The sequence below is a fragment of the Protopterus annectens genome, chromosome 5.part1, assembly GCF_019279795.1.
Source record: "Protopterus annectens isolate FY-2018-M chromosome 5.part1, PAN1.0, whole genome shotgun sequence".
In the NCBI taxonomy this organism is placed as follows: Eukaryota; Metazoa; Chordata; order Ceratodontiformes; family Protopteridae; genus Protopterus; species Protopterus annectens.
This window is the reverse complement of record NC_056736.1, coordinates 177,885,084-177,957,172: the sequence shown is the minus strand read 5'-3', so window position 1 is coordinate 177,957,172 and position 72,089 is coordinate 177,885,084.

The following is a 72,089-nucleotide window of genomic DNA, read 5'->3' as shown; positions in this document are numbered from 1 at the left end:
TGAAACAATTTCATACTCATCACTGTTGTTAAGTATGTCCAAAATACCTTTCACATAAAGTTCCTTTTCCATAATGACAATGTTATTGCCCTTATCACTTTTCATAAACCTAAATTGGTTCGTCATAGCCTGTAAATTCTTAAGAGCCCTTCTTTTAACACTAGATAAATTATTTAAAAAATTAGGTTCATTATTTAACATGTAATCAACATCTTGGATGCAAGTCTCTTCAAAAACCTTGATGGTGTGTAAAAAGAGCTCCTTAAGAAGGAAATTATTGACATTGAACTATACTTTAAACAAAGTCTTGGTGAGCAGAAGTTTTTTGAATTTTTTGAAACCATTTCTAATGAAATGGAGCAATTTTCTATTGATAACATTAATAGGAAACACTCAAAATTGTTACGAGATGTTGCTTCCTATAAAAGCAACTCTGCTTTTGCAAATTTTGGTATTCCTAATAAATCCAACAAGTTTTCCAACGTTAATGGACAGGGTTTTAGGAAACCAATTGCCGGTTTTCATTCTAAGACTGTTTCGTCTGGTGTTTCCAGTAATCATGTCAGTTCTTTGCTTCCAGCATCTGTTTCTTCAGTCCCCAGTGTACCTATTATCAACGAAACACTGGGGTCTAAACATTTATCCAACAGGTCTTCCACCTGTGGGTTTGTGGGGTCAGATGAAAATCCACTTGTGGCAGCAGAAAGTCTTTCTACACCTGCCATTGACGACAATTTAGTTAACAATACCAGAACTAACACTGGTTCAGGTATAGGGCCTGGAAATTCTGCTCCTTTACCCTCCTCAACTTCTTTTTCCAACAGGAGAAATCAAGTCACAATGAAAACAGTGCTCACCAGGAGCCGAACATTTCTAGGTTCTCAATCGTCAGGGGAAGAGACTTAGGACTTTTGAGTGACAATTTCAGTATTATCAACCTGACTGAACATGTTTTCACTAATGATGAGATGGATGTCCTCAAATTAGGCCTTAATTTTGTTCTGCATTCTAGAGCTAACTATGTTAGGATGGTTATTGATATAAAACAGTATACCAGGAAGTTGAATTTACACTATTTACTGCATGATGTATCTGTTTCTAATCGTGTTTTTATTAAACCTTCGGTTTACTGTACTAGGTTACAACACACCATCAAGGTTTTTGAAGAGACTTGCATCCAAGATGTTGATTACATGTTAAATGATGAACCTAATTTTTTAAATAATTTATCTAGTGTTGAAAGAAGGGCTCTTAAGAATTTACAGGCTATGACGAACCAATTTAGGTTTATGAAAAGTGATAAGGGCAATAACATTGTCATTATGGAAAAGGAACTTTATGTGAAAGGTATTTTGGACATACTTAACAACAGTGATGAGTATGAAATTGTTTCATTATTTGATATTAAACGTTGTTAATGTCTAATTCATTCATATTTGTATGAAGCCCTTATGAATGGGGAGATTAGTCATGATTTATACGATTTTTGTATTATTGACCAGCCCAGAATTGGGGTTATTTTTGGGATACCCAAAACTCATAAGTCGATCAATAATCCACCATTCAGACCTATTGTGTCTTCCCCTCATTCAGTCACGGAGGGATTGGCTTTGTTTCTTGATGCTGTATTGGGACCCATTGTTTCTAATGAACATTCATTTATTCGTGATTCATGGCATTTTCTTAGTAAGATTAATATCTTTGCCACTACTCTTGGTTTTGACCCACACAAACAGGTTATGTTTACCATTGATGTGGTATCACTATTTACCTGTATACCCCATCAGGTAGGGGTTGAAGCTATTCGAAGTTTTTTATCTACCTATCATTCTGGCTTTACCAACAACGTGATTTCTCTTATTTGTAGGTTGTTAGAGATTATTTTGGAGAATATTTTTTTTCTTTTTGAAAAGGTTTATTATAGGCAAAAAAGAGGGGTTGCTATGGGGTCTTCAGCAGCCCCCGCCTATGCTAATCTAGTTATGTCATGGTGGGAGCGTCAATTTCTTCCCACTTTGACTAGTAAATACAGTATTTCTTTTTACTTTCATTTCATGGACGACTTGTTTTTTATTATTGAAGGTGACACATCAACTGTTGTTGATTTTATTTCTGATTTTCTGCAGTGGTGTCGTTTTGCCTCTACCATGGATTTTGGATTCACATAGAAGGATTTCCTGACTGTCTTGGCAATGTGGTTATCGAAGGTGAGACCACTGTCCACCTGTGTCCCTAAGTCTCTCATCACACTTTCGGTGTTTAGTGTACTTTCACCTATGTGGTAATTCATAGGTACATGGTTTTTCCCAAAGGGGATAACTATACATTTCTTGACATTAAGCTTGAGCTCATGGCTCTGGCACCAAACATCTGTTTCTGTAAGGCCCATTTTGTAGAATATCCACATTATTTGGGGATTCAATAATGGCTCCCAGTTTGCAGTCATCTGCGAACTTTGTTAGCCAGGGTCCCTTAGTGTTGGCCTGTACTTCAGAGAAGTAGATGCCAAACAAGAGCGGTCCCAGGACTGAACCCTGAGGTACTCCACTTGTCACTTGTCTGGAGCTGGATTTGGAGTCAACTACTTTTACAGTGTGGGTTCTGTCAGTAAGCCAGTTGGCAACCCATCGAGTGACATAGGGATAGGGATTTATGCCCAGCTTAGTAAGTTTAACTATGATTCCAGAGTGGGGGATGGTGTCAAAGGCCTTGGCGAGGTCCAGATAGGCTGTGTGGACCACATTACTCTTGTCCACAGCTCTGGAGACTGATTCAAAGAAGTCAATCAGGTTCAGGAGACAAGATCGGCCCTTCACGAACCCAAACTGGGTGGGGTCCAGTGTTTGAAAGTTGCCAATGTCTTTCTTTATAAGTTCCATGATAATGCGTTCCATGCCCTTGCAGATCAGGCTCGTCAGATTGATGGAACAGTAGTTCCTGGGATCCAAGGTGGATCTCCCCTTGTGGAGTGGGATAACTGTAGCTGTGTGCCACTAAGTGGGCATGAAGCCTGAGGCGAGGCTATGATTAAACATGACACTTAGGTGAGGTGCCAGTTCATTTTGTAGTTCATGTAGTACACAGCCTGGGATGTCATCGGATCCCATGGATGCTGTATCCTTAGCTTTGGAGAATGCGGTTTCTACCTGTGTGACCATGATTATTAGAATCTGGCAATCTTTTGGTATTGAGATGGGCCCTTTAGGGGGTGGGGGGGTGAAGCTGGCACTAAATCGATCTGCCAGGATATTGGTAATATACTTGGAATCAGTATATTTAATGATATTCTGTTGTAGCTCAGAGCATATCTAAGCATTGCCATTTAGATTCTTGACATAACTATAGAATGCCTTGTGGTTGTCTTTGGAATCTTTGGCAATTTTATTTTGGTAGCTAGATTTGGAGGATTTTATGAGGAATCTCAGCTTCTTACTGAGGCTAGTAAGGGAGTTTTTTGCATCCTGGGATTTTTCTCTTTTCTGCAACAGTTTCTTTCTTCTGTTGTATAGTTTGTTTATGGCAGGGGACCACTAGATTGGCTTCCTTTTTTGGAGGAGAGCATCTTGGTTCTATTTGGGATGGCACAATTCATGTACGAGTGGATCTGCTCGTACAGTGCCTTAGTGTAGGATTCACCAGTCGAAGTGTCAGCTCCCGTCTGCATGGGTGTCATGAAGTTTGTCACTTTTGACTTGAGTAGCATGAGGTTGGCTTTGGAAAAGATTTTTACAGAGGTTTCCTTACTGGGGGGGGGGGGTGGGGTGGGATGTGGATGTCAAGGGTGATTTGCTTATGGTTAGACCTGACCAATGAGGGGGTGACCACTGGTGTGGAGCATCTATCTTCCATGTTGGTAATGACCAGGTCTAGGATATTGGAGCCCCTGGTGGGACAATGGATTAGTTGATCCAGGGCATTGGAATTTATGAATTCCAAGAGCTGTTGGGAAAAGGTGTTGGTACCCAAGTAGTTTTCCCAGTTTTATGGCAGGGTAGTTGAAATCACCCAGTATTAGGGTGTTTGGTTATATCTTAATATTTTCCAGTATGTTTAGAAAGGTGTAGTGAGAATCTTGGAGCATGGTGGGGTATCTGTAGCAAGCTACAATTTGGATTGCAGTCTTACTTAGTTGCACCTGGAGAATTTCAGATGCATTGTGTTAGGCAACTAGCCTGGAGGTGTGAATATCCTTGGTGAATATGGACACTCCTCCACCTTTAGTGTTTTGGTCTTGGTTTGGTGGCCAAAAAGTGTGGTAAGAGTTGTAGCCTGGTATTGCAGGGGTGCTCTCTGGAGCCTTGAACCAGGTCTCAGTTACTGCACAGATGTCGATGCTCTCCATTTTTAGTAGTGCCTCAAGAGAGTACATTTTGAGGTTTAGACTTCTAGCATTGAGTAGCATTACCTTCAGATTTTGCATGCTTGTATCTGTTACTGTGGTGGTTTTGTCTTTTGAACCTTGCCTAAAAAAGGCACTATAGGGGTGGCAAGAGCTTTAGCCGGTAACCTGAATCTCAGGGATGACTGGTGCAGACCATCTCTGGCAATGCATCGTGGTTTGTCGATCATGTCTTCCCAGGCAGACAGATACTGGTTCCCCTCTGAATAACACCAGAAGCTTAGCCAACATTTAAATAGGGAGCCAGTTTCTAATGTCCATATTAATCAAGTCTGTTATAATGTGTTCCATGACCTTAGAAATGAGATTTTTAAGGGCTGATGTGCCTTACTTTTACAGGATCGGTAGTAAGACCTTTATGTAATGGCTTCATCAGTGTTATACGTCATACTTTGTGACTGAGAATTGCTTATAGAGATGTTCTGTCAGGGAATGTTTTCTGTTATTTAGCAAACAGCTTGATATGTTATCTGTTCCATTGGAGGAGGTATTCTTAGTCTCAGCATTTTCAAGTACATTTTCCTTAATGATGATGAGGGGGTTTAGAGATATGGGTATCGCAAGGCTTTGGGTAGTTATCCCAGGAGTGAAATATGCACTAAATGTATTTGCTAGTATATTGACAATATTGACATATTCTCATATCCGAGTAGGTTTTACTATTTAGTATGAGTTCTATACATTGTTGACTGTTGTTTCTTAGTTTTTCTAGCATAACTAACAAAGGATTTGTGATTGTCCTTGCCATCAGATTCTAACCTGAGTTCATGGGCTGCCTTAATAGATTAATAGTTTTTTTTCAGTTCTTTGTTAAATTCCTAGTATTATATTTGGCTTGTAGATCCTTAGATGTGTTGTAAACTCTGATGAGTTTTTCCCCCTTTTATTGTACATTTTATTTATGTTGGTGGACTACAATGATGTTTTGCTCTTCAATTTCCAACTAATTTAGATTTGGATGGGACTGCCAAATTATTTAGACAATTGTTGAAGCCAGTCATCTTTACTTTTTACCCAGACATCTTTAATGGGAAATAAAGAATACTACTCAGCATCAGAGGCCTGTCTGCATTTGTGACATGCATATAAAGTTCAGATATGTCTCTTTGCATTGTCCCCATGTTATTTCACCTTATGTCATTTCCCCCAACATGAACAACTACCGCATCATACTTATATTTTTCTGGTACAAGGGTCCTAAGGGCCCCTGAGACATCTTGGATCCTGGCACCTGAAGGACAACTCACTGTCACCCTGTCTTTTTCCAACTTAGTGAGCAGAAAATCTATGTGCCTCACTATGGAGTCACTAATCACTAAAACATGTTTGTTTGTGGTGTGATCTAGTACCTGGAATAGAGACTTGTTTCCTCAAAGGGATATTTGTTAGAGGTGAAATATATGATGTGATATTTGATTTTGATTTTTTTTTCTGAGACTTAATTCTTATGGGTCTAGGATGCATAGATAAGTATGCAGGGCCAAAATATGACATTAAATCATGTGCCAGGGATGGGTGCACAGAGTGTGGTGTATTAGCCGAATCACAGTCTTTGTATTTTATGGACAGTGAGATCTACATTTGCAACTCCCACAAACAGAGTTATTTGTCTTTTGAGAGTTCAGTATCTGAGATCATAAGGCAGTTGCTACACTGCTTTAGGATGCCTAATGTTATGAGACTGGCAACAGACATTGGAGACAAGTGGACTGAACTTCCTTTTCTGCCAAGTGTGAAGTAAAACTTGATTTACAGAGAGTTGCAGAGCTTAATAACGAGAGTTATATTCCATTGAGATATTTATCAGTCAAGAATGTCTAGTGAAGTTATGTATGAATGTCTGTTTAGGTAAATACATGACTCAAGTTTGTATCTGACTATGATAAGCACAGCTCTGGAACCTTGCATAACACTAGTGTTGAGCTGATTTGTGCAAGCTGTGGACTAAGTTATGCAGTTTAGAATGCTAGAAGTTTCTAAGAGCTGCTGCAAGCTATTATTTAGGTGCTAGGTTCAAGGTGCTAGGTGCTTGTTATGTGCATTGTCCAGCAATTAGTCATTTGGTCATGACTGTGATTTGCTATACAAAGCACATTTATGATTGCTACAGACAGACTTTTTTAAGTTTCATGTCTTTTCTGATAAAGTTTCTCTCTACTTGCCTATTTATAATGACAATGACATTACTGTCTATGTATTTGTAGAAAGTTATTTAATATAACTTTGGGGTAATATATTTGCCAGGTTCCGATATACTATGCAAAACCAGCAGTGGCTTGTACTTCCATTCAAATATCACAATTATCATTTAGAAAATAAGGCATTAGCAAAGCATGAAATATTCTATCATGTTGTACCTTACTGGATGAGAGGAGATCTCAGTGATACTGGAATGAAATAACTTCTATAAATTAATAAAATGTATGTGTTTATATAAAAATGGGAGGAGAGTAAGTAGAAGAACACTGCAAACATTGTGTATGGTTCGCTCTAAAAATAAATTGAATCTCTAACCAGAGATAATGGGATACACCTAGAAATTAGTATTTTAATAACCTACAAAAAATTACCATCATATTACATAAAACAAATCAGCAGCTGTTCAGCAGTGCTTTTATTCATTTTCAAAGGACATGAATGTACAAAATTATATTGTTCACCTCAATTCCATTAGAGTGACTCTTTTGAAATATATTTTTTATACCTTAGGCACTTACTAGGACACAAAAGATGTATATGTAGAGTGCATTAGTTTTTGATGGGAGATATGTTTTTTTTTCTTTGTGATGATTCTATCATTAAAGACATGTTGTTTTTGCATTGTAATAAAGGTTGCAAGTAAGCCCATAGGGCCTAGAATGAATGTAATAGCCTCTTATGTAAAAAGGAAATTGCATACCTTCAAGATACAATAGGCAGTACTCAGCAACAGGCCCTGAATAATGACATTCACGTCTATTTTCACGTATACTCTTATGAAGGCATCATTATGAACTGACTGGATCAGGAAAGAGTTCAGAAATATTGGTGATACATGTAGACTGTACCCAAATGACACTGGTCTGATTCTTTCAGCAATTCTCAAGAGGTGTTCTTTAGATTCAAAATATATTGTTTGATGCTGTAGGTTTATTGATGAAAACAAAACAAAACAAAAAACTTAATGGTGTAAGAAACTTAAACTGATTCTAAAGGAATAAAACTATGGTCATTGTAATCAGTATATTTGTCTTACTGTTTGTTTACAATGCAAAGATCTAGAAAATAATACAAAACTAAGTAAGCTGATGTCCTCGTGTGATATGTATCAAAAACTCTTGTGGCTGGTTTGATGAAATTGTGACTGAAAAAGTAAAAGTAAAAGCTGTGAAAAATAACGTGTTATATTGTTACATCTACTCATCAAATCACAAACAAAACAACAATTCACTGCCTCTGACACCTGCTATAGTGCTGTGTATTTAAAATAAATGAAAAAAATAAGAAATAGTGTGCTATATGAGAAAGTCTAAACAACCAGCTACTCTACTCTCCACATTTATTTACTTAGATGGGCTAATCCTATAATCTCATGACCATGGGGAAGTCCCTAAAGGCACAGATTAAGTCACTGCAAGAGAAATGTCCACACATTTTTGTACAGAAGCACTTTGTTAATAATGATATTTGACTGCTTTATACTCAGTTTAAAGCAATTGCAGACGCTGCTTTGGATTTAGAACAAACTCCCTTTCTATCTTCTTTCTGTTTATGTGTCTAACTAGTATCTGTCTAGCTCTCTATTTAGCTATCTATATCTCCATCTGCCTATGTCTGCATATATCCATCTCCCAATGTAGATACACAGGCACACAGAACAGAGGCATAGATGCCTCATGTACTGCCCAGTGCCTGTCTCCAGTATGGCACCCCTATCCCCTCTGTTTTTCAGCTAAAGAGCAGGAAAAAATAAAGCTCTTTTTTACTTTTTTGGAGTAAGCAGTTGCTACAGGTTATACCACACAAGGAGTGCTTCTATTTAAAAGGAAAAAAAAAGTATTTTAACTTTTAAAATGTACCACATGCAGGGTTGTTACAGTACTCCATTTTGCATTTGTAAGCTGACATGCATAAACAATTGATCATGATTGCCCAATTGTACTCTCTAGCACTTTGTGCCCAGTGTAGCTGCCACCTTCACCCCACATATGTACATGCAGAACTGCATGTAGCAAGGACAGTTATTCTCAGAATTTGCAACATGAAGATATTTTTGCACACAGTTCTTCTAAACTGTTGTATCACTTTGTTTTACTTTTCTTTTCATTAAAACCAGGGTTTTTCCTTATCCATCTGTTGTATTGTTTTAGTAAGTTGTATATGCTGAAATATGTTGTTTAGATCAACACATCCCAGTTTCCAGGAAAGTGTATTTTAGTGAAAAGAGGCACAGTAGGCTAAATGAAAAAATATATGGAGCTGGGCAAATTTTGTTAAGGAAAATATGAGTTAACTGTGTTAACGTATGGAAGAAAATTCATTACAGTGTTTACTTGCCGCAATACTCAAGTTGAAATACTTGCATTTTGTACATTTATGCAAACTGATGATATTAGATATGACATGATACAGTTTATCTTGGCTTATTAAGTATACTAGAGAGAAGTTACACAGCAATACGTGGTAAACAGCTGCTTGCCTAGAGCAGACAGGCAGCAAAAATGTGAGATAAATTAGCACTTGTATTTTTCCTTTGTTAAATGTGATGGAAAAACAGTTAGGATAATGTAATCCAATTTCTGCACCTGCGTTCACTGTATTAAAGGTACTTAGACTCTGTTACATATTGCATTGGCAGAAAGGCGGATAAGACAGCAAATCAAGAGTAGTCCAGTATATTTATTTGATACTACAGCTACCCATAGCCACTTATATTAACATTAACAGATTCCATTACAGCACTATGGTGCAATAAAACTGTATTGAGTTTATCTTGCTTCATGTAGATAAAAATAAATCAAGTCAGCACCATTGTAGCCTTTGTAAATAGTCCGTGATGTATACAATATTTGTTTATATGTTTGTTTAACAGATTTAACACATTTTTAATGGGTTCCTGTTGCCATTCCCCTGGGTTCTCGAAAGGCTGCATGGCGTGCAAGATTGGTGCATGAGCTCAAGCAGGCAATATGTCTGCTGTGCGATCCAGGAACAGCCTGCAGGGGCGTGCACGAGCGGTCCTGCACTAATCCTGCACGGATGAAGCCCTTGTATGCAAATCACCCCATTTGCAGGAGAAATCTATGCAAATGAGGTGATTTTGCAATCCAGGAAGCTTGCAACCGTCCATGCAGGACTAGTGCTATCTGCAGACATGTACTCGGTTAGGAACCGAGTACATTTCTGCAAAATCCAAAGGGGAGCTGTGACAGCTCCAAATAAAGGCTGCATATCATGTAGTAGGCATTCCAATGGCCACGTATAAGGCCACTGGCATTGCAAACGTAAAAAAAAATACAAAAATCAACTTTATTTTTTTTAATCGATCTTGGCTGTTTAAGCGTAGGGCAGCGCCATGCAAACGGGATCGGGGAAAAATATCAAACTGAACCTAAATTAAGCATTCTAACTAAACTCAGTATTCTGCCATGCAAGTCAATGGCAGGCAGGAGACAACATGGCCAGTGAGTAGTGGTTGCTAAGGGGGGAGGCTCAGTGTGAGACATGTAACTATGCATTAGCAGACAATACTATGCAAATGAGGGGAAGGATAGTGAATCCCAGTTTTCCCCAGCATGTGAGTCAGGTCTCAACAGTGTAAGAGTAGGAATAGCTTGGTAAAAGCCTAGGAGTTAGGTGACATCATGGGGGGGGGGGGTGTCAGGCATACAGTAAGTGGATCGGAGCCATGTGGCTCGGGTTTGCTCCTAGCTTAGCACAGCTAAGCTAGGGGGTGTGATTAAACCTGCCTAGCACTCTTTACAAAGCCTAAGCGGGTGCACGCATCACGCATCAGGTTTTCCAGGAAGAAAAAAGAAGTTAAACCAGGAAATAGCAGCACTGTGCACATTTGAGCACTCTGTTTGCACGGCGTGCAAATGGGCTTAAACAGGAAGGCAATGGGAAGGGAAAACAGCAGTAGGAATGTAATCAAGGAGAACTAGCTCAGCTGGCAGATGAAATGTACCAGAATCAGCCAATTACACAGGCAGCAGACCAGACCAGCCCAGCCCAGAACACTACTATAAACTATGCAAACACCTTTCCCTCTGGTTTTTCCCACACTCTAACCACTGATGTAAACAAGTGGGGAACGTTTAACACTCACAACAGCAAAATGATTGGGGCTGCAATAGCTATCATACAACAACTTGTGGAAGAGGCTGAGGGTGGTGAGGATGTGAATGCTGTCGGCAAACCTACAGTGAGGAGATGGAGAAGAGTGTACAGACCCAAGATAACCTAGCAGGGGCTACATGGGCTGGAGATAGTGGAGTGCTATAGGGTGGAAAGGGACCTCCTACAGCAAATTGCTGAGCTCTGCCGGCCATGCCTCACACACAGAACTAACAGAGGGAACCCATCCCAGTAGATACCAAGGTATGTGTAGGCCTATGAATACTAGCTACAGGTACTTTTCAAAGGCCAACTGGCGATATGATGGGGATTTCACAGGCATCAGCATGCAGGGTACTCCACCAGTTCCTGGATGCCATGTCAGCACATGTCGGTGAGCACATATATTTCCACAACACCCGTGAGGCATTGGCCAGCATTATGCAACTGTTCCACCAAATAGCAGAATACCCTGAGGTAGTGGGTGCTATAGACTGCACGCACATATGCATCAAAGCACCACCCGGTGAGCGGGGTAGGATCTACATCAACCGCAGGGACTTCCCCTCCATCAACTGCCAGGTCATGTGCGATGCCCAGGGCATAATAATGAATGTGTATGCTGGCTGCCCTGGAAGCTATCACAATTCCCATATCTGGCATCTGATGCAGCTGTACCAGAGATTTGCCAATGGGGACATCCCTGATGGCCACCTACTGGGGGATGCTGGGTATGCACTGGAGCTATGGCTGATGACACCCATCAGAAATGCACACACACCCAAACAAGAACTCCATAATGAGGCACACGCACTGACAAGAATTATAGTAGAGCATGTGTTTGGGATGCTCAAGTCCCGGTTCCGGTGCCTGGGCAGATCCACTGGAGACTTGCAGTACTCACCCACTACACGTACCCAAATTGTCCTTGTATGTGCCATGCTACACAATATGATCCTGCGGAAACAGCTGCAGCAGAACGGGGCAGAGCCACACAGCCCCCCACCATTACCAAGGCATGCACAGGCACAGAGTGACTCAGAGGAGGAACAACCTGAGCTTGCCCCAGTAGGCAGAAGGAGGCATGCTCAGTATGCCCTGGCCTTGGCAAATAGGTGATGCATAGCACATAAACTGGCACAGGAGGGAACCAAGGAATAACACCTCTCTCTGACTCTCACATACAGTAAAAGAGATGCCAAACATTACACTACCTGTGCTTAACTATGTGTAAGGAGTGTACTCTGTGCATCTGACATAGGCAGCCCTGCAGCACCACCCTCAATACTGGGACACCCACAAGGTAAGTGACTCGCACATGCCAGGCAAGGGGGTTCACATACCCAACAACAGTCACAGCCAGCAGTGTAGGAGTAGACAAGCACAAACAAAGGCTGTGCTATGGCCTCTGAATGAGACCTATGGGTAACCCCCCCCCCCAGGCCTACACAGACAGACTACAGCAGGTCATGAAGTGGGATGTCATTTCTGAAGGGTAGGAAGTCAGAAACTAATATGTAAGTAATTAAAAGCTAAGATCTGTAGTACACTGGTATGCCTGTATTCAGCACGATAGGTAAGCCTACAGAATGAAATGGAGTACCTGACATACCAGTACAGTCCTAGCAAATGTGTACAAGTGTCAGGTGTGCCCCTCCATCCTAAGTAGACATTTAGTAACAGTCACGTGTGCCCCCCCAATCCTGTGTAGAAATGTAGAAATAGTCAGGTGTGCCCCCCCCACCCTACATAGACATGAAGTAACAGTCAGGTGTGCACCCCCAATCCTGCGTAGAAATGTAGAAATAGTCAGGTGTGTGCCCCCCTCCATCCTACGTAGAAATGTAGTAACAGTCAAGTGTGCCCCCCCCACTACTGTGTAGAAATAGTCAGGTGTGACAACCCCGCTATGCAGAAATGTAGTAACAGTCAATGCCAAATGATCGATGGATACCCTGTAGAGACAGCATGCTACCTGTAGGTGTACAACATAAAGGTCAGCACTGCAGTACAAACTATCTGGACTAGATCCACGCATTCAGTACGGACAGGCATACTGGGCATGCTCACACACTTAGAGAAATGAAGGTAATGTCAGTCAACAACACACTGAAAGGGGATACTGGGCATGCTCACATACCTAAACACAGAAGGCCCAGTCTGCAAACACAGTCGACCAGAAATAACTGGCAGTTGCAGATGTCATTGCAGTCACTCCTCAGTATGTAACACACAGTCTTTGCACATACAGTGGACAGGAATACTGACATATTTCCAAGGACAGCACACTATAATAAGCCATGGTTAGATGTATATAGATGTGTGGAAGAGTGTGACTGTGACAAGGAGCTATCCAGGCCTGTCCCACCCAGCACACAGCCAAAGGGCCACAACCACATGAGGGCTAGATGTCACCCACTAACCCTTAACTCTGTCACTATCGCACACTTACCTTACCTACACCCTAACCCTAACTCACTTAATCCGCCCCTAACCCTCAAGTCGGTCACTATCGCACACTTACCTTACCTGCGCCCTAACCCTAACTCACTTAACCTGTCCCTAAACCTAAAGTCCGTCACTATCGCACACTTACCTTACCCACACCCTGACCCTAATGTCTGTCCCTATTGCACACTTACCTTAACATGTCGGTGTTCTCAGTGTCTGGATTCTCAATTGCCGGTCTTCACCGTTGTCGATCTTCGGTGTCTGTGTTCTCGTCGTCGGCATTCTCCACTTTCGTCATTTTCAGGTAGACCCATAGATATATATATACATATATATATATATATATATATATATATTCACACACACGCACACACACACACACACACACACACACACACACACACACACACACATACACGTTGCAATTTTATCAACTTTGTTATAGAACTGTTCAGGTTTTAATTTTTGTGAAGCCTAGAGGTTAGGAAGGATGGGAGCACTGTAAAGAAGTGTGTGGAGGAGATAAGTAGAGGTAAGTGTAGTTTTAGCAGCTTTAGTGAGAAAGATTTTGGTTCTGTAAGGCATCCTTAGTTCTGATGGGTTTTGTTATGCAATTTTGTATATATAGGTCACGTGTAAGATTACCATCCACTATTACCCCTAATAGTTTGCTATGAGGAGTGACTTCAAAGGTTGTATTATCAAAAGAAAGGACTTTAATTTTTGTTTTTTTCCTGAGAGTGGGATTTGGGGGAAAAGTAGTAGTTTGGTCTTTTTTGTGTTGAGTATGAGTTATGAGTTGCAAAACCACGTGTCAGTGGCTGTTAAAGCTTCCTGAGTAATTTTTTTGGAGGTGTATCATGTTGTCAGGTGTGCAAACGAGAATGGAATCATCTGCGTAATGTATCAGGGTGCACTGTTGTGTGGAAGTATAGAGGGTGTTTGTGAAAATGTTAAAGAGGAGAGGACCAAGGATAGAGCCTTGTGGTATAACGGAGGGAACTGGCAAGTATGCAGAGAGCATGGAGTGCCATTTTACTGACTGATACTTCTTGGTCAGGTAACTTTTGAATCACAGAAGGGTGGACTGAGAGAGACTTAGTGAGAACACTTGAAGTAGAAGTTTGCTGTGGCAAACTGTGTTGAAGGCTTTAGACAATTCCAGAAATAAGGAAGAGACTAGTTTGCCATTATCTCTAGCTTTATTGACAGTATCTATATAGATTAGAAGGACAGAGCTAGTACTATGGGAAGGATGGAAACCATGTTGTGTAGGAGATAGGAGTTCTTCCTGCAGGAGATAGTGTAGTAATTATTTTTAAATACAGTTTTCAAGTGGTGAGGGATAAGATTGCTGTGGGTCTAAAGTTATTAATGTCTGTTGAACTTCTCCCTTTGGGCAGAGAGATAATGTCTGACTTTGTCCATAGAGACAGAATGTGGGATTCCTGGATTGACCTATTTATATAGATTGAGACAGAATAGGCAATGCTATTGGCTGCTATTTTTAAGTACTAGCTTGGAAGGTCATTGGCTGAAGAAGAGCATAGTTTGTTTGTTAAAGAGTACTTTTATATAGAATGTGAGCACAGGTTTGAAGGTGAAACTGGATGTAGTGATATGCGGCTGTTGGGCAGGGTTAGAATTAAGCTGAGGATTCTGGGTTGTAGGCTAGGTCACATAAACTCAGCTACCCTAGTTAGAAAATAGCCATTTAAACTATCAGGTCCAGTGGCAGTGTGTTGTTTAATACTTTTTAAAGACTTCGCTAACAGTGACTCTAATAATAAAGTCAGAATCAGAAGTCAGATCTACAGTATGTTTAGATCTCAATACATTTTTAAACTCTGCAAATTTATCAGCAAATATATTTAGTAACGTATGTGGATCGGTTACTAATGTTCCATTATGATCAGCTATTATACGTTTGTTATTTTCAGTCCTGTATTTCATCAAGTTTTTGTAAAGAGCCTTGTAATTACTAGTTACATGTTTTGGAAGATTTTATTTATGCATAAATCTGTTAATTCACAACAGCACATTAAATCTCAATCTGGTCTTTTTATAGCTAATCTTGTTTATCAGATTTGGTCCCTATTTGTATACCACCCAGTAATGGTTCTTCTTACTTCTTTATTTTTCGAATTTGTGAGACCAACATGGAATTTTACTAACAATCCTCCTCATATCTGCCACCAATGGAACATATTTATATACTAGTTGGACAATAAATATCTAGAGGGAATACCAGGACTGAAAAATAGATATTTACATTAAAAAAAAAATCAGATGCATGGGTATGTGCACACACACACACACGCACGCACGCACACACACACACACACACACACACACACACACACACACACACACACACACACACACACACACACATGCAAACAAACATACTATCATAAGCATATATGCCTTTTCTGAGAAAGTGCACTACCTTTAAATGAAAAGGAATCAAACTTCCCTCCCAAAAAGTCACATCTGGCAATTACATCTCATGCCTGATTGCTAATAGTTGTGAAATAACTGCCATAGTGATATATTGCTTCCTGCCAGAGAAAGTAATGGTCTGCCTTGTGTTGCAAATTTAAGGAAATAGTTAAGTGATGAATGGTGAAGGAAGTGAATCATCTGCAAAATTTCACTGAACAATAATATTTACCAAGTGCACAGTAACCCTACACTTCTGCACACTCAGATGGGAAGTGTTGTCTACATCTTCTCAATCCAAGATGGCATATCAAACTATTTCCTGCCTTTTGAGATCATATGCATGTCCAGTGGAGACAATGCAGAAAATGCTGCCAACACAATATTTTGCAGCTCTCAGCTTGCATTAGAATAGCTTAATTTGTTGATCTGGATATATCAAGTGACTACATTAGCAATAGATTGTGTTGGATTGTTTACCATGAATAAAGCATGAATAAAACACCATAGTCACTTGAGCCCCGGATGCTCAAATTCCATTATGTTGTAGCAAGTGACTAGAGTGTGTTTTTCCCATGTGAGGAGTTATTTGCACTTGAACTTGAATATGAGCTCAGAAAAGCAGCTGCCACAGACAGTTGCCCTCATGCTAGGGAAGAAAGTCAAGAAATGTCCATAGGCTATGTAAGCCAGGAAGGGAAATGGGGAGGGGAACTTTAGGATTAGGAAGGGCAGGGGAATTGTAGATTTAGGGAGTTACTGGGAATTTAGGTTTATGGGTGGGAGAATAATTTTAGGTTTAGGGTGTGATCGGGAGTTTAGGTTTAGGGATGTGAGAGGAGAGAAATTTTTGATTTAAGGAATGACCATTACTTTAGGTTTAGGAAGGGGAGAGGGAGTTTAGACTTTGGAAATGATTGGAAGTTTAAGTCTGGAGGGGATTTTAAGTTTAGAGAGTGATCAGTGCATTAGGTTTTATGGAACAATCATGAACTTAGGTTTAAGGACGGGATGTGAGTTTTTAGGTTTAGCAACAAGGTTCTGGTAAGGCTAGAGAAGACTGGTGTTGACAAAGATGCTTAGATGACTTAGATGACTTAAATGACTTAGTGGCGCTAGCATACTTACCAAAATGAGTGAGTGGCAGGAAGGACATATGTCTTGAATAAATATGTCTTGAGCGCATTTGATAGACCTAGTAAAATGGACATTATATTCATCACAGAAAATTTTTTTTTTTACAATATGAGGCTATTTGTTTTAAAAGCATATGTAATATCTTCCTTTAAAAATGGTATGGTCAATTGACATAAAATACACATTCCATCATCACTGAGGGTGTCCACAGCAGTGATATTGATCAAGTATTTTCTGAAAAGTAGGTATACTTCATAAGTCTTTATACTCTATAGTGTCTCTGTGGAAGACTAAGGTTTCTGCTATTTTTATTAATAGTGATGGAGGGGCATTAGGTGCAGGATGCCAGTGGCAGGGTTTGGCATCTATATGGTAAGGTTCTATTAAAAAATATTTTTTCTTCAGAAATGACACAGAGTTTTTAATGGTGGAAGGTTTTTTCAGGGCTTATGGGTCACAGTAAGAGTATTGGTAAGAGTAATTCTCTTTATGGTCAGTTGTTTAGAATTTATTTCAGATAGTAAATGTTATGTGACTTATACCACTATTTAATATGGATAAAGAAACATCATTTAGCTATTTGATCAGCCAGAATGCGAATAATCCACTCCCATGACTTTGTATTTAACCATCACTTTTAATTTATAACTTATAACAGTGAAACTAGAGAGTAATCCCAACTATTTTCTGCACAGCAGTGCAGATTAGTCTGTGTCACCATGCAATTCTTTGCAAAAGGAATAAATAAGACCTTTTCATAATGAAACAGATAAAAAAGGTACATATTAGCTTGCATTCAAAAAGTATTCTTGAAACAAGTATAAATCTATTGTTCTCCTACACAATAGATTTGGATCATGAGAACAGTATAAATCAAAATCTTCTGGTAATAGAACAGCTTGTTTTCTTTTCTTTACTTACTATCTTGTGAAGTACTGAACATTTTCTTTACTTATTCATTTGTTTATTTCACTTGTGTAAGCATACATTTGTATATCTTTGATGCTAGCAATTTATAACAGTCAAAATTTTAAGAATATCCAACATAAAACATATTTCAGTTTTATAAAACTGCATACATTTTCAAGAGGAAACAAAATCATTACTGCAGCATAATGTACATCACTTTAGAATTTATTCTATTTTGAATTTTTAGATCATCAGTAAGGAAAATTACAAATGTATATATACACACACACACACACATATATATATATATATCTATATATATATATATATATATATATATATATATATATATATATATATATATATATAGATATATATACACACACACAGATACATACATACATATGTATATCGGTTTCTGAGTTTTGTTATTTTCTTTCTCAATTTGCTCATTGATATGTAACCAAATATATATCTATACATACATACATAGATACAGTCTACATATATATATATATATATATATATAAATGTGTGTGTGTATGTATGCACATTGTAAATAGTTTACTGGTCAGTCATTCGCTTCCCAGACATATTTTCCCTAAAGTCATATTTCCCAAATTAGACTTCCTATTAAGCACAGCAATAGCAAGATCACTGTTCACATGACAACTGTTTTCACCCTTGAAAGATGCTTCTTTTATACATATGGTTAATTAAGGGTCTATATTACCTTGCCGAAAGGCATTTTCATTGAACACCTTTTAATCGACACATAAACTGCGAAGTCCCAAAACTCCAAATGGCCACTTCAGGTGAATTTTTTCCCAGGGGGAAAAAAATGCTTGGGCATTGTTGGGAATTTGCTCTTTTCTCCACTGTAGTGCAGTCTTGGAGTTGGTATATTTACAGTACTTAGGAGTTTGTGAGGGGGAGTACAGCCCCTCACACTGGGGGGGGGGGTGCATGGCAAAGCTCTCTAGTTTGTACAGTCTAAGAGTTTGTTTGGTGTTTGGTTGGCCAAGAGATTTTTTTCCCCTGGGAAAAAATTCACTGAAATGGCCGTTTGGATTTTTGGGAGTTCACTGTTTATGTGTGGATGAAAAGGCATTCGATGAAAACGTCTTTCGATCAGGTAATACAGACCCAATGTTTAACCATAATAGAAGTAGTATATCTAAATAATAGTTGGGTAGGTGAAGTTTTCCAAGGGAAGGGGGCTTTTTATTAGAACAGTACCTCACAGGATGCACAGTAACAAGTACTGCCTTAACGCTGCTCACCATCCAACAATCTGTGATGTCTTAGAAAAATTTAGTAATTATTCAAACCAATGGTGGCATGAATATTCATTGTCTATTCATAGTGTACCCTGTTCCTCAAAGTAGAGTGATCTCGGAGTTGGTATATTTAATTGGGGAGGTCAGGGATGCATTTCCCCACATGGCAGGTGCAGGAGGGCTCTGCCCCCCTGCAAAACTGAAGAAAACAAAATAATACTTGCAATTATAATGCTGTTTCTTTAGCATTTCTTACTTGAGTATGTCAAGGGTGTTAGGTAATGGTCGAGATTTAGGTGAGACTTACTACTGCGTACCCAGGGAGGTACTGTTCTACAACATGGCATTCCACAACCATTAATGAAGACATGCATGATCAACAGTCACTTTTTGCATGACGTCACACTGAAATCTGCATGGCTGTTAATCATACATCTTTTCCGTACCACAAAATGTTTGTTTCACTTGTCAGTCACTGAGGCCATGCCCACTTCTGTACAGACTATCTGCAAGGTACTGTACTAATAAAAAGCCAGGAAGGGGAATGGAAAGTGTCTTTCCATGCAAAAAAAAATGTTCTTAAATATATATTTACATTCAATGACCAGCAGATTTTTCCCATGCCATTCCCATCAATAAAATTGGATTCAGTGATCTATGAGTTTATAGGAGATATCTGTAGTCTGAGAGCGACGACTTAGTGGTTATCCATGAATGCCACCACTTTGTGTATATGCAAATAAGTTAAGAATAGGTTAATTGCACTGAATAAGGGCATGCCTACTTATGTCAAAAGCATAATGAAACTAAAGTTAAACGATAAGTATATACAAAGTGCTATGTGAAAAGAGTAGGCTTCAGAGTACTTTGTATGTAATTAGTTATTATGGATGGACATGGCCCAGTTACTCTTGGGTGATCAAAGGCATGCAGAGTACTGCTCAGCCTTTCCTCTTAATAAATATATATTTTTTTAAATAAAGGGGTTCAAATTGTTTTTATATAAGGGTATCCTCATGCGGACACCCTGTTGGTTACTTTCAAGAATAAAAAGGACAAGAATGGTGTGATGTCCCTCCTGTGGGCCAATAATCAAGAAGCCTCAATCCTCACCACTGACACCAGTGAGGGACGTTCACTTGGAACACAAATAGATACACACAGTATTTCCAGAAGCAGCTCTCTGCACCAAGCAGAATTTCCCTTAAGACCACACAGGGAACACACTCCCATCCTGGGGCTGGACTCTCTCTCTCTCTCCAGGCCCCAGATAATAAACCATACTCACCACTAAGAAGCTATGTGTCCCTGTTGCAAGTAGCTGACACACACACTCTTTGAGATTTGATTTTCACACACACACACGTACCATTGAAAGGCTGGCATAGCTTTACCAGCTATTTTGCAACTATGCCACCAGCCAGCTACTCTAAGGCTGTTACAAAGTACCTAATTATACTGAGTGAAATTAATGCTAATACCCATGGTAATGTTGACCAAATAGTAAGGCTTTTAGCAACAGTCACAGTGTCACCAAATAAATATAAGTGCTCTGAAAGGTTAAAATATTCTTTAAAAGACCAGACACAATGAAAATTTTAAATATATTTAATAATAAATTATAAAAGGAACATGAAAATACTGACTATCTATTTACACTAAACACCAGAGTTTCAGCCACAGGAAATATTAAAAATAACACAGATGTAAAGGTTCACACAGATACAGAAAAACAATACTTAACTAGTCTCACTATATTTTTCTGAATAATTAATTCCTGTCCTCTAGTTCACTTACTAGAGCAAGGCAAGATGACATGGGTGAGTGGTCCTTCTTTGTCAGGTTTCACAAAGAGACTGCTGAGAGCTGAGTGACATCTCTTACCAATAGCTACATACTTATAATTTCAGTACTGGCTATAGAATGACATCACATCTGGTCACTTGACTCTGGTTTCCATACTACCCCCTTTACTAGAAACTTGAGCCAGGATCTTGCACATGTGTCAACATACATACACATAGAGCTTTGCTAGAATATGTTACAGCATCTGGAAGCTATAAAACAATTTTAACACTTCTACTCTTCTTACAGAGCTACTACACTAGGCTTCTCACAAGATATTTCATCTCTAGCTGCAGTCAGAACTGTAAGATATAATATCTATGGCCTAAACCACGTAATTCAATTTCAGACTATTTTTTTGAGGTTATCTGGACTGAAATTAACCTCTTCTCTCCAAGTATCCTCTGTTACAATATAGTCATTTCAGTAATTACAATACAGTCTGGCACATTTCTTTTCTGTCCAACAGGACCCAGTGTTGGTACATTTTTAACATAATCAGCATTACAAATACATTTTTCAACACAAACATCTGTGCAAATCAGTTTGATATGCAAATGGGATATAATTCTTTATAAAACTCCAGCTAACTATGCTGGCACATGTTACACATCCACTGCCTTACTTCCCTTGCATAGCTGGCAGTACTTCACATTATCACAATAAGAAAGACTGAAAAAGGGGAAACACAGCAAAGAGGGAAACATATTAGGAACACATCAAGAAGGGATGTACTAGAGGTGATGGGAAAGGGGAGGCACTATATTTTGAAGGAGGGATAGACCCCTTTATGTATTCATTTTTATAGGAGGGTAGTGTGGGAACAAAATAAGCAAGAGGGTACAGGAAAAAGGATAAAAGAAGAAGGGGTGAGGAGAAGCAGCACCAGCAGATGTCCCCAGTTCAAATACCCTCCAATACCCTCAAAAATTTCCACTGCCAGATGGTAGTGCAGTGAAACCAGATGTTGAGGGGGTAGGTGCTTGTAGTGATTCAATGGTAGGTACCAAATGGGACAGTGAGTCTTGAACATGCTGAAGAAAATCCTTCACTGGGTGAATCTGTTTGTTCAAGAAATACTCCATCACATGCTCAGCCAAGTTCCAAAGCCACTATTCACTGAGGCTGGCCAGGCTGCCTCATGCTGGGTGCCTGCAGCACTGGTCAAACTTTGCAAGGACATCTCTTGATGGGCAGATGGTGAACACTTCTTAACTTAGGAGGTATGTGCCTTGGCTGCTACTGAGGAATTTGGATCTGCAAAAAAAATAAATAAACATAAATGGTAGAGAAAGAAAAGAAAGGAAAAATGAAGGCATAACTAAAATATGATAAACAAAGGGGGAGAAATAAAAGAGAAAATATGCAATACATTCACCCATTATTTTACACAGTATTCAATTTCTTACTTTAAAACTTTTTTTTTATTTTTATAAATCTTTAAGCAAAACAGAATGTGTGGTAAATGCTTAAGCATATATGAGACTACTGATTTGGTAAGTGCTTATGTGTACATGGGAAAAATGGTATGTGAAGTGTTTATGCATACTTTGGATGAAATTATATAGGAAGTACTAATGGGTACTTGGGAAGAAAGTGGATTGCTATAAAGATTTCATGAGGGTTACATTTTGCAGTCCACTACACAAAACATGAATCATTGTGTTTGCACCTGATAGACATTTGCTTGCTATATTGCACTGAAAAGACCATTTATAAAGACTTACATCTTATAAAATTAGTTGAAGACAGAATTCTGCAGTAATATATTGCCATATATTTTACATTTATTTACAGTACTGTAGCAATTCCACTGTAATGCTTCAGTTACCATGCTTTATATATTATTTTATATACATTAATGAAATCAGTTAAAGACAGAATACTGCACTTATATACTGACATATCTCTTGCACTTGTTTGCAATAATGTAACAAGTACACTGACCATCTTTTATAAATTATTTCTTATACACACACACACACACACACACACACACATATATATATATATATATATATATATATATATATATATATATATATATATATATAATCAATTAAGTACATTGCTAATTACTATCTTATTCATGTTTACCAGCTTTTTCAACCAGACCAACTGTACTCCTTTCCTGCTGATGCCTGTTATATGAAATTTCCTCATTGGCTAACAAGAGAGGACATTAAAACAATTGTTGTTTACTTGTATTTCTCCTCTTTTTTCTTAATATTACTGATACCACTAGAACTACTATGCAGACCATTTCATTCACTGCTGTACAGGATTACTCTGTATTTGTTTAAATATTTATTCATATCTGAATTGTCATACTGTGCCAATCTTGCTTTTACTGAAGTTATAAACAAAATGTTACACTTTTGCTGGAATGATGTTTTAAAATATTATTGTTTTGCGTGTAACAGTCTGACTTGTTTTCAGGCAGAAGGTGTTCACATACAGAAAAATGAAGCAATTCAATAAAGTTTTCAGTTCTTTACCTCCACAAAAGTGTGTGCTTTGATACTTTTCTGCTGAAAATGTTATGTATGTGAGGGGTTGATTTAAAAATGTATAAAGAACTAGAACAAAAGTATTATAACTGGTCATTTCTTACTAAAGTATGTGCTGGTCATTCACATGACATTGCAACTCACAAGCCTCTCTGCCAAACTACACTCTGACTAGTAGGGTGTGGTGCCTGACAAAGATTTAGTGTACATGTATTTGTATGTACTACTCTACTATATATATATATATATATATATATATATATATATATATATATATATATATATCTATATATAGATATAGATAGATAGTGTAGTACTATAGTACTATAATGTACTACTAAATGAAATTATCTGGAAATGAATTTATTTTGCTTTCTTTATAAATACATGAGCAAGAAATTGTAATGTACTCATGCAGATGTATATATTTTATTCATACATATACTACATGTTTAGTTTTACAGACAATTATGTTATCACATGAACATCCCATATATCAGAACACAGATGGAGTTCTGTGTAAGGATACATTTATGCTTTCTTTTACGTTATTATAATAACATTATAGATACATGTTTGTAGTTATACATTTTTCTGGAAAATACTTTTAATTATATAATCTCTTATAGTTTATTTTTTTTAAATCTATGTTTAATATGACCAAAAAATAAAAGAAGAAGAAGAAGAAGTAGAAGAAGAAGAAGAAGAAGAAGAAGAAGAAGAAGAAGAAGAAGAAGAAGAAGAAGAAGAATATTGTCTATAGAGTTCTGACATTCATGCCGCAACCTGGATATCCCACTCGGATAGCTGGTCTGTCCTTTGCTTCTGTAGGTTGTTGTAGCTGTGGTATCACTGTTGGTTCACTGCCAGGGATGAAAGGTGCTCACCCATCATCTGCCAGATGTCTAGCATTTTCCATTTGGAGCTATGGACACAAATTAATTTTACACAGGTATAAATCATTCAGAAGGTAAACCATTATGGTCTCCATGTTTGACCAGCATGGAGCACAGCATTCTGCCTTCACAGGTGGTGCCATCATTTGAAGTGCCAGGACCAGAATGAAAAATGTATGAGGAGGGCCGCCTGATGACTCTAAGCATATTAGAGGATGACTAGAACCATCCCTCTGTGGTGTGACATCAGCCAGCAGCTGAAAGCCTAGAGGTGACAGTATCCAGCAGGGGTACTCGAGCAGGATAATGCTGTTACTGGCAAGTCGGGTTTAACCAAAAGTGCTTTGTCATATACATGTGTGTTTTTCTTCTGTAAGGAATACATTGATATTTCTTTTATATGGCAGATAAAAAACAGTGTACAATTATCACTTATATATATATATACATATCAGTAACATTTCCAGCTGCTGCTGTGAATTTCTTTACCTACATTTTTTGGTGTATTACACCAGAATGTCATTCATAAATGCTTTGTGCAGTACAGCAACATAATAATAATAATAATAATAATAATAATAATAATAATAATAATAATAATAATAATAATAATTATTATTATTATTATTATTATTAGTATTATTATTGTTATTATTTAGTATTATTATTATTGTTGTTATTATTGTTATTATTATTGTTATTATCATTATTGCTGTTATTATTATTATTATTATTATTATTATTATTATTGTTGCTATTATATTATTATTAGTATCATTGTTGTTATTATTATTAGTAGTAGTACCATCATCATCATTATTATTATAATTGTTGTGGAGTTCCTTTTGCATAAATAAATATTCCTGTTTTAGAGTATCAACTTTTATTAAATATTGTGTGGTTTGAGATAAAAAGGTATGCCAAATAACATTAGAGGGACAGGAATTATACTTCATGCTTGTGCAAACTGTCATACACGTCTCCATTTTGTTTTTTTCTAAATATATTCAGCTTTGAGCATATCTGAGGTTATTTGCTTATTGCTAAGAATCACTGTGCACTCCAGCAGTTTTCCCAGAATGTTCACACGAAACTGCGGTCACATTCATGTATAGCCAAGATGTAGTTACTCGGATACATAGCCTTTCATGTTCACGTATTAATGTAATTTATAGAGCTAAGCATTAAAATGGACTCATTTTCATAAAAAAGTGTAAATGGACCTGGATTTACAATAAATATTTTAATACCACAATATTAACTTGTGATTACTTAAGTTAGGTGGCAAATAACTTAGGAAACTGCTGTTATTTTAAAGTAAACAAATAATGCAAATACTGTAAATTAATATGGAACAGTTCAAAATGATATGAGAGTACTGAATTTACTTTAAGAAATGTTTTATTATACCCATTTGATGGAGATATTACAATGGCTGTAGTGAACACTGTGAAGCTATCACTAGTGAATGGAAAATCACTAAAGCAGCAGTGGAAATGAGTAGTGATGACTGAGAAAATAATTGACTTTGGTGTCATTTAGTAAATGTGTATAGCATACGAATGTGTTTTAACTGAGAAGTATTGAAGTGGTAAGGATGTGTTGCTGGCTGAACATACAAGTGTCTTTACTTAAAGATTTTTGCAAGTCGTAAAAAATGAAAATTGACAGTAATATGAATACATGACAATTGAAATTGCTAGGGGAAGGATGAATCTGTTTGTTCAGAATGCACTTATTATACTGCAAATATTAATATAGCACAACTTTACTTAGCTGGACTGAGAGTTTGCATGGGTATTTATTTATGTGGTTTGTGTCACCTAACTTTTTTATATGATAATGACAGGCACACATCCATTGTTGTATTCTTGGACTGATGACTACATCAAAAGAATGTTGTGCATCACTGTAGAATACTTGTTTAATGTACAGTAATGATGCAAAACAAGGGATTAAAGGAGAGAAAGAAAAACGTCAGCCCTGAGGAAAACGTCATCCTCATGTCAGCTCATTGAACATATGGTAAATGTTTGTTTGATAAAGGGTGGCAAAACTAAGTTGAAAGGACACAAATCCAGAATCAAGTTGTACCGGACAGTAAAGCAGTTGTTGGAAGAAACCATACATTAACACAGTACAAGAAGAGGGCAAATCATGTGGTAGCATGTGCTACAAACAAGACGAAGCAGAATGTACTCCCCATATTAGTACAGGAGGGATCGCAAACAATTATCCCATTAATACCAGATGAGGAAAACCTCTTCTCCAGCCATGGAGATGATGACATGGAAGATGATGGCACTGGAATAATCAGAGGTGGTGCGGACAGTAGCTATTACCAATATCTGCAGCAGCAACACTCATCTGTTCAGAAGGGTTAGTTTAAAAACAGTAATGTTTAGTTATAGAGAGAACTGAATGCTGACAAGGAATGACTACATTAAACTCATGATAATTACTATTAATAGGTGAACCTTCCACATCTACACAGAACAGAAATGAAGTCAGAGTGCATGGTGAGTGCCCTCCACATGATCTAAATAAGATACAGTAGTGTATGCTATTTCTTTATTTGTAATGTGTGCAAATCACTTTTTACAGGATCTGTAACTGAAACAAATAATTCACTATATCAATAAATTTTTTGGGTATAAGAAGCCAAATAACTATTAAAGATGATGATGTTGATGATAATATAGTTACATGTATGAGGCAGAATGAGGAAAGTACAAAGCAGTTCCCAAGTTTAATGGCAGGATCTTACTCCCCAGAATTTGTTAACAATTCTACAGGAAGTGAGTGCATCACAAAATCAAAAATATGCTGACAGTACACTCAGACGTGTACAGAAAGATAAGGAATGCAACTCTATACCGGTATCTCCAAATCCAGATGAAGACTTTCAGGATGATGGTAGACATTCAGAGGTAGCAGTCCACAGTTATACATTTACAGAGGGCTGCCTGGTGCAGGAATTTTTTACCGCTACCCTAGGAAACACAAAAAGCACTGGCTGTCCAGCAGTAGATGTGCCATAACATTGTTAGTGCTAAGAACAGTGAAAGAGAGTTAGCTGGAAATGGTCAGGATCTTCCAGAGCATATGTGAGGATTTCCAGCACTACTTGGCAATAGAACAGAGTGGGGATAATGTCTTTATTACACTAATGTGCAGTATGGTGGCACACCCACTATCAGTGCCCACCTTCATTTGTGCTCTAGTCAGGCATTATCAGATTCAAGCAGGAAATCATCTTAGAAGGGAATGAGGAAATGGTACTGTCAGGATAAATGGAGGGAGATCATATGAGACTCCAAGTACTTCTCAAGAAAGTACTGCAGTTAGGGTGAACAAGGATAACATATTTCATGCAGACTATGTGAGTGTTCATCTATCCTAGCAGAAACTCTCATTCAAGATCCTAATAATGGTCCCACAGCACTGTCAGATTAGTGTCTGCATGATCACCTACATCAATAGTTCATGACATCAGACAAACTCACTATTTTGCTCTCATGGAAGCCCCTCTATAAAATTACTCACACCATCATCCAGCCTATCTTTAGGAGATGTGTGTGACATATTTGACCATGACCTGCTGTGAATCAAGTGTGACATTTGTGTTACTTAGAATTTGACATTCACAAACACAGGTGAATATCTAATTCAAAGGGCAATACGTTTAAAAAAGGTGAAGGGTGCTAGGTCACTTTTCAACTGTATGCATTTCATTCTTGTAATAGTACTGTTTATAATTAGGAAGATGTAGGCCATAACATAAGATTGCAATGATTAACACCATTAATGCTGTATGCACCGGCACTGATACAGATGCCAGTTACCTACAGCTTCAAAGCAGTAATGCAAAAGTGTTCATGGAAACACTACTAAGAAAATTACAGATTAAAATGAGTATCCTGCCATGTAAACAAGCACTGCTGCCACTTCACTCTCACCACTACACAAACAATAATTTTTGTCTCTGAGGTCATAAATTATTATGTATGACAAAATAGCCTGATGTGCAGTACCTCTACAGACAACAGATATCAGTCTGAGAAAATGGTGCATTATTTAAAAAAAAATGCTGCATTTTCATTCAAATGCATGAACTCATATTAAATACTGAATCAACACTTTTTGCTTATCAAACCATTTGAAGGCATTCAGTGCATGCTTATTTAGTTAAACCAACTCACTAGAATGTATTATGCAGTTAAAAATTTGACCGGTGATCTTACTTGGTTGAAGAAATGGCCAGTTATCTCAGTCAGTTCAAGCATGGTGCTAATAATGCCAATATTATTGGATCAGTCCTTGTGTGGGTCAGGTGCCTTTAGGATTTTCATGGGAAGTGCAGGGGATGAAAGGATGTCAAACCATGACTTTCTCTCTCTGCATTGGTTACTTTTCATTTTCATACTTGTTTCCAGTCAAACTTGACATAGAATTTTGTAACCCAGATATTGAGAGCAGAAACGTCTAAGAATATCTAGAGGATGTTAAGGTAGGTGGTCTCAGTAGACTTCATTAAGTAATATCTGCTCCTCGCCTGTCCAAAATTTCTGCATTGTGGGAGGTATAATGCCAGCCCATTACTGCTTTTTTTGTTGTTGTTGACATTGCTGGTGACAAGCAATTAATTAACTAGTTAGTTAGCACAATAAAAACTTTGTTGTTTAAAGTTTATCAGTTCAATTCCAGCTCATTTGAACCTTGGAGCATGCTAAAAAAATAATGTAAAACACAGAATTTTGTGGATTGTGTTGCTGAACTTTTGTTATGTTTTATATCTATATCTATATCTATATATATATATATATATATATATATATATATATATATATATATATATATGTGTTCGTAGGTTCATAGGTAGGTACTAGGCTATCGTCCCTGGGGGCCTATACAAGCCCAGCCAAAAAGGTTCCCTGGCTTTTGCCACCCAAGAAAATTATTTTCCTGTGCCACCATTGAGCAGAGCCACAGTGGTGATCCCCGTGGTGAATTTCCTAGTTCCCATCCAATCATCAAGATTTTTCTTGAAGAGTGCTAATGAGGGGCTTTGTTTGATATAGATAGGTAGTTTATTCCAGAGTATGGGAAGTCTCTGGGACAGGAATCTATCCCTCCAGCATGTTCTGTTCATTGTGGTGACAAGGCTTAGGTCCCTGAAATGTGTAACTCAGAGGGATTGGGATTTCTTTAAGTGGAGCATGTCCAACAGCTCTGGGTTTGACATAGATTTGTATGTTAGGCAGAGATCACCTCTAAGTAGACGATATGCGATGGAGTAAAGCTGGAGTTTTTTTAGATGGTCTATGTAGGGCATCTGTTTGAGGCCAGTAATCCTCTTTGTGAGGTATTTCTACAGCCTTTCCAGTTGTTGTAGATGTCTTGTGAGGTACATACCAAAAGGGGTGTTGTACTCTATAATGGGTCTAATGAGTGATGAGTAGAGGGGAACAATGACCGCTTTTTTTCTGGATGATTAACCTTTTGTGATGAGGTGTGCAACGTAGAAGGATTTCCTGACTACTGTGGTGATGTGATTATCAAAGGAGAGACTACTTTCCACCTGTGTCCCAAGGTCTCTTATCACACTTTCGGTGTTAAGTATACTACCGCCTATGTTGTAGTTCATGGGTACAGAGTTTTTTACCAAAGGGTATGACAATGTACTTTTCAGCATTGAGCTTGAGGCCATGGCTTTGACACCAGGCATCTGTCTCAGTGAGGCCCTTCTGTAATATGTCCACATCGTTAGGAGTTTTGATTATGGCTCCTAGTTTGCAGTCATCTGCAAACTTCATTAGCCAAAGACCTTCTGTGTTAGCCTGTACTTCATAGAAGTAGATACCAAACAGGAGAGGACCCAGGACTGAACCCTGTGGTACTCCACTTGTCACTGGTCTGAAGTCGGATTTGGAGTCTGCTACTTTCACAGTGTGGGTTCTGTCAGTGAGCCAGTTGTCAACCCATCTTGTGACATATGGATTTATACCTAGTTTAGTGAGTTTATCTATAATTCCAGAGTGGGGGATGGTATCGAAAGCCTTGCCAAGATCTAGATAGCCCGTGTGAACCACCTTATTCTTGTCTACAGCTTTGGTGACTGCTTCAAAAAAGTCTATCAGGTTTAGGATACATGATCTGCCTTTTGCAAACCTGAACTGGGTGGTGTCCAGAGTTTGGAGATTACCAATGTCTTTGTTTATAAGTTCCATGATGATACGTTCCATGGCCTTGCAGACCAGGCTCGTTAGGCTAATGGGGCTGTAGTTACCAGGGTCCGTGGTGGCTTCCCCCCTGTGGAGTGGGATAACCATCGCTTTGCGCCATTCAGCAGGCACAAAGCCTGAGGTGAGGCTATAACTGAACATGGTACTTAGGTAAGGTGCCAGTTTCTTCTGTAGTTCATGTAGAACGCAGCCTGGGATTTTGTCTGGTCCCATGGATGCTGTGTTCTTGGCTTTGGAGAGTGTGGTTTTTACCTGTGCAGCCATGATTACAGGAACTTTGCATTCTTCTGGTATAGAGATGGGCGCTTTAGGGGGTGAGAGGGGGGTAAAGTTAGCACTGAACCTGTCTGCCAGGATGTTGACAATATCAGTTGGGTTTATATATTTAGTGCCATTGTGCTGTAACTCAGAGCAGATCTGAGTGTTGCCATTGAGATTCTTGACATAGCTATAGAATGCTTTGTGGTTGTCTTTAGAATCAGTGGTGATTTTGTTTTCATAACTAGCTTTGGAGGATTTTATGAGGGATCTCAGCTTCTTACTGAGGCTTACCAGGAAGCTCCTCCACTCATGGGATTTTACTCTCTTTTGCAACAGTTTCTTCTTTCTGTTGTACAGTTTGTTTATGGCAGGGGACCACCAGATTGGCTTCCTTTTTTTGGAGGATAGCGTCTTGGTTCTGTTTGGGATAACATGATCCATGCACTCATGTAAGTGCTTATAAAGTGCATTTGTGTAGGATTCAGTAGTCGTAACTGCATTGTCTATCTGCATGGGTGTCATGAAGTTCACCACTTCTGTCTTAAGAAGCATGAAGTTGGCTTTGAAGAAATTTTTTACCATGGTTTCCTTAATGTGGGGTGGGGGCTAGGGTAATTAGCTTATGGTCGCTCGGACCAATGAGACGTTGACTTCAGGTGTGGAACACCGGTCACTCGTGTTGGTAATGACTAGATCTAGGATATTGCTTCCCCTGTTGGGGGTGTGGATAAGCTGATCCAGGGCATTGGAGTTTATGAATTCCAGAAAGGGTTGAGTGAAAGAGTTGGTATATGTGTATATATATATATATATATATATATATATATATATATATATATATATATATATATACATTTATCCCATTCATCTAAGCAAATCAGTCAGCCTCGCAAAATGGGGAAGGGTGCATCTCAGACATGTAACATTTAGGATTGTTGTAATATATTGTGTAGATTTTATATCAGTTGCTTATATCATGTGAAAGAAAGATTTTCCACCTAGACACTTACCCAACCTAATGATGGTGCCTGGAACTGCATTTTGCAAATCCTTGCAGTTCTAGTTGCATTATACTGTTGCTAAGGAGTGACAGCCTCTATATTTTGAAAGAAGTCAAAAAGAGTTCTAGGACTTATATAAAAATATTAAATTTTGTTTCTGAAATGTTGGAAATGAAATTTTTTTAAGCCATTATTCATTGTGATGTAATGGCAATGTGCTGTAAATATGTTTAATGTTAATAAAGTGTAGTAGGCAACGAAGCAAAACAGGTAGTCACTTTACATCTACCAAACCAGTTCTTTCACCAAAATAGCGGAACTTTTCATAAAATAATGAAATTTTTCATAGAATAAAACGTTTTGATTGACTTGATAAGTGCTTTCGCTAGATTAGCTTCTTCAGATCAACATAAGTCAAAGTCATCTAAAATTCTATTTAAATAGCACATTCAAATTACACAAACCCAATCAGCTCTCTCTCTCAATTAACAAGCTAAAACATTTTAAAGGTGTCTTATTATATATTTCTAAAAGCATATAGCAAGAATATTCTAATCATTCTGCTTACAAAATAATCTGGTATAAACTTAATATAAATATATACTAACATAAATATAAATACAAAAAATATCTATATATATAAATATATAAATATATAAAAAACAAAATATAAACATAAATATAATATCATAAATACACTAATATCTTAAACAACTGATATCTTAAACAAGTCATGACATTAATTCAGCCTGGAAATATATCCTAAAATGAGAATACCTATATGTTTATGAATTCATGAATAATTCATTATTGAGTAATAAAAACGTTTTATTTTATGAAAAATTTCATTATTTTATGAAAAGTTCCGCTATTTTGGTGAAAGAACTGGTTTGGTAGATGTAAAGTGACTACCTGTTTTGCTTCGTTGCCTACTACACTTTATTGATTTATTCTTGACTAACATTTTAGCAACGGAGCGTTTATCTGATTGGTTGGCAGACACATTTTTTATCTTGGTTCTTCTACTCATGTTTAATGTTAAACATTTATTGACTGAGTTTTATCATAAAACATGTAGCAGTAAGTTAACGATAGTTTTTTTTTTTACTGTGTTTTCTTTATATTGCAGGTTTTGTGTTTCTGATAATACAAGGATTCATAACTTGGTAAATTTTAACAGAAGAATTAAGTCAATTGAAGCCTAGTCATTGCTACACAAAACTATTTGTTCCCCTGAATATAAGATATAGGGGAGCTAGGTCTAGGATAAAATTGTGTTTTTACATCCATTTGTCTTAGGTAGATTAGATGATATTAAGATAAGTGCTTTGCTTTACAGAGCTTGAAAGAAAGCTGTCATGCCAACCCATTTTAATTTATGCTATTATATAGATTTAGGTCCAGTGATCTGGGATTTATGACTACTGGTCTAGTGGATATGCAGCAGATGTAGGCCAGTCATAGATCATAACGCAGGAGTCTGTAAGAAACAGAGGTGCAACAGGGTTTTAGATGCTCTGGAAAACCTGAGGAGCTTGTACATAAGATATTTTTATGAGGAGCTGCTATGGTCTTACAGAAAGGTTTAAGTGTTTGGGCAGATTCTCGCAGACTATCCTGATAAGGAAAAATAGAAGATAAAGAGAAGTTCTTTAGATGATGAGGATATGCCTTTAGTAATCAGTTAGGCAAGTCACAAGGCTTTAATAATGGCAGTGTATATGGGGTAGTGAAAAGAAAGTTTGTTTTCCATGAATGTGCCTAGGTCTCCAAAGACACTGCTTTGTTTTTAAAGAGGAGTGTGCATGTTGTAGATGCACAAGAGTTCCTGTTTCACAAACTATAGTGCTGCATTTTTCATGTTTGTCTTTAGAATGTGATCCTGACATCAACTGTTTGTTAGAGATAGGCCCTTTTGGGGGAAACAAAAGTCTAAAGTACAGTTGATGATGGCTCCAGCCTTATTATCACCTGAGAATTAAGTGAGCCAAAGGTATTTATTGTCAGTTTTGACATCAGAATTATTAAATGTGAAGTAGAAATAATCTCAGCACAAAGCTTTGGAGCACACAGCTGGTGTCTAATAAAGTAGGTTGTAATGCTTTTTGACCAGCCTGTCAATAATGATAGAGTTGGGGATAGTGACAAAGTCCTAGGCTAAATAAAGAAAAGCTCTGTATGGAGTTATCAATAAAACACCCCTTAAAGCTGTTTCATTAGTCAGGATGTAGGAACACATGTAGATATTAACCTAACCACCAACCAAAATGTGTTCAAGGTAGTAAGAAAATCCTTCTGCATTGCTCAACTTATAAACAAGGGCATGGCATCCAGAACCAGGGATGTCATTATACCTCTGTATTTGCCCCTCATCAAGCCCATCATAGAGTATAATGCCCCATCAGTATGTGCCTGACCAGGCACATGCAGCAACTGGAATGTCCACAAAGGTAATTTACAAACAGAATACAGGGAGCTAAAAACAATTTCCGGCACTGATCGCCACAAAGCCCCGTCTCTTCACTCTCTCTCATACAGACTTCTGAGAGGTGATTTTTGCCTAGCATACAAGGAATCCCTGGACCTGTTTTGATGAATGTTTGCACATCTATGAAGCTAACAGCATCAGAACTAGTAGATTAAAAAACCTACATTTTGCTTGCAACCTAAATATGACATGTTATAGAGACAACTATGTTTCTCATAGAATTCCCATTCCCTGGAACAGGCTCCCCAACCATGTGAAGCAGAGTTCCTCCCTATCCCTATTTCAGAGCAACTTGGACTAATAGATGGATAATTGTAAAGTCACTCCTTGTCTGGCTCCTATGCCTCTGATGGACAGCAGCAGTCAGTAATTCACCGCTGTAAATCAAATATAAATTACATTTGTGGGTCACATTTGGATTGCATGACTGGGTTTCTAAGGGCCCTAGTGGTCATTTGCCTAGGATACACCAATGAACCTATGAACCTATTACTTATATTATGCCTTAAGACATCACTAAACAGGAAAAAGTGAGCACACAAGCATATTTTTTACAAACAATGATATGAATACATTTTCTGAAATAAAAAGTAATTATGTAAAAATAAGAAATAATATCAGATGAACCATGACAGTACACTATGCACCACACAGCATAGCCCAGAGATGTCACTGCATGCATCAGTTATAAACTATGTGTTTTTTACAAGAAAGATACAGCAATCTGAATGTCATGGTCCCTACTTCTGGACTAGATGCCACCTGTTTACCTTCACAGCTATATGCCTTGCATGAGCCTGCAGTATGGGGTCCCTTACTACTGCTTCCTGCTGGTCATCATTATTTATAATAGGAATGGAACACTGAGATGCAGTGCCAGAATGGGTCACTTCACCACCAGATTGAAGCATGATCATGTTGCGCAAAATGCAACATGCAGTAAACATTCTGCAACTCTTCAGGAGGCCAAAGATCCTCTCAAAGGCAATACGGGTCAGGGAAAGAGCTGTGCTATAGGTGTGTATCATGAGCCATAGGTCCAGTGGATATCAAGAATCACCTGAAAGTAAAAAAAAAATAAAAAAAAAAACAAAGTGAGAGAGAAATAAAGGGGAGGGAGACAAAAGCAAAGAAAAAGTGGATTAAATAGTCAAAAATACATTTTATCGTGAATAGTTACGTAAACACAATAGAAAAAGGGAAAATATTTTTCTACTTACCAACAAGATCCCACCATGCAGGAAGAAGTGGTGAAGTGAGCTAGTCTACCAGATATGGTAATCATGTGCATTGCCAGCATACTGGACAGAGAGATTAGTGATGCACCCCCATGTGTCACATACTACGTAGTACTTAACAAATAAGCACCTATCCAGGCATGTCTAAGGGTCAGCTCCCAGTGTTTTCTCCTGTCTACCTGATGAATCTGGGCATCTTGGGGCAATTCTGTAATTGCCTCATGTACACAGACAACCCTCTCCTCCTACCACCCAACACTACAACCTGTGAGAGAAGCAATTATATAGCCAAACTGGAAGCAAAGCTCTCTTCACACAAGACTGGACTAGACAGTCAAGAGGAGAAGGTAAACACTTGCACCCCACCACACTCAGCACATAGTCCCTCAAAACCTACACCACCAAAACACACACATAGAAACACAAAACACACACCTACATTCACAGAGGCTCTCAGTAAAAACCTGCCCAAGCAACAGGGACCTCCAAAGCAGAAACAAAAGCAACCTCCACCCCCCAACACAACCCAAATGACACATAGCCCACAAACTCAGTGTGCCACTCAACCACAGCCCATAAGGCATAACAACGTACCCAACACTCTAGTTATAGGTGACTCTATAGTCAGGAACACTAATGTTCCACTCACCAGGCTAAACAAGGAGAAAGTTATTGTCAGCTGCCTGTCGAGTGCCAGGATCCGCAACATAACTCATGCACTCAGGTCACTCCACAACAAGTACAAATATGACTCTGTCATTGTCCATGTTGGCGTGAATGACCTGAGACGTACCTCCTTGGACTACATGAAAAGGGACATGGAGGAGCTGTCCAATCTTGTAGCCCAGGCAGGTATGACCCTAGCCCTGAATGATACCACAGTACAAGGACAAAATGATAGACTTCAACAACTGGCTAAGCTTCTGGTGTCATTCTAAGGGGATCCAGTATCTGTCTGCCTGGGATGACATGAGCGACAAACCACAATGCTTTGCCAGAGATGGCCTGCACCTGTCTCCCATGGGATTCCCGATACTGGCTAAGGCTCTAGCCACCCCTTTAGTGCCTTTTTTAGGCAAGGTTCAAATGGCAAATTCACCACCCTAACAGGTACAGGCAAAAAGAATCTGAGGGTATTGCTACTCAAAGCTAGAAGTCTAAACCTCAAAATGCACTCACATTAAAATGGAGAACATCGACATTTGTGCAGTGACAGAGACCTGGTTCAAGGATCCAGAGAGTACCCCTGCATTACCAGGCTATAATTCATACCACACCTTTCGGCCACCTAACCTGGACCAAAACACTAAAGGTGGAGGCGTGTCCATATTCATTAAGGATATCCACACCTCCAGGCTAATTGCTCAGCATAATGCATCCGACATTATCCAAGTGCAACTAACTCTGGGCAAGATCGCAATCCAAATTGTAGCTTGCTACAGATCCCCCACCATGCCCCAGGATTCCCACTCCTCATTTCTTAATACACTGGAAAATATTAGGGTACAACCTAACACCCTAATAATGGGCAATTTCAACTACCCTACCATTAACTGGGAAAACTACTCATGTACCAACTCTTGTGCTCAATGTTTTCTGGAATTCATAAATTCCAATGCCATGGATCAACTTATCCACACCCCCACCAGGGGCAGCAATATCCTAGATCTGATTATTACCAACATGGGCAACCAGTGCTCCACACCAGAGGTCAATTCCTCGTTGGTCAGATCCGACCACAAGCTAATCACTCTAGACATCCACATCCCTCCCCTAGCCCCCATTAGGGAAACCACACTAAAAAATTTCTCCAAAGCCAACTTCACGCTTCTTAAGACAGAAGTGGCAAACTTCACGACACCCATACTGACAGACAATGGAGGTATGACTGCTGAATCCTACACAAATGCACTTTATAAGCACTTACATGAGTGCATGGATCGTGCAATCCCTAACAGAACCAAGATGCTGTCCTCCAAAAAAAGGAAGCCAATCTGGTGGTCCCCTGCCATAAACAAACTGTAGAACAGAAGAAAGAAACTGTTGCAAAAAAAAGTAAAATCCCATGATTGGAGAAACTCCCTGGTCAGCTTCAGTAAGAAGCTGAGATCCCTCATAAAATCCTCCAAAGCTAGTTATGAAAACAAAATCACCACTGAATCTAAAGACAACCACAAATCATTCTATAGCTATGTCAAGAATCTCAATGGCAACACTCAGATCTGCTCTGAGTTACAGCACAATGGCACTAAATATACAGAACCGACTGATATTGCCAACATCCTAGCAGATAGGTTCAGTGCTAACTTTACCCCCCTGTCATCCCCTAAAGGGCCCATCTCTATACCAGAAGAATGCAAAGTTCCTGTAATCACGGCTGCACAGTTAAAAAACACACTATCCAAAGCCAAGAACACAGCATCCATGGGAACTGATGACATCCCAGGCTGTGTTCTACATGAACTACAGAATGAACTGGCACCCCACCTAAGTACCATGTTCAATCACAGCCTCACCTCAGGCAATGTGCCCACTGAATGGCACAGAGCGACAGTTATCCCACTCCACAAAGGGGGAGCCACCACAGACCCCGGAAATTACCACCCCATTAGCCTAACGAGCCTGGTCTGCAAGGCTATGGAATGTATCATCATGGAACTTATAAACAATAACATTGGTAATCTCCAAACTCAGGACCCCACCCAGTTTGGTTTTGTAAAAGGCAGCTCATGTCTCCTAAACCTGATAGACTTCTTTGAAGCAGTCAGTAAAGCTGTAGATGAGGGTAAGGTGGTTCACACAGCCTATCTAGAGCTCGACAAGGCTTTTGACACCATCCCCCACTCTGGAATTATAGATAAACTCATTAAACTAGGTATAAATCCCTATGTCAAAAGATGGGTTGCCAACTGGCTCACTGACAGAACCCACACTGTGAAAGTAGCAGAATCCAAATCCAACTTTAGACCAGTGACAATTGGAGTACCACAGGATTCAGTCCTGGGTCCTCTCCTGTTTGGTATCTACTTCTCTGAAATACAGGCCAACACAGAAGGTCTTTGGCTAACAAAGTTTGCAGATGACTGCAAACTAGGAGCCATAATTAAAACTCCAAAAGATGTGGACATCCTACAAAAGGGCCTCACTGAGACAGATGCCTGGTGTCAAAGCCATGGCCTCAAGCTCAATGCCAAAAAGTGCATTGTCATCCCTTTTGGTAAAAACTCAGTACCCATGGACTACCACATAGGCGGTAGTCTACTTAACACTGAAAGTGCGATAAGAGACCTTGGGACACAGGTGGAAAGTAGTCTCTCCTTTGATAATCACATCACCACAGTAGTCAGGAAATCCTTCTACGTGGCACACCTCATCACAAAAGGTTTCTCATCCAGGAAAAAAGAGGTCATTGTTTCCCTCTACTCATCACTCATTAGACCCATTATAGAGTACAATGCCCCTTTTGGTATGTACCTCACAAGACATCCACAACAACTGAAAGGCCACAGAAATACCTCACAAAGAGGATTACTAACCTCAAACAGATGCCCTATGCAGACCATCTCAAAAAACTGCAGCTTTACTCCATTGCATATCGCCTACTCAGAGACGATCTCTGCCTAACATACAAAGCTATGTCAAACCCAGAGCTTTCAGACATGCTCCACTTAAAGAAATCCTAATCCCTATGAGCTACATGGTCTAGGGACCTAAACCTTGTCACCACAATAAACAGAACATACTGGAGGGATAGATTCCTGTCCCAGAGACTTCCCATACTCTGGAACAAACTACCTATCTATATCAAACAAAGTTCCTCATTAGCACTCTTCAAGAAAAATCTTGATGATTGGATGGGAGATAGGAAATTCACCCCGGGGATCACTTCTGTGGCTCTACTCGACAGTGGCACAGGAAAATAATTTTCTTGGGTGGCGAAAGCCAGGGTACCTTTGGCTAGGCTTATATAGGCCCTAGGGCCAATAGCCTAGTACCTACCTCCTATGAACCTATGAAACTATGAACCTTTCAAATGATGGACTGGTAACCCTTTTAATTATGATACTGCTTAACAAGTGGATCAGAAGAGGCCTAATTACAACCATAAAAAACACGTAAAGTCCTGGCTTGGTCCTAAGGTGACACCAGGATAGGAATGTACTGATAAACACATGTAAAGAGTAAATTCAAGAATTGCTGCAATGTCTTTGAAACAGAAGCCTGTGAGATCCCAAACATTCCAGGTTTATATTTGGAAGGTCCCTGTGGCAAGTACGGAAGGGGCTATGCATACATTAGTATCCATACGGATAGGAATTCCAAGCATTCTTGCAGTACCTCTGTGGAGGTCATACATACTAACTAAGACCCTTATAATATCCCTGTTTACTATAAATCTATCTAGTACTTTCTGATTATTAAAATTATAATGGATTATTCACTGCTTATATCTCCACCTTCTTGGATGGTGAGCACTGCTGAATGCAAGTGGTTTTGTCTGAAAGAAGACAAACAGCTCAAAACAGGAAATAACATGGCTAACCGTAAATGACTGCAACTTAGTGGATTGAAGAGTAGATAGCATAGGCAAGAATCCTCTTTATATAATGTATTTAAGGATGGCATGGAGAAGCTGGAAAAGTTCAGTATGAATCTCAGATAGGTCAGCAAATGCTTCATTAACATACATTGCTTTACATCAATTCACATTTACATTTCATTATATCTTCATTTGCTTAGGCTTATTTGTGGCCATCGCATGTTAGCAGAAGTGATCTGTATAAATATTGGCTGCATGTACTCATTTTCAGACAGCATGGATAACCTCATGACATTTGCATGATGACTATGAATACCATCCTATATCTATATATAGGATCACAGGAGATTACTAGGCTATCGATCTGAAGGTCATTTTTTGCCTAGCCATTTCATCTCAATGTAATACTCTAGAAAGGCTAGTCAATACCCAAGATTGCATTTAATGATGACTACCCATGTCCATGAGAGCTGTGGGTGCTATTCCACCAAGAATTTACGGTACTCCATCCACTCACCCAGGTTCCTCTTGAACAGTGTCATAGAGGTGCACTGTTTCACATGAATTGGTAGCCTGTTCCAAAGATGCAGCAGTCTCTGGAAGATAAATCTTTCCCTCTAGCATGTCCTATTTAAGTCTCAGGCCATATTTATGTCCCTGGAATGGGTAGCCCTAGTCCCATTTGAATTATGGATATGCAGGAAGTTCATTAGGTTTGGGCCTTGGATTGCTCTGCAGGCCAAGCATAAGTCCCTCCTAAGAAGTCGATAAGATACCAAGTATAATGACAGGGACTTTAGACAGTCTGTGTAGGGCACAGGCTGGATCCTCTTGATCTCTTTTGTTAGAAACCTCTGAGGTCTCTCTAATTGCTGAAGGTGCTTAGTATGGTACATTCCAGACTGAATTATGAGCCAGATAAGTGCCAAGTATGGGTGGTTGTAACTTCTTTTGCTCTTGAAGTGATGCCTTTACTAATCAAGTGTGCTACACAGAAAGATTTCCTTATTACAGCAAACGCATGGTGGTTGAAGCAGGTCCCTTACCACTTCGGATACTTATGGTATTGGTGTTGATCTGATAGTGTGAGGGGACATTGTTTGGCTGAAGGGAATGGTGATGCATTTCTTTGCATTCAATTTAAGACTGTGACTAATACACAAGTTTTTGGTCTGTGTGAGACCCTTCTGGAGTATACTGACATCATCTGGGGATTCAGTGATTGCACCTAGTTTCCAGTCATCTGCAAACTTGGTCAGCCACAACCCCTTAGTTTTGACCTGAACTTCTGAGAAGCATATACCAAACAGTAGGGGCCCTAGTACTAACCCTTATTGCTCCCTGCTGGTAACAGGTTTGCTGGTTGATGTAGAGTCACCCACTTTGACAGTGTGTTTCTGGTTTGTGAGACAGTTAGCAACCCATCTTATAAAAAAGAGGCTTACATTGGTTTGCCAAGTTTATCGGTAATGTCTGAATGTGAGAATGTGGCAAAAGCCTTTACCAGGTTGAGGTATGCTGTGTGCACAGATTTGCTCTCATCAATGGCCTTTGTCACACTTTCAAAGAAATCCACTAGATTTAACAAGAAGGAGCTGCCCTTCACTATGCAGAATTGCATAGGATCCAGGGTTTGGAGGTCACCTGTGGCTTTATTTATAAGTTCCATAATGATACATTCCATGGCTTTACAGATGAGACTTGTCAGGCTTATGGGTCTGAAATTCTCTGGGTCTGTTGCTAGGCCACTTTTGTGGAGGAGAATAACTGTTGCTGTTCTCCATTCTGCAGGAGCAAAGCCTGTGATTAGGCTATGATTTAAAAGTCCACTTAGTGTTGATGCCAGTTCTTGTTTTAGCCTGTTTAGAAGACAGCCTGGGATGTCAACTGGTCCCATAGTGGCTGTAGTTTCTGCCTTGCACAAGGCTTTGAGGACCTACTCTTCATATATGTAGGGTGGGGGTGGGGTGGAGGAAGGCTTGTTGTACATTAGAAGAGGATAAGGGGGTGAAATTGTTGCCAAATTTATCCGCTAGCAGGTTTTTTATCTCTGTGGGGTCAGTGTGTGTGTGTGTGTGTGTGTGTGTGTGTGTGTGTGTGTGTGTGTGTGTGTGTGTGTGTGTGTGTGTGTGATACCCTTGGCCACTAGTTCTGCCCATGTTTAGGTCCTACCTTTTAGGTTACATACATAGCTGCAAAAGGCCTTAGGGTTATCCTTGGCTGTACTTACTAAGTTTCTCTCAAAGGAGCCCTTGGAGGATTTGATAAGTTGTCGTATTTTCCTGGCAAGGCTGATGACAATGCGTTTCCATTGTTGGAGTCTTGCTTGTGTTTTCTTTAACATTTATTATAAAGTTTGATGATAATGGAAATCCATGGCAGCTTGTTTTTACTTGTGGCTGTGGCTTTGATTCTTTCTGGTACAGCCTAGTCTATACACTTATGCAAGTGATTGCACAGGGCTTTAGTGTAAGCTTTTATGTAGTTACCACTTCCAGCCTGGGGTGGGGTTTGGAATGAATTTATAGCTTCACCTAGGAGGGTATAATTTGTCTCGGTGAAGGTTTTTAGTCTGATATCATCCTTTAGGAGTTCTGGTGTTAGTGCCAGCTCAAAGGTGACCGATTTGTGGTCAGTTTTATCTAATGAGGTTCTACAGTTATGGTAGTGCATCTGTTTGACATGTTAGTGAGGACGAGATCCAGAATGTTTGTTCCCCTTGTCGGGGTGTGGAGGATTTGTTCCATGGCATTTAAATTAACAAAGTCAAAAAACTTTTGCATTAATGAGTTAAGGCTAGTGTATGTTTCCCATTTGATGGTGGGATAATTGAAATCCCCCATAACAAGTGTGTTCGATAAAATTTGGATTATCTCCAGTTTGGTTAAGTAGGCCTTGTGGGTGTCATGACCCATGAAGGGCGATCTATAACTGGCTATAACTTGAATGTGGGGTCTTACCCACCATAACCTGATCCTGGAGTAACTCCATGGAGTTGTTCATTATAACTAGATCCATGTAGTTGCTAAGTCTAACTGGATGGAAGGTAAATTTATCTCTAATATAGATTAAAATGGGTCTATATTAGAACATCGAAGTTTCACAACTTTGAATGTTCTAATATCGACCCCTATTCAGCAAACGTGAAAACAGCGAAGCTGCAGAACACTGAATTTCTTCCTAGGGAAAGAATTTGGTTGGCCATTCCTGTGGCTTCGCTATGTTCAGCACTGTGGTGGAAAGGTTACGGGTCAGGATCAGGTACGTGTGCAATTGTGTGGATGTGAGGGTTAGGGCACAGGGTAGGGGAGTTAGGGTTAGGGCGCAGGTCAGGTAAGTGTGCGATTGTGTGGATGTGAGGGTTAGGGTAGGGTAGGTGAGTTAGGGTTAGGGCACGGGTGAGGTGAGTGTGCGATAGTGACGGACCTTAGGGTTAGGGTTTGGGCTAAGGTAAGTGGATAGCTAGTGGTGTGTGCACAGTTTAGTGTAGGGTTAGATGTAGGATTTTAGGTGTATGTGTGTGGATTGCTGTTTGTTTGGTGTGTTTGTGTTGTATGTATGTGTGTCAGAACAGCAATTTTTTTCTCTTGGAAAAAATTCGCTGTTCTGCATGTTCGATGTTGTCAGCGTTCACTGAATAGGGTTCGATATTAGAACATTCAACGTTTTAAAAGTCGATGTTCTAATATAGACCCGATTGAAACACCACCTCCTTTAGTTTTCACACGTTCATTCTGCAGTATAAAGGTGTGGAAGCCATTGCAGCCTTGCAAGGATGGGGTATTGTCTGAGGCCTTGAACCAGGTTTCTGTGACTGCACAGACATCTACATCTTCTAGTGATAGATGTGCTTCCAAGGAGTGCAGTTTTCATTCCTATCATTTAGCAGCATGACCCTTATTTTGTTTTGGTTGGTTAATTTCATGTCAGTAATGTTGTTTTTGCGACCTTGCCTAAAAAAGGCACTATGGTGGAGGCAAGAGCCTTTGCCAGCAGCTGAAAGCCTAGAGGTGATAGGTGCAAACCGTCTCTAGTACAGCAGTGAGGTTTGTCAACCATGGATTCCCAGGCTGACAGGAACTAGATCCTCTTTGAATGACATCAAACACTGAGCCAATTATTGAAATCAGTCATTTTTTGTTTATGCTGTGGAATCATTCTAGGTGACATAGTATGTTGCTCAAGGCAAGGGCCGTACCTTGCCTGTGACACATACTCAGGGAGCTCAACCATGTCTCTCTTCATGCAGTCCAGTGAGGTATGTCTCAGGTCTTTCACACTAACATGAACTATGATATAACGGTACTTGTTGTTGAGAGACCTGAGTGCAATGCATGATTTGAGGAATCCTGGCACTGGACAGGCAGCTGACCGTGAATTTCTCATTGTCCAGCCTGGTGAGGGGGACATCCGTTTTTCTCACTATTCAGTTTTTAATGATAAGAACATTTGTTTTTTGAGTTCTATGCCTTACTGGTTTGGTGGGTGAGACACTGGTCTTGCTAGGTGTCATTAGTAAGACACTGGTGTTGCTATGTGTCATGGGTGCTGGGGGGACTGTGTTAGTTATAGCAGTCTTGTGTTTTGGAAGTCTCTGGTGTTTTGGTATGGTTTTCAAAAGAACCTCTGCATATGCAGATTTACGTGTTTTATGCATACTATGTGTATGAGTAGTGGTAAGTGTATGAGTAGTGATGGTATGTGCACATGTAGTGGTGGGTGAGTTGACAACCTTCTTTGTGCTACTGTTTTGAGTACGACAGAGCATGGATTCTAGATTCTTGGTGTAAATACATCTCTCACACTCTCTACTAGAGTGTGTTATTAGTAGAGGGTTGTATCTGTATATGATGCAATTGCTACACTGCCTCAAGAGACTCAAGTCAACAAGGTTAGCAAGAGAAACAAGGCTAGTCTAACTCTCCATAATGCCATATTGAAGACTGTTGACACTAGGGTGGCTTTTCAAAATCATTCACAGAGGAGCTCAGTGGATGGATATTTATGCCTGGATTTTAGAGAAAATTTGTTGAATTTAACTGTCTGGCTTTGGCACAGAACTTTGCAGCAGTGTGCAGTACCTAAATACCAGAAGCTAAAACTTGAAAACAAAACTTTTAAAAGATTCAAAAGGACCAATGGGAAAGCTTATTCTAAGCTCTAGACCAGCCTTTCTTTACCAGACAGGTGCCAATAAGCACAATTCTCTCACAAAAGTGGAGCTAGGCTCCTACCAATCCAAGATGACCTGGAAAACAAACCACTACAAACAGTTCCAGAAGCAGCAAGCCTGTATCTGGAATATGCTACAGCCACTAGCTACCCTAGTATCAGTGAGAAACACTAGAGAATGTTTAAAACAGCAGAAAAATAGCAGTGATACTCGAAAAATACTTTTCAAACAACTGAAAATCAGCAAGAAGGTTTTCAAGAATGTTTTAAACAGTTAACATATCAGTTATTTAAACACTGCTTGGCAGGAAAACCAGAACAGGTAGGACAGATAGCTTAAAAGCAGTGAAAAATACCAGTAAATAAGTAATATAAGTATAAATATACCCCAAGCAAGGCAATGCCATCTTTAATTACTCCTGCCTTGTCCCCAGCTGCTGTGCATCCCTGGCTCTGGTGTTGCACCTACTCTTAGTGTTCCTGCCTGTCCCTGCACTAGCCTACCTGAAGTGCCCTACTTGGATGACAAAGTCTCATAGTCCTGAATTCTACCATAGTTATCTGCTCTCTGAGACTCAATTTCCCTGAAAGGAAAACAGTGAAAGTATGTCCTGTAATGGTCCTTTTCCTTATTATTACTATAGATATTAGAATACTACTGTTAGAATAAGCAACCTTCTACCAGGTTAGCCAGCAGCCACATCCCCTCCTTTCTAGCATTAACTTAATCCTTTAGCTCCTCTAGTTTCTACTTAACCCTTGCCCCTTGCCCCCCCCCCAAATTCCTAACCAGGATTTCTTCCTCCATTTCCCTAGCCTGATATCCCCCTTTGGGGATCATTTTTTGTATCTCTCCTGCTGCCATTGTGTCCGGCAACGAGGTGACGCTATATTCTTAGCTTTCTGCCCTATTTATCCTTTTCCTCTCATACCTGCTTCTACCTATTGGTGTGCCCTGCCTTTTTCTGCTTACTAACCTCTCTCATCAATTAGTGCCCTTTCTAGATTTTACTTCACTCTGCATTCCCTCTGACATCCCAAATTCATCCCTGAAAGCCTTTATACTTTACCCCACAACTCTACAAAGCCGTCATACTTTACCCCACAACTCTACAACCTTTCTTCTGAATTCTCACTCTTACTGATTGTTTTCCTTGACATTTCTTTTACTACCTGACTCCCATCCTGCTGTTTTACCTCTCCACACCTGTTCTAAGTTCTAAACTTTCAGTACTCTACCTTCATAGCTTAAACTTTATTATCTTCTCTGGTACTGGTGTATTCTTGCTCACTATGTCCCCTGTCTGATTCTATTTCTTCCTTCTCTGCTCTCCTCACCTTATCCCATCTGATCTATTTTTTTCTTCCTTCTCTGCTCTCCTCACGTTACCCCAGCCCTTCCCCGTTAAATCAGACCTGTTGCATTACTTCTCACAGTGTCTGATCTATACCTGTAATTCACTCCTACTCTCCTACCCCCTCTCCTCCATCACTTACCTCCCTGTATTGCCCCTAATTCCTCTCCTACTACATAAATATACCCCACGCAAGGGGACGCCATCTTTAATTACTCCTGCCCTGTCCCCGGCTGTTGTGCATCCCTGGCTCTGGTGTTGCATCTACTGTAAGTACAGCGACTTTTTGTGTCTAATTGCAACAGAGGAATGGTTTAAAGACAAAATAATGAGATAAAGGCATCAGAATCCACCTTATCAACTGCTTTGCATTGTAAGCCACTGTAAGTGTCTGCACTACTTTCATTGGACACTGCCTCTGCTTTTATACCATTGTACACATGGTGCTTTAGGAAGCCGTTCCACGGCCATTACACTAATAGAGGCCTTTGAAAAGCTATATGCATTAATGGTTTAATTGTGTCAATTATATTGAGTGCAATAGTACTTTTATAATATTAATTGGTATGCTTTCTTGTCTGTTTTAGCCTAAAATTATACTTGTCATAGATTGCATATGATTTTTGGACTGTAGCTGTTTAACCATATGTGCGCTAGTTTTCTACTTTAAATGAATGCATGGAATTAGTGCTACACACGGAGGGGTTTAAAACAGGGATTTAGCCTAATATCATACTTAAAGAATGCATATGTTATTTGACTGTACCTGTATAACCATACGTGCGCTAGATTCCTACTGTAAATGACTGCACAGAATTAACGCTACACACGGAGGGGTTTGAAAAATTCCTTTCTTTTTTTATATATATACATTTCTGCCTGTTTAATCTGAACCTTTTTTAAAATGCTTACTTCCTAATGTTCTACTCTGCTATATCTAGTTATTTGCTTATTAATTGCCCGTATTAACTAGTGCTGAACCCTATTTACATTGCTCTGCTCAGTTGGAATTTTAATTTAAGTGTTTTAAATGTGTCTATGGATCGGTCTAAGTAATTAACTCTCATGCTCCCTATAATTTATGATATTTTCACTATATTTAATAATTCTGTTATAGTTTAGGGCTTGCACTAAGACCAGAATAGCTGCTTTAAGGTTTAAGGTATTGCGGTTTGCTTACTTGCTTATCTGATCCTGTCTGGAACAGAGTTCTACAGTACTTACACAGCTAATATTCTTACTGCACTCAAAGGGCGTACCTGTTTTACTGATTTTAGAAAGCTGCTGTATTAGGTCCAGGGCACAGGGAAGTGAACAAGCTGTTATTACATTGTCTCCACTAGCTATATCAGCAATATTAATATGTGTATAATTTAATATTTTTGCCTACCCAGTTTGGTATATACTATAACATAGAACTACATTAGTATTTTCCACCCTTAATATCTGTAAGTAAAGATGTTTCTCATACTGCAATTTCTGTACTGTTAGCCTCACTACTGTTTTTTTTTTCTGTCTTCCCCACATGTACCAGCTTTGTGTTCCTGCCTGTCCCTGCACTAGCCTACTGGATGCAAAGACTCATAATCCTGAACTCTACAATAGTTATCTGCTCTCTGAGACTCAATTTCCCTGAAAGGAAAACAGTGAAAGTATGTCCTGTAATGGTCCTTTTCCTTATTATTACTATAGATATTAGAATACTACTGTTAGAATAAGCAACCTTCCCTACCAGGTTAGTCAGCAGCCACATCAATTCCTTTTTAGCATTAAATTAATCCTTTAACTCCTCTAATTTCTACTTAACCCTAGTGCCTTGACCCCCCCCCCCAAACTCCTAACCTGGATTTCTTCCTCAATTTCCCTAGCCTGATATCCCCCTTAGGGATCATTTTTTGTATCTCTCCTGCTGCCATTAAGTGTCTGGCCACCAGGTGGCTCTATATTCTTAGTTTCTGCCCTAATTATCCTTTTCCTTTCATACCTGCTTCTACCTATTGGTGTGCCCTGCCTTTTTCTGCTTACTAACCTCTCTCATCTATTAGTGTCCTCTCTAGATTTTATTTCACTCTGCACTCCCTCTGACATCCCAAATTCATCCCTGAAAGCCTTCATACTTTACCCCACAACTCTATAAAGCCTTCATAATTTACCCCACAACTCTACAAACTTATCTTCTGAATTCTTACTCTTACTGATTGTTATCCTTGACATTTCATTCACTACCTGGCTCTACCCGCTCCATTCGCCCTTAGGGCTCACTCCGCTCCCCTACCCTACACCCAAATCCAAACCACCCTCAGTGCTCCTACATTTATACCTCATAGGACACTCCCCTTCCCCTAATTATCCAATTACCTTGTCACATTCCCCTGAACAGTGGTTACAGACACACCCATACTCTCATTACTCTTCACACTACTTGCCCTACTAGACTATCTCTCTCCTTTCTAGCTCCTTAATTAACCCTATTTCTACTCTCATACTGTTCTCCTTCCTAATACTCCTTCATCACACCAGCCTAAACTTACAAATCTATTCCTCTTTCTTGCTGCAACACATATACTACTCATACCATTTATGCTTACCTGGTATGAAAACTTACATATCACTGGATCCCTCCATCCACTAAAACAAACATCACCTTTCAATCAACCTACTGCCCACAGCCATGCTAACATTACCTCTACCTCAACCTACCTCTCCCCAAAGTATCATAGGCTAGCCCACATTACTTTCCAACAAACCAGAAAATCACAATAAACTCTCTTCAAACTCCTTAAGCTTTCATTTACTTTTCAACAACACCCTCTACTTCACAGTGATATTCATCCTAACCCAGGACCTAACAACAACACCCTACTAAATCCCCAACAGCCCCAACATGCCACCCCAATTACCCTTACCAAAACTGCAAACTCCCTACTCGTAGCTCATCTTAACATACAGAGCTTAAAAAATAAAATTAGCTAACTTCATGCTCTACTTGACATACATTCCTTTGATGTCCTATGTCTAACAGAAACCTGGCTCAAACCAGGAACAAAGGAAAAGAAAGACATCCCACCAGGTTATAATACAATAAGATTAGACCATACAACTAAAAAAAGGTGGAGGGGAAGCAATTCTGTATAAATCTGAGCTAAATGTGTCTTCAGTAGACTTACATATACCTTTAAATAATCATGTAGAAATCCTTATCTCAAACTTCAGCTCAATACCAGCAAATCTATTTACACAATTTGCTCCTACCTACTTCCAGGCAATAACATCAACACCCTTGAAAATATCCTCTGCTGGCTCTCTTCTTCCCTCCCTTAAGAAACCATAGTACTTGGTGATTTCAATATAGGCTGGAATTGTTGTACCTCTAACAAACCTTCAGTCCATATAAACCTCTAACAAACCTTCAGTCCATATAAACCTCTATGGCTTTTTCTCAATTTATTACCACTCCAACCAGAATGCATAAACCCAGTAGCAAAGAGAGTACTTTAGATTGGATCCTAGTAAAAAAAAAACATCCCCCCACTTGTATAGCAGATACCCTTCCTGATGATATTAGTGACCACTTCTTACTTATATAATTAGGGAAAAATCCTTCTTCCCTAACCAAACCATCCTTAAAACTATACGAAACAAAAAAAAAAACACTTTAATGCTGTAAGTTTCCAAGATGAGCTACAAGCCTGTGACTGGTCTCTCTTAAAACAACTCTCCCTTGAGGAAGCAGTATCCCATTTTAACTCCAAATTCTTACAAATACTGGAATACCATGCCCCTAGTCAATCCATAAGAACCAGAAGTAAAGCTGCACCATGGCTCTCTAAAGAGTCAAGACACAAAATCCTATTAAGAAATAAGATCTGGTCTAAATGGAGAAATACGAAAAACCCAACTGATCACCAGAACTACAAACACTATAGAAATGCCACAAAAAAATCAATACTCCTTGATAAAAAAACTACTACGTTAAACTCCAAGACAAGCATCAACAAACCCCACAAACTTTCTGGCAGCTATTAATAGACTTTTACACCCAGGCCACTCCAAGACACCAACCCCTTCAGGATTTTTCTTAAGTACTCCTAAGGAGATTGGTGACACCTTCAATACCTTCTTTACAGAAACTGTACAATCGCTTGCTAATTCCCTGCCTGCTGTCACCTCAACCCTCACATTCCCCATGACTAGCAAACCCCCTACCTTTCAATTAAATCCAGTCCCTACACCCTTCATCTTTACCCTAGTAACTAAACTTAAACCATGTACCCCATCTGCTGATCTCCTACCAGATGAATACCTGCAAATCGCAGCTAAAGTACTTTCCTATCCTATTTCCATACTAATCAACAGAACCATTACTGAAGGTTCTGTCCCATCTCTCAGGAAAATCTCTCATATAATTCCTCTTCATAAGGGTGGTAACTCAACCAAAATATCTAACTATCTCCCCAAAGCCCTACTCTCCCCCTAGCCAAAATAATGGAAAAATGTATCCACCGCCAGCTACTTGATCACCTTCTCCAACATAACATTCTATCAGACTGTCAACATGGTTTTAGGCCTTTCCATAGTACTACTACTGCCCTACTGTCCTTCTCTGACTGCATCAATAAGTATCGCAACAACAACAGGCTCTCACTGCACTCTTCATAGACCTATCAAAAGCCTTTGGTATGGTGAACCATCAGTTACAACTAAACATACTAAAACAACTCCCACTCAACTCTCAGGCATTATGATGGTTCAAGTCCTACTTAGAAAACAGACAGCAAGCTGTCCTCTGGGACAATAACCTTTCCGCTCTTCTTCCTATTATTCTTGGGGTCCCACAGGGCTCCATCCTGGGACCTCTCCTTTTCTCTATTTTCATCAACAACCTAAAGCTAAATATTCCTCAAGCCACCTGCATACAATATGCAGACAATTCCACACTAATGTGTTCTGCCACCTCGTCTGCTGAGCTCCAAACCACTACCCAGACAGTATTTAACGCAGTTGAAAAATGATTCTTGCAATTTTGCCTCCTAATAAATACCAAAAAATAAATAAATTACTGACATTTACTCCCACACTGAAGTCCCCCCTATTGATCTTATTGTTAAATCTAGCAATGGTACTATAATTGCACCTGACCTGACCACCAAGCTTTTAGGCATAACACTTGATCAAAATCTTAACTTTGACACACACATTAACACTATTATTAAAACTGTTAACAGAAACTTGGCTCACTTTATAGGATAAAATCCTTCCTTACCCCTGATGCCAGAACCGCCATCACCCATACCCACCTGATCTCTACCCTCCTCTATGCTTCATCTATTTATACTAATCTTTCCAAAACTAACCTAAACAAACTGGCAACTTCCTATAACAACATTGCCAGATTTGCCACGGGCTCACCATATAGAACCCATCACTGTAAAAATCTCAAACCGCTAGGATGGCTAGAACTCCAAAACCAGCTACTATTTCAGCAACTTACTAGTACCCATAAGATTCTCTTTCATACCAACAATATTCCTATTCTCAGTAGCATAATCTCTCCATATAGAAATCTTACTATCCTTCGCTCAGCAAATAAATTACAAGTAACTATCCAGAAATCCCTTAATAAAGCAGGGGACTCCCTCTTCTCTAATTACGTGGGTAAGATTTGGAACAGACTGTCCAGCAACCTACAATTACGTTCATCATTACCACTCTTCAAGCACCAACTAAAATTACACCTTAAAGCACAATGGTTATGCCCATGTACTAACCCCGATTAACACAAACTGTAGAGTATACTGCTTTCCCCCCCTTCCTATAACCCACAAGTGGGTTAATAAAGCCTCAGTTAATATTCTAGTTTCTTTTTTCTTTCTTTTTATATGAAACTTACTATGGTACATTCTTGGAACCCTACTCCTGCTCCTGGCACTTTCATTGTCAGTTTTGTATAAATGCCAACTATGTTATATGTGTGTAAATTTCTGAACAGGCATAATAATTAGCTAGAGCCTTTCATCTCTTCCCTACTCTTCTGTAAAACAAATGTCAAACTATATACCTCAGATATATGCTTCTAGAACTACTGCATTGCCAAAGCTTGCATTCATGTTTTCAATAGATGTTGGTTCCTTCTATGCTAGCCTACAGCAATATTGTATTTAATCACTTTTAGCATTTTGTGCCTTTACTCCTTGATGATAGTTTCTGCTATGTTAGTCTGCAGCTTTACTGTATTTGTGTCAACATCTGCACTTCAAACAGAACTCATGTTTTTTTGGAAGGTCAGAAGCCTCTAGTCCTCTAGTACCTCAGCTTAGAGTTGTGGTTAGTAGCCCTCCTCAGTTCAGCTTGGTACAAACAAGCCTTACCCCACTGTTAATGATACATATATAATATACGGTTTACCATTGAAATGCCGAACCGACTATGTGCGACTCGACTTGCGTGAAGGCTGAAGAGTGAATGTCACCGCGGTCGAATCCAATTGTGCGAACGGCAGATCCTCGCCCCTGCATGAGCCATGGTAGCATGGGTGTGGAGGTGTTGTGTGGCCGGTAATGTTGAACGTCGAATGCCCGTCGGTTGCGAACAATTTTCACGGTTTCGGTTCACGTAAATGCGTCGCAGAAGTGGCCGTTCGACTAAGTTCAATCGCAATTTCAATAGTAAACCATAATATACACATGCACACACAAAGGGTGCATTTCCTTTGTTTGAAGTGCAGATGTTGAAATTTCAATTAATTCTGCATTACAGTGTGTGTATGCTTGAATGTGTGTGAATATGTGCATATGTGTGAGTATGTGCATGTGTTTGAATTCATGTGTGTGTGTGTGTGTGTGTGTGTGTGTGTGTGTGTGTGTGTGTGTGTGTGTGTTGTTGTTGTGAATGTTTATAGTTGTGTGTGTGTGTGATTTGAGTTCCAGATGCATTTCTGTGAGATCATTGACAGTGGGGTAAAGAGTTCTTCCTTATTCCCCGCTGTTGTATGATCTCTGAGTTAATATATTTAACTAGCAGGGGTGTGCAAGGTACAACCTTCCACATGAGGGGTGCGGGCAAAAACATTTTTTTATGTGTTTTCAAAATATCTGTTGAATTGATGTACTGTGTTTGATATATTAATTTGACATTTCAGTATATACCCTATATATATTTATATTTACAATTCAGATACACATACACAGATATATGGAATTATTTTACTCCTTTTCAGAATGTTCTCTGTTCAACATAACTGATATGTGCATGTCTTTCGCTAGCAGGTATTTCACTTTCTCATCATACCTCTGTAGATGAAGTAACATTCCATGTAATGTTGTAGTTGTTCCCTTAACAGTACCTCTCTGAATATACTGAGCATTAGTTTATTGACTACTTCCATGTTAACTACTTTGTCTTATCATGCTTATGGAAGTTGTAGCTGCTATGCACCACTGCTAACAGCTCCCTTTCTCTTGATGTATATATCTCTTTTATGAATTTGTAAACATGTTTGATCCAAAGGCAGCACAGCTGTGTACTCCTGTAAGAACATAGTTTACTGGCATCTGCTTGCAAGACAGCTGGCTTAATCATATCATACCATTTTAACATTCTGAACATGTAACTAGTTTCTTGAACATTTCAAAACAATTTCTTTCTTCCTATCACTGCTTCTAAGTGACATAATGCATTAACATTTTTCTTTATTGATCTGCCATACATATTAATTAGCAATGATGCAAGGTACTGAATATTTTCCAGGAAATATCAAAAATTTGTACTTATCATTTCAATTTTGTATCTGTGCAGTAACTTTGATTTTCCTGTACGAGGCTTCGGTGGCTTTTACATTAAATTATTGCACAAGTATGAGCCACTCATTTCAGATTTGCTCTTTGCTAATTTGATGTAATGCTGACGGAATCTGTGTGGAGTCTGCATGTTCTCCCCACGGTCGAGTAGCGTTTAAAAGACATGCATGGATGGGCGTGCCTTCATTGAAGGTTGGATGTCGAGCTGGCACCTCGGCACCATAAAAATCGACTGCCAATCATTAGCAGACCGGAGTTCCACTGCGGCGACCTCTAACCGGGAAAAGCCGAAAGAAAAACAACAACAACAAAAGTCTGAATCTAACAACAGCTATATTAGTGTCCTGTCATGTTCTTCTTGTGTCTATTCCCCGCTAATAGATCATACAATATGCATACAATACCTTCCAAGGCTTAGGTTGCATGTGAGTAGCCCTTTGTAATACGCCATTGACTAATTAATTATAAAATGGAGGGCTGTGTACTATATAGCATCTCAAAGGTTTATGAAATATATACACCTTGAAGCGTTCTTTAGCTTTTTTTCTACAAGAATCACTGGGTTGGGTCATATCTAGTGCTGGAAAATGTTTAGCATCTAACACTGATGTGATAAAATATTCATCTTTGAACATTTGAACATATTTTTATTTAATCAGTATATTTACATCTTGCAGATCAAGTCAAATAGAACTTCTATCTTACTTCACAGTAGTAACTATACCATTGTTCAGTTCTTTCAGTTCAAATCTATTTGACAACATAGCATTTCACAATAGTAACTATACCATTGTTCAGTTCTTTTAGTTCTAATCTATTTGACAACATAGCACTTCACAGTAGTAACTATACCATTGTTCAGTTCTTTTAGTTCTAATCTATTTGACAACATAGCACTTCACAGTAGTAACTATACCATTGTTCAGTTCTTTTAGTTCTAATCTATTTGACAACACAGCACTTCACAGTAGTAACTACACCATTGTTCAATTCTTTTACTTCTAATCTGTTTGACAACATAGCACTTCACAGTAGTAACTATACCATTGTTCAGTTCTTTTAGTTCTAATCTATTTGACAACATAGCACTTTGCAGTAGTAACTATACCATTGTTCAGTTTTTTTATTTCCAATCTATTTGACAACATAGCACTTCACAGTAGTAACTATACCATTGTTCAGTTCTTTTAGTTCTAATTTATTTGACAACATAACACTTCACAGTAGTAACTACACCATTGTTCAATTCTTTTAGTTCTAATTTATTTGACAACATAGCACTTCACAGTAGTAACTATACCATTGTTCAGTTCTTTTAGTTCTAATCTATTTGACAACATAGCACTTCACAGTAGTAACTATACCATTGTTCAGTTCTTTTAGTTCTAATCTTTATTTATTTATTTATTTTTATTTATTTATTTTACATTTGTTAACCGGGAGAGTCCGACTGGATACATGTCTATTTTCAGTGGAGGCCCGGGGAGAAAAGCTCCAAGTACATAACAGACATATGAACATTGTTAATGCAAAAAAAGGAAGATAGTTGAGTTCTAAATACAATATAAAGATACATCACATCTTGGGAAAAAAAAACAACAGCATCTATTTGACAACATAGCACTTCACAGTAGTAAACATACCATTGCTCAGTTCTTTTAGTTCTAATCTATTTGACAAAATAGCACTTCGCAGTAGTAACTATACCATTGCTCAGTTCTTTTAGTTCTAATCTATTTGACAAAATAGCACTTCGCAGTACTAACTATACCATTGTTCAGTTCTTTTAGTTCTAATTTATTTGACAACATAGCACTTCACAGTAGTAACTATACCATTGTTCAGTTCTTTTAGTTCTAATTTATTTGACAACATAGCACTTCACAGTAGTAACTATACCATTGTTCAGTTCTTTTAGTTCTAATTTATTTGACAACATAGCACTTCACTGTAGTAACTATACCATTGTTCAGTTCTTCTAGTTCTAATTTGACAACATAGCACTTCACAGTAGTAACTATACCATTGTTCAGTTCTTTTAGTTCTAATTTATTTGACAACATAGCACTTCACAGTACTAACTATACCACTGTTCAGTTCTTCTAGTTCTAATTTGACAACATAGCACTTCACAGCAGTAACTATATCATTGTTCAGTTCTTTTAGTTCTAATCTATTTGACAACATAACACTTCACAGTAGTAACTACACCATTGTTCAGTTCTTTTAGTTCTAATCTATTTGACAACATAACACTTCACAGTAGTAACTATACCATTGTTCAGTTCTTTTAGTTCTAATCTATTTGACAACATAACACTTCACAGTAGTAACTATACCATTGTTCAGTTCTTTTAGTGCTAATCTATTTGACAACATTGCACTTCACAGTGGTAACTATACCATTGTTCAGTTCTTTTTGTTCTAAACTATATGACAACATATCACTTCACAGTAGTAACTATACCATTGTTCAGTTCTTTTAGTTCTAATTTATTTGACAACATATCAATTCACAGTGGTAACTATACCATTGTTCAATTCTTTTCATTCTGATTTATTTGACAACGTAGCACTTAACAGTAGTAACTATACCATTGTTCAGTTCTTTTAGTTCTAATTTATTTGACAACATATCAATTCACAGTGGTAACTATACCATTGTTCAATTCTTTTCATTCTGATTTATTTGACAACGTAGCACTTAACAGTAGTAACTATACCATTGTTCAGTTCTTTTAGTTCTAATTTATTTGACAACATAGCACTTCACAGTATTAACTATACCATTGTTCAATTCTTTTAGTTCTGATTTGTTTGACAACATAGCACTTCTGCTGCTTCAGTTCATGCTCACGTTTACTTCTGAGGGCTATTGGTACTTACTTGGGACCACGTATTGCTGGCCTTGCAACATACTTTATTTTAATGTCCTATTCTTTTGGAAAAATACTTCAGCATGAAAATAAATCAACATAGTCACACAAGACTTTATTACTATGTCTGTGCATAACACCTGAGGTGCTCGGTGACCTGATAGCTGACTTTGTATACAGACATCCACTGTTTTCAGCTTCCAAATTTATTTTACCATTCTTAGCTACTTTCAGGCCAAAAAAATAAGTAAGTGCTAAGACATGAAAACAGATATTTTGTTTATTGTATGCTCTCATGCTTGCAGCATTTGACCCTTTGTTTTTTTTTCTTCTTTCTGCTTAGAATATGCTAAATTTGTCTTTGTTTTTTTTTTATTTGTCAAAATTTAAAAAAAAAATGTCTCAGGTAAAACATTACAATCTGAATCCATGACTAAATTGTATTGAATACTTTCCTTAATAATAACTGCCACCTCTTGGTTATAGTCTAGCTTGCTATCTTGTCTCAGTGATTGTGATGCATTTTTAGATTTTTCTGTATCAAGACCATTATGCAACTAATTTTAATGTTTTATTTTAACATAAATTCTTTTGAGTGCATTTTTTTAAATTTTACAAATAGGTTCATAGGTTTATAGGTGCATACTAGACTATTAATCTGTGAGGATCTTAACAAACCTAACCTTACATCCCCATGGTAGCTTTTAACTGATACATTTTGTATACAAATATCAGTACAAAAGGAAAAAAAAAGTCATAGCTAAATTCCATAAGAGCGCTCTAATTAAACTAAACAGAAAATGAAAAGGACGATCTATATCCAAAAAGATAAATTATGAAGTCAGGATATCTTCAGGGTAAAGATAACCACAAGGCCTTCTACAGCTATGTCTATAACCTCAAAAGCAGCACACAGCAGTGTGCCGAACTGGAAGTCAATGGTACCAGCTTATTTGAGCAGAGTAACATAATGAATATGTTGGTTGACAAATTCAGCTCAAACATCACCCCACCTTACTCCTCCCACCTCCCCCTTGAAATATCTGCTGCCATAGCCCCCCCCCCACCTATTAGCATGGAGCAGGTCCTAGTGGCACTTGCTAAAGCCAAAAATACAGCCTCAGTGGGACCTGACAATATCCTAGGATGCTTCCTAAATAGCTTGAAACATAATGTAGCAGGACCACCTACTTCATATTTCAACTATAGCCACAAAACAGGCTTTGTATCACCAGAATGTAGGACTGCAATGGCCCTCACTTCACAAGAGAGTGTTATCAACTGTCCCCAGAAACTACAAATCTCATTAGTCTGACTAGTCTAATATGCAAATCCATGGAATGAATTATTATGGAGATGATCAGCAAAGGTGTAGGCAGCCTTTAGACATTAGTCCTAACCTGGTTTGGCTTTGTCATGGGAAGCTCATGCCTACTAAACCCGGTGCTCTTAATTGAAAAGGTCACCAAGGCAATGGATGTGCATTCCACCTACCTGGCCCTGACTAAGATATTTAGTGCAATTCTTCACTCAGATATAGTTGATAAACTTACTGAACTAGGCTCAAACCCCTACATAACTCACTGAATTGCAGCAGGGTACAGCAGGGCTCCATACTACGACCGATCATATTTGTTATCTACTTCTTCGAGGTTAAGGTTAATGTCAATGGCCTTTGACCAACCAAGTTTGCCAATGACTGCACATTTGGAGCTATCAAAGCTTCCCCGATGACACAAACATCTTACAAGAGGATCAAACACAGAGAAATAACTGGTTACAAAGTCATGGATTAAAACTCAATGCCAAGAAATGCATTATAGTGCACTTTGAGAAAATGGTCACTCAGTCTATTTACTCGATCAATAAGACACCTCTAAGAGATGACCTAGTAGTCAGTCATCTGGAAACATATGTAGACAGTAATCTGGCCTTTGACCAACGTGTGACCAAGGTAGAAAGAAAACCATTCTGTGTCATCCAATTCATAAGTAACAGCATTGCATCCATGTCCAAGAAAGTCATAGTGCAATTTTATTTGGTGATTATCAGACCCATCGTTAAGTATAATGCCCCTTTCTGCATGTACCTGACCAAATATATGAAACAGTTGAAATGCCCACACATTTTCCTTACCAGTATATTCCAGGATATAAACACATCATCCTGTATCTCTATACTCAATCTTCTACATGTTACTTAAAGGCAATTTATACCTAGCATACAAGGAACCTCAGATCCAGCTCTGATGGACCTTTTGTACATTTGCAAAATTAACACCATCAGAGCCACTAGAATCAAACATTTAAATTTTGCTGTGACATAAATAAGATATGCTAGCAAGACAGATATGTGTTTCAGAGGATCCATATGCTCTGGAACAGGCTCCCCATCTATGTGAAGTAGAGTGCATCCCTAACCCTATTTAAGTGTAACCTTGACCAATGAATAGGAAATTGGAAATTCACCCCAGGTCTATTCCCATGTCTCTGACACACAGAGATAGACAGTAACTATGACCAAACTAATATACCTTTCCCACATAACCTTTAGAAACAGTCTAACATATTCTCTCCTAATAAATACCCATGATAGATAGGGGCACAATTGGGTTATGTTGCACAGCTAGGCATATGAAATACCTTGTAAGTTCTAGCCTAATATATACCTATGAACTTACGAACACAGATAATGGCAGAACAATTTATTTATGTATTTATTTGTCTTTGCTTACTGGGAAAATCTGACCAGGTAATACCCATTTTCAGTGGAGGCCTGGGAGAAAAGCTCCATTTGCTTATATTGCATTATACTAAGGTCCGATTAAAGAGAGAGTAGTTACATTTCTATTTACATTTATACACAAACATTAGTTGTATTTATACATTCTAAGATTTTACAGAGGTGGAAATGACTAAAGAGAAAGCCCACGTGCAACTTAGTGGATTGTACAGGCAGCAGTTATGTATGGAAATTGTTTTGTCATTTCAATGAGAGATTGAGTGTATTGTGTTTAAGGAAAGTATTTGCAGAGTATTGTATGGTGAACACAAAGTCTCAGTCTTGAGATGAGCATGTGCTGGACCAGGATTTGTTACAATGCTGTTTAAGCAGTGGTTTAAACAACTGAGTTTGTTGGAGAGTTTTATTTGTGCGAGAATATTATTCCAGAGTTTAGAAACATACTGGGAGTAGAGCAAGTCTTCTGCAACATTTGACTTATTTGTAAGTAATACGAAGTACTAGAGTGGGGGTCCCTTGCTGCACAGTATGTCAGTAATAATTTGTGTAGTTAGTGCAGGGCATTTTTCTGGATGATGAATGAATTTGTGTGCTGTGCTTAGTTGTGAATATGTTAGGTAGTTGTGTAGTTCAATCCAGTTTAATTGCTTTAAACTATGACAATGGTGGGTACTATGAGGGAGATTGGTGGCATATTTTGCTACTTTATTGTAGCAGGTGACAAGTTTCTTTCTTTGAGTATTGTTTAATTTTGTTAGGATAAGTGAGTCGTGTAAGAGAGCCAGCAATAAGAGAGTGGTAGCTAGAGTTTTTTGCAGTACCTGTAAGGAATCCATTGATCTTATAAAGAGAGCCGAGTTTCTTGTGACTAGGTTTAATGGTGTGAAATATATGCTGGTCATATTTGAGATTGTCATCTATTATAACACTTAGAAGTTACTGTGAGTTATAGTTTCAATGACAGTATTATTTGCTGACTTTATGCTAAAAAATTGCTTTTGATTTTGGCAACTTTTTGAGGTAAAAAGCATTAAGTTAGTTTTCTTGGAGTTGAGTAGGAGGTTTGATTCTTTGAGCAAGGTTTCTACAGAGGAGAAAGATTTTTTTGGGGTGATGTCTTGGAGCCTATTTATTGTTGAGGCCACACATATTAATGTTAAGTCATCTACATACTGAACTAAACTAGCATGGTGAGTGGAGGTGTGGAAGTCATTAATAAATATATTAAATAGGAGAGGACCCATGACAGAGCCCTGAGGGACACCTGTAGTAACTCATTGAAAGGATGAGTAGGTTTGTTGACATTCAGTGGCTTTTTGCATTCCAGCTAGGTAGCTAAGAAGCCACAAGGAGTATTGTGAAAGTTCTATTGAGGACAGTCGAATGAGCAGTTGCTGGCTAGGGTCATTATCAAATGCCTTTGAGAGGTCTAAGAACATGGTGGACACAAGCAGACCATTGTTTCTATGTTGGTTTATTATACTGGCAAAATATATTAGAACAGTAGTGGTGCTGTGCTGGGGCCTAAAGCCATGTTGTGTTTCTGAGAGCAGGTTATTTGAGGTTAGGTACTGCATTCAGCTGCATATGGATGTATTTCTCTAGTATTTTGGAGAGGGGTGAGAGAATTGTTATTGGTCTGTATTTATTAAACTCTGTAGATGTGCTGACTTTATAGAATGGCATGATGGGACATATTTCTTTGCTATGGACCTATTAATTAATATGGACACAAGGAAGGCGATGAATTCTGCAGCCATTTTTATGTAATCTGATGGTAGCTAGTCTATAGCTATAGAAGCAGTTTTTAGTTTAAGGATCAAGTTCCTTATGAGCGAGGTAGGTACTGGACTAAAATTGAAGAGCTGTGGTTGGTTTTGACTGGACAGGGGCAGATAGAGGGGGCAGATGTATTAGTCTCTAAGAGAGATAACATTGATTGTATAAAGTAGGAATTAAACTGTGTGGAGATAGAGTCTGTCATATTATCTGTTTTTGGAGAGTGAGCGACTGTCTCATCAGGGCGGAGTAGTTTGTTTAGTGATGACTAAAAGGTTTTAGGTTCTTTTTATATTTATCTTGTAGGTTTGCATAGTATCTTTGCTTATTCTGTCTGACATGGAGTTTTGCAAGTTTTCTAAGGTATCTAAATTGCTGGAAGGCATTTCACTCTAAAACATTTCCCCTAATCAAATTAGTTAACCAAACATAAGGGTTACAGTTACTCACAGATTGTTTTTTCTTTCAGTGCAACACCAGCATTGGATCAGCTCAACCCGGTCCATTTGCCCTTGTGGCACTCAGGCTCACTTTGCCCCATACCCGACCCCCATTCCTACCCACCCCCACATACTCTAAACTTATACTCTATTCACCCATGCCACTCCCTCTTGCCACTCCCAATGTCTTCTCAAACCCGGCTATCAACTATGTCATCCTTTTTACATAGGAAGCCCTCCTAAAGATAGGCCTGATCCTTCTTACAATGTCACAACCCCTCCAATCTTATTGCACTACTCTCCCTATCTATCTCTCCTCCTGCCTTTGCCCTATCACGCAACATGAAACATCTTCTCCTCACTACAACTCTTCTTTTCCTTCTCTCTACCCCTACCACCTATCATCACACTCTAACTTTCAATAACTCTGCCTGTACTGTTACCTTCTCACAAACTCATCTTTCAACTACTCACACATTCCATATTGCACCTATACTATTCAATCACAATGACACCCATCTTCACAAAATAAAATTATTTCAACAGCCATCACTATCTCACAAAATAAAGCCCAGATATATCCTTGTTAACCTCAAATATTCACCACTAAAACTTCCAATACTAAAATTACTACTCTGAGGTGATATACACCCCAACCCAGGAACATTCACTACCTTCTCTCTACCTATCCAACCCTCACCAACTATAATATCATCTGCCTAGATAGACTCAATAAAAAAGGGGGAGGTGTAGCAATACTGTACTCAGAACAACTCTCCTTCTTCCCTTTATCTCTCTCTCCACAAAATGTTCACCCTGCAGAAGTCCTTATAGCAATCTGAAAACTGAACTATAATAAAAAATAGCCATTGATTTCATCTATATTCCTCCAGGAAACAACATCCTGACCCTCAAACACGTTTTATCCTGAATCTTGCAAAATAGCTCCTGTGAAACTATTATATTGGTTGATGTTAACACAGACAGGAATTATCTATCCTTAGACACTGCTAGTGCCAGTATAAACCTTTATGGCTTTTCTCAACTAATTACTTTCCCCACTCATCCGAATAAACACATAAAGACCAGCTCTACACTTGATTGCATCCTTACTTCCAACCATAACCTATACCACATCCCCACCACTCTGCCTGATACCCTAAGTGACTACCTTACAACCTATATTCAAAGACACTCCCTCCAATTGTATAAATCCCATTGATACAAAGACTGTCACAAACTTTCTAATTTCAATCAAGGCACCTTCAACCATATGATCTCCTCAATTAACTGGTCTTTCCTCTATGACCTCTGCTTCAGCTAAACTTTATTCTCTCTATCCAAAACCGACCCAACTCCAATCCTGCTCTCTCAACTCTCATCTCTCCCTACACTCCTAATCATACACTTTGTAGCTCTGACCAACGCCTACTGGAGATTTACAACCCCTCCAAAAAAACATTTGTAAACTACTCTACAATCACTCAATTGCTAATGCATGGTATAGACTATCCCTATATGTAAGACTGATTACTGATACTAACTGTTTCAAAAACACATTAAAAGACAACCTATTAAACTCTTGACCTTGGTCTTGTACAAACCCAACCTAATCTACCTCTCCCTCTGCTGCAACTAACTCTTCCTTTCTTTTTCTCTTTTTGCCTACACATGTTATCCAACTTTTTTCCTGCATTTGTTTCATAAAATAGTCCATACTACATTCTCTCTGACACTGATGTGATGTCATATTTTATACTGATCTTACTTCAAGCTATATATCTGTAATTAACTGTGTTGTGCTTAAGTATGGAATGTAATTGTATATGTTTAATGTTATACTTTATAAGTTTCATACTGATCTTACTTCATGCAATATATCTGTAAGTAATTGTATTGTGTTTAAGTATAGTATGTAACTGTATTTGATTAATGTTATACTTCTTTTTTTTATCATGTATGTATCTATAAGAGCATTTCTCCTCGGGCCTCCAATGAATCATAGGATCATAGAAAGTTACTAGGCTTTTGACCCTGAGGCCCTTACAAGCCTAGCCAAGAATTTAGCCCATGACCCAATAAGTCAGTCCCCTATGCCACTGTCCACCATGGACACAGGTGGAATCCCAGGGGTGTATTTTCTATTCCTCATCCAGCTATCCAGGTTGTGCTTAAAAAGGTTTAATGAGGTGCACTGCTTTACATGGAGTGGGAGTCTATTCCACAAAAGGGAGAGTCTCTAGGACACAAATCTGTCCTGCCAATGAGTCTTATTGATGTCACAGACCAGGGTGAAGTTGCGCTTGTGGGTTAATCAAGTTTTGCTTGCCTTGCTGATATGCAGCAGTCACATCAAGGCGAGGTTTGAGATTGCTTTGTAAGCCAGACAGAGGTCACCTCTGAGGAGTCTGTAGGAGACTGAGTAGAGGGACAGGACTTTTAGCCTATCTGTACAGTGTAGATTTTGAGGCCCTGGATATTCTGGGTGAGGAACCTCTGTGGTCTATCCAGCTGCTGTATGTGCTTTGTGAGGTACATGGGGGCATTGTACTCAATAATGGGTCTTATAAGGGAAGAATACAGGAATGTCATGACCACCTTGTCCCTGGATGAGATACCCTTACTAATTAGGTGGGCCATTCAGAAAACTTTCTGTACAACTGAGGCAATATGATGATCAAAAGTCAGATTGCTATCAACCTGGGTGCCCAAGTCCCTCACGACTGATTGTGTGGTTAGTACCTTATTATCAATGTAATAATTTGTGGGGAGTTCACTCTCCCCAAAAGGGATGATGATGCATTTTTTGGTATTCAGTTTGAGGCCATGTTTCTCACACCAGTCATTTGTTTGGGTGACACCCTCTTGGAGGATGTCCGCATCAAGAGTGGAATTGATAACAGCACCCAACTTGCAGTCATCTGCAAACTTGGTTAGCTATGGCAGTGTAAATTTGGTCTGCAACTCTGAGAAGTATATCCCAAACAGGCCCCAAGACCAACCCCTGGGTACACTGCTTGCTATGGGTCTACTACTTGAGGTGGCTTCCCCTATTTTGACTAGGTGGTTTCTATCAGTGAGCCAGTTTACTACCCATCTGATAACATATGGTTTGATGTCTAGCTGAGAGTGTTTATCTATTATAACTGAATGAGGACTAGTATAAAAGGCTTTAGCCAGGTCAAGGTAGGTGGTGTGCACCATCTTCCCCTCGTCTATGACCTTGGTGACTGTTTCAAAGAAGTTGACCAAATTTAACAGGCATGATCTTCCCTTGACAAAACCAAACTGTGTGGGATCAAATGTCTGGAGGTTGCCAATGTCCTTGTTAATGAGGTCCATGATAATCCACTCCATGGTCTTGCAGATCAGACTAGTTAGGCTGATGGGTCTATAATTTCCTGGATTGGTGGATGCACCACCTTTGTCCAAAGGGATGACAGTAGCTATCCTCCACTTGGCTGGGTTGAAGCCGGTACTCAGGCTTTGGTTGACTAAGGTGCCTAATGGTGCTGTAAGTTCCTGTCTGAGTTCATGTAGGATGCAACCCAGGATATTACTGGGTCCCATGGTGGCTATATGTTTTGTCTTTGAGAGGGCAGTGATGACTTGCTCCATAGAGATAAGGGGAGGGAGACAGGTGCTGGGGATTTCCTGTTTTACTGATGTGGGGACAGAGGAGTGAAGTTTTCACTGAACCAGTCTGCAAGCTGGTTGGCTATATCTACAGCGTTTGTGTATGTGGTGTCCTTGACCAACAGTTCTGAGCAGATCTGGGTGCTCCCCTTGAGATTGCAGACATATGTGAAGAAGACCTTATGATACTCTTTAGTAGCTGTGGCCAGTTTGGACTCGAAGTTTTCTTTGTAGGATTTTACTAGTGCTTTTATTTGCTTGTTCAGGCTAAGGAGAGATTGCTTCCAATTAGGCAACTGCTTCTTCTTGGTCATGGACAGCAATTTTTCCCCTTTAATTATAGAGTTTATTTATTGTAGATGTTCATCAGACAGGTTTACTCTTCCTTAAGGAGGAGGATTTCATCCTGTCTGGTATTTCTGATTCCATGCAGCTATATAAATGCTCATATAGTACTTTAGTGTAGGTTTGCACATATGTGCCAATTCCGATGGAGGGAGAGGGGGCTGTGAAGCTATTTATATCTTCCCTCAGGAGCTTGTAATCAGCTTTGGAGAAGTTATTTTGTTTGACCCTAGCTGGGGGGGGGGGGGGGGTCGGGGGAGATGGTGACTTCAAAACTGACTGTTTTGTGGTTGGATCTTATTAGGGATGATGACACTGTAGGAATGCTGCAGTGGTTACTCATGTTGGTTAATACCAAATCCAAGATATTTTCTCCTCTTGTGGGGGTGTTAACCAACTGGTCTAAGGCATTTGCATTGACAAAAACAAGGAATCTCTGGGCATTTGTGTTTTGGCATGAGTATTTCTTCCAGTCTATGGTTGAATAGTTAAAGTCACTCAAGATCAGGGTAAAATGTTGAATCTTTATAGATTCGAAGAGGTCCAGATAGGTGGAGTGGGCATCTTGAGTCAGAGTTGGAGGCCTATAGCTAGCTCTGATTTCAATAGGGATCTTTTCAATTGTTAATTGCACCTGGAGTGTTTTCTGTGCATCATACTATTTGACCAGCCTAGAGGTGTGTATGTCTTTTATATATATATATATATATATATATATATATATATATATATATATATATATATATTGCAACTCCACCTGCTTTTGTTTTGCTGCCCATGGATTGGGATCTGAATGAATGATAGAATGAGTAACCTGGCATGACTGGGGTGCTCTCCACAGCTTTGAACCAGGTTTCTGTGACTGCACAAATATCAGCTTCTTCCAGGGTTAAGAATGCTTGCAATTAGTGCAGTTTCATGTTTAGACTCCTAGTGTTTAGCAGCATGACTTTTAATTTACGTTTTGATGACATTTTCATGTTGGTAGTTTTGACCTCATGGCATTGCCTAAAAAAGGCACTATGGGAGAGGCAAGTGCCTTTGCCAGGAGCCTGAAGCCCAAGGGAGACAAATGCAGTCCATCTCTGGCAAAGCATTGTTTGTTGTCAGTCATGTCATCCCAGGCTGTCAGGTACTGGAAACCCCTTGGAATGACACCAGAAACTAAGCCAATTGTTAAAGTCAATCATGTTCTGTTTGTATTGAGGCATCATTTTTGGTGATGTCAGAATGCTACTTAAGGCTAGGAACTTACCCGACTGGGACACATACTTAGTGAGCTTGATCATCATATAGTCCAGGGAGGTATGTCTGAAGTCATTCACTCCAACATGGACTATAACTGAGTCATAGCAGTACTTGTTGAGAGACTTGAGTACATTGGTTATATGGTGGATTCTGGCACATAACAAACAACTAACTGACTTTCTTCTTATCCAGTCTGGTAAGGGGCACATCTGTGTGTCTCACAATGGAGTCCCCTATAACTAATATGTTGGGTTTATATTTAGGACTTAGTGGCTGTGAGACACAAGTGTGTGGACTATGTGTGGTATGTGGTGTGGTGGCCATGGATCTTGTGTGCATTTATGCCTTGGAGGTTTCTTTTGTTTGGGTATGCTTTTGCTGAGGACCTCCGCATATGTGGTGGTGTGTTGTATAGGTGTGTGGGGTGTTTGAGGTGTGGTGTTCATTTGGCATGGTATAGACTACCCCTATATGTAGGAGTGATTACTAATTACTGAAAAAGGACATCTGCTCAGTCAGCCTAACCCAGTCAACAAATGTCAAAATAAAATAAATAAATGAGCTCTATTTTTGTACCAATTTTTCCAGGCTTTATCCTTTTTTGTAATGATTTTTTTTCTTTTTTGTCAGGCATGGTGCGGGTTGGACTTTGCTCTTTTATTACATACTGGTGCTAGATTATTTAAAGTCTGTAAGAATACATTGCTAAAATGTTCTACAGCAGTATCTAATGGCATTGTCATATAGTACATCCTAGGTATACTGCTTTAGTGTTTCATTGAAAATATTTTTGCTGAAATTGGTTGTATTTTGTATTTGATTATAGATAATATGTTTATCTAGGCTATGGTGAGTTATAATAGCATATGTTGGTATGTGGTCACCTATGCTATCTGAGAGGCAGCCTACTTTTGTTAGTTTGTCTTGTTTGTAAGAATTCACTCTAATGTTGAGTGTCTCACTGAAATTTTATTGATTCTAGTAGATGTGGTCATTAATTGTCTGAAGTTGAACAAGTTTATGGATTCAAGGGTTCACTATGAAATCTTGAAATACTGAAATCCAGAATTTCAGTATTTCAAAATTACATAGCCGAAACCTTAAAATCCCGAAAACCCATAACTGCGAAACTCAAAATCCCGAACCTACACTACACACAGAGCACACACATAAGCATACACACAAGTTCCCCCTACAAGCACACAGACAAACCTAGACCACATAAAAGCAGGGGGTCAAGCCCCCCTGCACCCCCACACCCCCTCTTTATATTTACTAACTCTGAGATCGCACAACCAGACACACAGAGGTAACTCACACCCACACATTTTACAGTCCCTTGCACACCCACATCAAAGTCACAACACACACTGTCATACACTAAAGCCCCTAACCTACACACTTACACATACATACATACCCGAACTAACATCTAACCATTCACACACTGCAACACCAGAAGCGCTAATTCAAAATCTCCGTACTTCGGGATTTTGAATTTCGCTCTTCTGGTGTTTCGGGATTTCAAGGCTTCAGTGTTATAATTCGGGATTTCAGTATTTCAAAATTATGAAGAGAACCCGGATTCAGTGGAGGTGGTAGAATTTAAGAGTTGCCAGTCTATATTTAAGTCTCCAAGTATTATAATTTTCTTGTTTAATTTGTTGAGATAGCCAGTACAGGATGCTTTCAGCAGTATCAGTGTAACAAGGATATGTTGAGACATTCACATGTTGCCGCTATCCATGAGAGTCAAGTTTGCTAAGTTGGGTGAATTTGCGGCTATCAACCAATTCATCCAAATTACATTTGAATAGAATAAAAATAGTACTCTGCTTTATGTGGAGTGCAGGGTGTTTTCAAAGAAGTAGAGTTCTTAATGATACATACCTATCACTCCAACATGTTCTATGTATGTTGCTGAAGAGACTGAGATCCCTTGAGATGGTATTTATGCATCCATTTTACTTGTGAATGTGCAATACATTTGACAAAATAGGGTTGGTCTGTATTCATGAGGCAGAGGTCACCTCACAGTAGCATGTGTGATACCTCAAAGAGTGACAAGGCTTTGAGATGGTCTACATAGCTTTTATGATTTATACCCTTGGCCTTAGTGAGAAAGCATTATAGTTATACCAGTTGTGACAAATGTTTGGACAAGTGTATATAAAAAGAGGTATTATATTTTATTACTACTCTAATGACTGTAGAGCACAGTGGAATAATGACATCCTTATAGCTGGATGCCATACCTTTAGATATAAGATGTGTGATGAAAATTGACTTCCATACTGTACTGGATATGTGTTGATTGAAGGACTGTTTGCTGTTCCTACGTTCATAGGTTCAAAAGTAAGTACTAGGCATTCAGACTACAGACCATTTCAAGCCTAGTCAAAAATATCTCTATTCAAAAGTTACCTCTAGCCTCAAGAAGGGAAAAACAAGATAGAACAGGGAGAATTTAAGGCTGCCCATCCAATTATTCAGGTTTACCTTGATGCTGGCAAAAGTACTACTACACTTGACTTGTATTGGAAGTTTGCTTTAAAGCCGAGGAATACATTGGGATATGAACCCCTTAAGCCTACATGTATTATTTATTGGCTGATGAAGGTTTAGTTCCTTTAGCAAAGTATTTGAGAGACCATTGATTCTGTGAAGGAATAGGAGGTCAAGTAGGCTTGGATCTTTCATGGCTTGAAAGGCTAGGGCACAAATCTGCATGGAGGAGTCTATAAGAGAATGAATGCAGCCAAAGGGCTAACTGTATCTCCTGATAACTAATATTTTTGAGGCAACTGATATTTTTAGTTATGAATCTGAGAGATTTGTCAAGTTTTGTGACATGTTTAGACAAATACATGCCAAAAGGTGCATTATATTCAATTATGGGGTTGATGAAATATGAGCAAAGAAGAATTAATTCTTTGAACCTAGTGAAGTTGCCTTTGGAAATTAGATGTCAGATAAAAGGCTATCAGAACTACTTTGACTACATGTATTTTCAAATGATAACATGTTAACACAGATTCTTAAATCAGGGGTATGTTGTTAATGTGATAGTTACAAGGGTGTCATGCTTGCCAGACTTTACAATTATACTTCTCTTGGTGTGAAGTTATAGTCCATAATTTTTATTTCAGTTGTTTCTGAGAGGCCCTCTTGTGAAATCATGGTGCCCTCTGTGAAGTTTATGATGGCACCAAGTTTGCAGTGATTTACAGTTATAGTCACTTACAAACCCTTAATATTAGTTTACATCTTTGAGAGGTAAATGTTAAAGATGAGTGGCCCAAGGACTGATCCCTGTGGTACATTGTTAGTGACATTTTTTTTGGAGGAGGTTGAACTGCCCACCCTTACTTCCTGGGTTCTGTTTGTGAACATAAGTTAATTAGGGATTTATATTTAGCTCAGCAAGTTTATCTATGACATCTGAGTGTGGGGTGGTGTTAAATGTCTTTGTAACATCAAGATATGAAATATGCACTGTTTTGCCCTTATTCATTGCCTCAGTAATTGTTTTGAATAATTCAACCAGGTTAAGTAGGCAGGATCTGTTCTTAACAAGTACAAACTTGCTTGGGGCAGGAGTTTGTATGTTACCTATATTTTTTTATAAATTCAGTAATTATCAGCTGTATCCAATATGCTGATGACTCTACTCTGATTTGCTCAGCCACATCTCCAGTAGAGTTATGGTCAGCTACCCAGACCACCTTTAATACAATAGAAAACTGGCTTTCTGAACATTGTCTGATCCTAAATCCCAAAAAAACTAAAATGCTGTTATTTTCACCAACACGTAGGTCTACCGCTTTCACCTTTACCATAAAATCAAATGATGGCACAATACTCTCCCCTGACCCATCTACAAAACTATTAGGTGTCATCATAGACAATAATCTCAAATTTGACCTACATGTTAACCAAACTATCAAAACCATCAATAAAAAACTAGGGTCACTTTACAAAATAAAAGCCTTCCTAACCCCTCCAGCTAAAATTGCCATAGCTCGCTCTCACCTTCTTTCAACCCTTCTGTATGCATCCCCTCTACTCTCGAATTTGAACAAGACTGTCCTTAACAAACTCTCAATTTGCTACAACCACATTGCCTGGTTTGCCACTGGGCTGCCTTTTAGGACACATCATTGCAACAATCTAAATCAGCTTGGATGGCTTGAACTACCTAGCCTAATCCAGTATAACCAACTGATTATGACCTATAAAATCCTCTATAATCTGGACAATACTCCTGCACTTAAAAATATTATCACCCCCTTTAACAATCCTAGACCGCTTCGATCCTCTAACAAACTACTAATTCAGACTAGCAAAATTAATAACACAGCCGGTGATTCTTTCTTTGCAAACTCTGTAAGTAGATCCTGGAACTCACTTCCAGCTGATATTACCTTACTTTCCACCTTAGGTCAATTTAAAACTAGACTCAAACAACATTTGTCACTTAACTGGCTATGTCAATGTATCAAGCCTGGCTAACTCGAATGTGTAAAAATCTGTTAACCAGTTTACTGTGTAATTTAATTTAATCCTGACTTGTGCTCAGGACTAACTTTAACCTGTGGAACTTGTTTAACTTGCTTACTTATGTAATCTCTGTAAATAATCTGTTTGTAATATGTAATGCTGGTATTATGTAATGCTGTATCTGCTTACCCTTGGAGTTTTTCTCCCTGGGCCTCCGCTGAAAATGGACATGCATCCAGTCGG